Below are 72,089 nucleotides of genomic sequence, written 5' to 3' on the forward strand. Positions count from 1 at the left end.
CTCCATCTGTGCCGGCACTACTCCATCTGTGCCATGGTTGGGAGGCCACCAAAGGTAAGGGGCGCCTCAGCTGGGTGTACTCCTCGTGGTGGGCGTGGTCAGGGACGTGGCCGGGGTGACCAGGGAGTAGGGGGACTCCAGGGTGTCCAGGGTGGCCGCAGAGGGGGAAGAGGCAAGGGTGCGCTACTTCGGCACGATGTTGTGCCATGTGTTGGTGCAGTCATGCCACCACCACCTGTGGTTCCGGGAGATGCAACTTCTGCATCTGGCACTCTCACCCATGTGCCCCGGAAGTCTGTTTCATCGACTGCCACGGGCCCAAGGGTAGTGGTAGCTGCAGGTGCAGCTGTGGACACCACCACCCAGGCTCAGGGTCTGCCAGCGCAGGCTGCGTTGGCACTTGAAGAGTCCATGGAAGATTTCCAACAGGGCAGGAGGAACACCATAGGTGCACGCAGGGCTGCCCTGACCGAGACACGTGTCCCTGGGGCAGTAATATCATCTGCTGCCCCGACCAGCCAGGTGTTGGCAAGTGCAGGGGCAGATGCAACCAACAACACCCCGGTTGTGAGTCTACCAACCAGGACAGTCACGGTCAATGACCCTGCTACAGCGGATGTTGCCGCGCAGGGTCCATTCTAGGGCACCCAGCAGCCACTAATGCAAGTCAGGCCTTTGGTTGTCCTTCCAGCTGCCACTCCCTTGGCTCAATCCTGGCCATACTGATCAGGGCGGCATTTGCCAGCCAGGGTCTGTGCCACTATCCAAGCGTAGGAAGGTTGCACCTGCAGCACAGGCTGGGACCCCACACACAGCCACGACCTCCAGCATGTCGAGGAAGAAGCCTTTCTGGACTTCCTTGTGGACAACATGCGGGACCACAACCGTGATATGCTAGTGGGGCCTAATTGTCAAACTACGGCTGCCCACCGTGATACCCACTGGAAGCAAGTTGCGAAACATGTGAGTGTATTCGGCCATGAGGTGCGCACGGCGCAATAGTGCAAAAAGCGTTGGAATGACCTCAAATGCAGCACTAAGGCTAAGCGTGCCTCAAATTACAATATGACTCTGGTGAGTAGCAGTGGGCCGGCACCTGAGGAGGAAGACCTCACTCCGCACGAGTCACTCGTTGCAGAGTTCATACTACCTGAACCAGTCGAAGGAGTGGAGAGATGCCGGACTTTGATGCCCAGTCCAGTGAGTGTTGCTGCACGTTTGTCGAGGACATGTGTGTTTTACTTGTGTGATGTGTTGTGCATGACTGCCACTATATGTCATGTGTACATGGTTCAGATGTGCAAGTTATGCAATGCTTCACTGATGCATGGCTACTTTGCAGGATGGTGGACATGTGGAGCAGACGGGGACTGTCCGCATCAACACACTTGCACCCTACTCACATGCTGGTCACCTGGATGTCCCTCCGGCCCATGTTCCAGCTCACTGGCCCTTCTGCATGTAGCCTGGGTTTTCCTTCCTCTCAGCACTGGGACTATGTCATTGCATGACTGACGTGCATGTGTCCTCTGCCTGCATGTGGGTACTCCATGTAGGCATGCTCCCTTGACCCTCCACCCCCCTGCACCTCAATATCACCTTTGCACTGGTCTGCATCATTTTGCCGTAATGCAATGGCCTGTTCATGCGTCCTGTGTACATGCTAACTTCCACCAGGCAACCTGCCAGACACATGCAGTGGGGTACATCCTTTGTACTTGATGCAAGGTGTCTCACTTGGACTGTGCAGATGTCAGATGCTCCGCAGGGACATGAGTGCCCATTCATGCTCCATGTGCATTCCATGCATGCCCCTATGTGTCCTTGACTGGATGTTCATTGTCGTACGTGTCCAGGGTGACCTACATTTCACGGCATTTCATCAGTCTTCCCATGGCCACTGTGGCTCAGTTCTGCATCCCACACATTTAGGGTGTGACAGTCTGTGTGGGTCACAGGCCTCAGCCTGTTTCAGGCCCACTGACTCTTTCCAACTGGTGTAGTGTCTTCTGCACACGTGGGTGTATTACTGAGGGCTCATCATTTGGCCTGCTTACTGTCCCATCATCATCTGCTATGTTGTCAGTTGACTCAGATGATGCAATTGATGCTAGTCAACACTGTCTGCCGTTACACAGGTCTCTGGTCATCCTTTTGATACCGTGCAAGGCATCCCTGCATTTCCACTTAGTGGGAGGGGTGCTTTGCTTGTAGCCATGCAACCAATTGCATGCACATTGCACGTGATGCCTGAACTTGACCTTGCACTGCCTTCACGTTTTCTGATACACATCATGAAGTACTTGTACATGTAGATAGTGAGTAACGTACAATTGTTCTGCACTGCATCGAGCCACTTCTGAGTGGCATAACACCTTTCTACATGCCTAAGCACAGTAGCAATGTGAAGTTGACCCGGCATGCATGGCAGGTTCTCTTTTGTGTGTTACATGTCTGCTTCATGTGTTGTCTGTCTGTGTGATGTCTATGTGTGTGTGTGCTGTGTTCTTCTAACATGTGTATTGATCTTTTTTTTTTCTCTACTTTTCAGATGATGACGCAATGGAGTCGGAGGATGGTGTTGTCATGCCAGGCACAGGGTTGTTATCACTACAGCAACCAGGCACAAGTAGGGGTCGTGGGATGGTAGACCACAAAAACTCACATGTGCAACATTCCATCTTGTCTTTGGCTGGCAATGAGTCCAGCCCAGATGACCACTCCGACATCCATGTCGAGTTGGATGTGTATCAGGTCCATACGTCAGGGGTGAGTAATTCTGATGTGGACACTCCTCTGTCCGCGACACCTGCACTGAGGGGTCAGACAGTGCTGGGACCTCTGCCTGAGGTGGATCGGGATGCAGGGTCACCCTCCACACCAGTCGCTGATGGGCCTGGGCCATCACGTCGACGGGGGCATGTAGTCCTGCAGCCGCGGGCGGTGCCAACCCAACGAGGATGGCCGGTCCTTGGGTCCCGCAGGTGTCAAGCCCAGCAGCGCGGTGGCTGTGCGCCACCGAGGTGTACTGAGTGGGAGCAAGACATGATTGCCAATTCAGAACGCCAGGGGGCAGCAATGGAAAATATTGCTGTGAGCATGGAGCGTGTGGCCCAATCCGTGCTCCCCCCTGCCAGGCAGGTGCTTCTCCAGCAGCGGGTGGCACAGGCCACAGCCCGCTCTCTCAGGCTAGGCCTGGCGGGCTCAGACAGAGCACGCCGGGCTGAAATGTTGTCTTTGCATCAAGCAATTGCTGCTCACGCGGAGGCACACATGGAGGCCCTGAGGGCTGAGTATGAGTCCCTCAGATCCACTCTGGGTGTCCTCTTGATATCCCAGAGGGCGCGGTCAGAGGAGAGGTTTGCACAGCTTGAGCGTTCCATCTCGGCTGAGCTACATGCTTGCTGGGAGGTGTATCAGTTTTCCAGCCAGGCCTTGCAGGAAGAACTCTGTGTTACACGTGTTACCTTGCAAGAGGAAGCACACATATCACGGGAGGTTCTGCATGCAGACCTATGTGTCATCGCTGCACAGAACCAGGCTCACCCGTCCGGCAGACTTGCTGCTGACGAGGGGCAAGCTGCGGCTAGGTGTGGTCAGGCTCCTGTGCCACATCCTCCTTTTAAGGAAGAGCCAGACTCGGACAACGAGGTATCTCCCACACAGGTCGGGCTGTGCAGGCGTTGAGCCCACAGAGGGTTTTTTTTTTACTGAACATCATCGCATGTGGGTGTTGAGCTGCACCCCTGTACCTCCCCCATCCTGGGTGCCTCCCCCCCGGGTCGTATGGGGCCATTTTTGATTTTTCATTTTAGTTTAGTTAGTTAAAATTCAATTTGATAGTTAGTTTAATTAGGTAATGTAGGTTTTTTTATAGTTAGTGTAATTAGTTAATATTGTTTAAAATTGCTTGTCTATTGTGATTTCATGTGACGGTGTGGTGCTTTGTGGCTTTTGAAAGCATCCACTGTCTGTTCCAGCTGGGCCCTTCAAGCTTGTCTCGTGTATGTGTTTGCAGTTTGGGGTCCTGACTCACATATGCCACTCCTGCTTCCCTTATCCTTGGGCTCGCAAGGATGGTTCGGTGTTACAGTCTATTTCACAAGGGCGTTGGACTGTCATATCTGTGGCCTGTCTGCTGCTGTACTACTTGTGTTAACACCCCTAGTGGGGATTCGAAGGGTCTTATCGATGGCATTTCAGCATTAGGAATGGGTGGTTTCAGGAATCAGGTTTCCATTAATTGCTATGTATTGTGTTGTATGTTTATTTTCTTCAATGTACATGTGCTTGATGCACTTCATGCTGTAGGGAGTGTCTGCCACCCTTTGTCTGTCAAAGTCACACTGATGGTGGGATGGAATCTGATGTACGTCTTTGACATGGTCCAGTCACAACCAGCATGAAGAGACACACACGGGTGACTTTCCTGCATTAATTTTGTGTTTTATGCCCTTTCTGCAGGAGAATGTGCCTCCAGACCACCTTTGACGGCAGGCATGGGCCAGTGTACTCACGGCAGCTGGCCACATACGGTGGTACAGTCATGCGCACGTGTGCGCTAGCAGTGCCACAGAGCTTGTGTTCATACATCCAACAGAAGCAGACGTGTTTTCAGGAACTCCATACAAGGTGAGCAGCACAAGGGGCACACACCACAGCCAACCTTCCACTAAGCCTGTTGCACATGCATGCTAAGTAGCACCACTGACGGTGAGCTTGGACAGTTATTGGTGCTGAAGCACACAGCACAGCTAAAATGAGTTGGTGGACACATGGCAGGTTGCTTTCCAAGTTCTCAGGGGCACATGCAGGGGCTGTCAGACACATCCTCCAGTTCAGCATGCTCAATTGAAGCAGATGTATAAGCCCATTAGCGTTCAAAGCATGGAAAAATTATGCTGCGCACAGGGACACCCAGCGAGGGACAGACTGGTGTGCAGTGCATATCATTTGCATGTTCAAATTGACACATGCACTGCCTCTTTTATTTGGGGGATGCCAGAACACTACTTGTACTGAAGTCGTACCTCGCTATATGTGTGTAGCTGCTTACCCAGGGACCATTTCATGATGTGTGAATCTTGACACATTGCTCTTCCATTTTCCACGTGCCCATGTGCGCCTGACTTACTGCATTGACAGTGTATGAACCATCACAGCGGGAGTCTTATGTATGGGTATGAAGCAGCAGACAAGTGTGTTTGTTTGTGGAGGAGATACTTGCTTTGGGGCATGTATGGTGGTGTGTGTGTGTGTTATGGACACGCACAGCTTAGTAACTCTTTCTATCTTTGCAGCATTGCACTGCTCCTGTTACCGGACCTGAGAGTGCGCAGGCAGGAGGCCAGCACTCACCCCAGAGATAAGTTATTCTTTGACTTGTACATGCTTTTTCTGATTGAGTATGTGTTATCGTGAATAGTAGATTTTTGTCTTTTCCCTACTTTCCCTTGACAATCCAACTCCCCTCTCCTGCCCCTCTTTCCTGTTATCCAGAATACCAATGCCTGTCCAGTCAACATATCCCTGACCCTCCTTCCCCACCGTGGTCTCAGAGGGCTGTGTAAGTTTGACCTTGCAGGCGCCCAGACCACGGGTGGGGGTGGTTGGTTCATGCCACTCCTGCACGTGGACACCGGAGCAGTGACACTACCCATCAGTTGGTGCGGCATCATTGTATATTATGTAGCATTGTTTAAGTGTGCTAACTTGGTTGTTCCATCATTGTGCTTGTACATGTGCTTTGAAATGTACTGCTACTTCAAGTCATCTACTGGAGACTCTTCAAGTGTTTTTTGCTGCCTACAGGCTTTTTGGCTGGCTTGTGTGTTTGGCTCCTTTGAGTTCTCTTCAATTTGGTATTTTTGCCAGTCAGGGTGGCCTCTGAGGGTGCTGGAGACTATTTACACGCAAGGTGGTAGATGGAGACAAAGGAGTAGGGTGATCCTGTGGCCAGGTAGACTTCAAGGAAGAAGGCTACATACCCCAGACACGGTTGTTCAGTAGGTCATGGTGATATGTAAATGAGGGAGGGTGTTTGGTTGTTGGACAGTTGTTGTGGCCTGCAGTGTGATGGGCACCCTGACATTGTTATTGTGGTGTCCTATGCACATGATGTGTTCTGCTGGTGAATGCCTGTTCCTGTGTTGTTTTTACCTTTCAGGTGTGAGGGGATTGGTGTGTTTTGCCATGCTGGGGTGTGCACATGGGCAATGTTCACATGTGATGTGTAGAGGACACTGAAGGTCACTTGATTGGACATGCATGTATTAAGTGCATGTCCCTACTGACACACACAGTCGCACTATGTTCCACCACATGTACATCCACCCTTCTGTGTCCAAATGCGCATACAGTTTGCCTTCTGGGGACCATTGTGTCCCTGTAGCACATGATCTATGACCATTTGTGTATCCTGTACATGTGTACATTGTTTATTTATTTGGTTATTTTGTCCTTTTCATGTGATGCTCAAGGTGTGTCTCTGTCACAATGGCTGGGCACTATGCTGTGTGAAGAGCAGTGCGTTGGAGGAGATTCACACAGCACACATATTCAGGAGTAGGGATTGTGCCTTATTTGTATTATTGGTAATGTGTTGGTCTTTTCCTATTGCTTGCCATGTGATGGTGTGTCAAACGAGGGTGATGTGGTTTAGAAGGGTTTGGATGACATACCAGGGATTGTGATGGCCTGTTTTGCAGGGGTGTGTGATGCACACCCTGCATGTGTTCCTTTTGGGCACACACGATTGTTCGTGTTTTAGTAGCTAGGGATACACACAATGTAGCACTTCCATGGCAACATTCTCAGGGTGGTAAGGTTGTGACAGTTGACTGTCTCTTTGTCATCATCGATTGTCACCTGGTATGTGCCAGGCCTGTGTGCACTCCAAAGGGGTGGGAGTTGAGGTAAAAAATGTAGCCACAAGCTGGGTCTGGGCTGCCTTGCCACGTGCCCTATCCCCTAGCATGGGCAGCGCCTGTGCCTGTGGTTGGGGATGTGGGGGCACCACCATGCCCACCGGTACGCCCTGCTGTGTTGCAACATTGTGGAGGACACATGCTGCCACAATTATCCTGCATACTACTGGGGGTGCATAGAGTAGCTGCCCGCCAGAGCAGTCTAGGGAGCAGAAGCGTGACTTTAGCACTCCAAATATGCGCTCCACTATGCCCCTGGTTGCAATATGGGCAGAGTTGTAACTTACCTGGGGTGGTGTGGTGGGGTTCCGGATTGGCATCATCATGTGGTTGCTCAGAGGGTAGGCACTGTCCCCTGGATCGGTGATGATGGTTGTGACTATTGGGGTTTGTGTATTTGTCTGTGTGTGACATGCATGCATGTGCAGGGGCATTTGTACTCACCTAGGAGCCTTGTGTCACCATGCTGCCCAGCTTCCAGAGCCCGGCTCAGGGCAAACATTCTGTATATGAAACTGTCATGGGTGGAGCCTGGGTAGTTTGCATAGACAGAGGTGATGATTCCCTTCGCATTGCATACCACCTGTACGTTGATGGAATGCCAGTGCTTGCGGTTTCGATAGATGTGCTCAGTGGCCCTAGGTGGACGTAGGGCCACATGGGTGCAATCTATGGCACCAAGCACTTTGGGGAAGTCTGCCACCCTGTAAAAGTCCTGGACTATGGCCTGCCTTTCTGCAGGTGTTCTGGGCATGTATATGTGCCTGCGGACTGAGGGGCACGCAGTCATGATTGCCAACACCTGGTGTAGGCAGCGTGACTGCGTGGCCTGTGACATCCCCCCTACTATGGCAGTAGTCTGCTGAAATGACCCAGTGGCCAGAAAATGCAGGACATTGAGCACCTTCTCCAAGGGGCTCAATGCTTGGGAGCAGAGGGTGGGGGATGTAAGGCCACCTTCCCACTCCCTGAGCAGGTCTAGGATGATACGAGGTGGAAACCTATACCTGCCATAGACCTGGTCGTCAGGCATCCAAAATAGGCTAGTCCAGGGGGAAAAAATACGGCCCTGGCTATTTTCCTCCTCCTGCAGTGTCCCACGATCAGTGCTGCGACAAATGGGGCATTCATCGTAGCTGTATATGCGTGTTTGTTGTTTGCACGCACCTTTATATTGTGCGCAGGAACGCTTACACCTGCCTTCACGTGGCGGACGTGTTGACGCCTCTGTGCTCTTTTAGCATGCACTTGTTTCCCGTATTCGAATACATGAATACGAGTTGTTCGCGTGCGTGTGGGCGTTTTGTGTATTTCCCTGCAGTACTTCCCAAGTTACGCCTTCTTTTTCACGCGTTGTTCCCCATTCCGCATGTTACGCCCCGTGACCCGCCCCCTTTTTGTTGTGTGCGCTGATGTTGTGCACTTTCCCTGTACACGTTGCACACAGCGTTTGGGTTGTTGCAATGACGTGTGCGCCACGCACGGATTTGGCGCACAACCAGTGGAAAACACACGCAGGCCCTTCCTTGACTCGCACGCGTGCGCATGCGCTTGCTTTTTCACGCTTGCGCCACCTTGCGCCAGCTTGCGCTGAGATTTTTGGTGCACGTTTGTTCCATGAATCGGCCCAAAAACAATTTGGCAACAACTCGTCCACTTACATAAAGTTATACAAGCCCTGCAATATCTAAAAAACATCAATGAATACTACAAAGAAATTAATATTGAAGAAAACTTTGAGAGAAACCATTGAAATAATTCAAGAGTCACCAGAAACTAGTCAATTTCAACTTCTAAATCCTGCTACAGAATCCAATATTTTGGACCATTATAAAATTCATCCTTTAAACTGTAAAGACACTATAGATGATGCACTGGAAATGTACCAAATGCGACAAGCCAAAGGATCTCCAATCAGCACTTGGGAAAAAAGTATAGAAGCACAGTCCTTTCCTCTACTCTTTCCTACTGGAAAGGGAGGAAGGTACAATGAAAGACCCACACAGATAACAGCATCAGAATATTGCTCTCTACAAATGTATTCTGACAACCCCAGATTCAGACAATACGTGGAATACATTTTACACCTTCTCTTTCAAAGTGTACTAGCAACTCTATGTTACGGAGTTGCACACACATTAAAATCAGGTACCCATTTTCAAAATATGTCAGCTACGCAATTATTACAAAAAGTGCAAGAAAAAGATCAGGTTTTACAGTCAAGTATTACAAATCTTTCAGCAAACATGCATGGTACAAAAGAATACTGGTTCTGACGTCACGTGGATGTACGCTGTATGATAAGAAACCTTGACCCACCCACTTGGTTTCTTACATTAAGTTGTGCAGAATATGCATGGGAAGATTTACACGATTTCATACGCATAGCAAACAAAAATAAAACAAACATAGATATAAAAACACGAGGAGAACTCTTCTCTCTAGATACTGTAAATGTATCAAGATATTACCATCATCGCTTCATTGCTATGCTACACTTTATTTGTAATAAGACTGTTGCTCCCCTCGGAGAAGTTCAACACTTCTTTTGGAGAAAAGGATACCAAGCCAGAGGAGCATCACACATCCACATGCTATTATGGATTAAAGATGCTCCTAAATTTGGTCAGGACAGTGATGCCACTGTTTTACAGTTCATCCAAAAATATGTTACTTGTGAAATCCCTTCACAAACAACACATAGTGACCTTCATGCACAAATTTTACAATTTCAAAGACACAAATGTGGGAAATATTGTCATCGTAAATATAAAAAACAAGGGAAATACTACACCAAATGCAGCTTTGGTTTCCCTAGACCAGTTTCAGAAACAGGCAAAGTAAACAACTTCATGTCTTCAGTCAGAAATAGTGTCAAAGCTAAATCACCTAAGAACACATATTACATAAAAGGAAAAGAAGAATCAAAATACATCAATGATTACAATGCAATCATTGCCCTCCTATGGAATTCAAACATAGATGTGCAGTACATTGCAGACAATTCCACTGCATTTGCATGATATATCATAGCCTACTTAACCAAAGCAGAGAAAACAGAGCTTCAGGACCTCTGGGATGACATATCATCTAAGAAACCACTATCACAGAAATTGTACAGTTTAGGCATAAAATGCTCTCTCATAGAGAATGTGGCTGCTATGAAGCTGCAGACTGTTTAACCGGTACTGCCTTGTATGGAAAATCTGACAATATAGTATGGCTAAGTTTTGGTCCTGCTAAATCTAGAAAAAGAGTTCTCAAATCATATGAGGACATAGAAACAATAGCCATACATGATCCCAACAGCCAAGACATTTTGAAAAACAATTTACTAGACACATACTACCCAAACATGAGTACCACTTTGGAAACCATGGGCCTCATTACGACCCTGGAGGGAATCATCATCTCTGTCTATACAAACTATCCAGGGTCCACCCATGACAGTTTCATATACAGAATGTCCGCCCTGAGCCAGGCCCTGGAAGCTGGGAAGCATGGCGACACATGGCTCATAGGTGAGTACACATGCCTGTAGGTGCTCAGAGGGTAGCTACTGTCCCCTGGTAAGGTGATAATGGTTGTCATTAGTTGGGCTTGTGTATGTGCATTTGTCTGTGTGTGACATGCATGCATGTGCATGTCACACACAGACAAATGCACATACACAAGCCCAACTAATGACAACCATTATCACCTTACCAGGGGACAGTAGCTACCCTCTGAGCACCTACATGCTGACACCAATACGGAACTCCACCACACCACCCCAGGTAAGATACAACGCTGCCCATATTGCAACCAGGGCCATAGGGGAGTGCACATTCAGAGTGCTAAAGTCATGCTTCCACTCCCTCGATCGCTCATGCGGACAGCTACAATATGCACACCCAGTAGTGTGCAGGATCATTGTGGCAGCATGTGTCCTGCACAACGTTGCAACACGGTTGGGTGTACCAGTGGACATGGTGGTGCCCCCACATCACCAACCGCATGCACTCCCCCTGCGCATGGGAGGGGAAGGGCATGTGACGAGGCAACCCGTACCCAGCTTGTGGACACATTTCTCACCTAAACTCCAACCCCTGCGGAGTGTACACCGGTCTGGCACATACCAGGTGACAATCGATGATGAGACAGCGATAGTTTACTGTCAGAACCTTACCACCCTAAGAATTTGTCCATGGAAGTGCCACATTGTGTGCATCCTTAGCTACTTAAACACAACCAATCCCATGTGACCAAAAGGAACACATGCTAGGTGCATATCCCACCCACTGCCCTCCAAAACAGGGCATGAAAGTACTGGTATGCCACCCAAACCCTCCCAACCCCCATGACGCCTGTCTGCCACACCATACCATGGTATGCAACAGCAAAACATCAAACCATATGCACAACACATCTCACAATAGTCAGGAAGTGCCACGTGAGACATGTAAATAGGCACCAGACAATTACAATGCATGCCACCAGTGGTGCAAGCAACAAAAGTCAGAATACCTGTTGCCATGCACATCGGACAATAGAAAATTGGCATTACAAACACTGTGTGCTGCGTGTGTGTCCCCTGCAACACACCGCTCACCGGACAGCACAGTGAGTGTGCATTGCGTTGGGGAAAACCCTTGAGAAGCATGAAAAATAAGTACAATCAACAACATAGTAGCCAGTGATGCATGTACATGATCAATTAATCGGAAGTGAACATGGATTGTAGGGACACAGCATGCCTGAGAAGGCCAATCTGGGTGCACGTATGTGCATGGTGTCGCCATAGTAGGTGTGGGGTGGCATTGCCTAAGTGTATATGTCAGTAGGGACATGCATTGAATACATGCATGTGAAAGGAAGTGAGCCTCAGTGTCCTGTACACAGCACATGTGAACATGGCATTCAAGGACCCCCCTGTGTGTTAAACCACACCAATCCCCTGACACCTCCAAATCAAATCCAACATAGGATCACCCATTGACCAGCAGAACATATCATTTACAGAGTACCCCACATCGGCAATGGCAGACAGTGAGCAATCACTGATTCATTGAAAATCCTTATAGGGCCTACATGCAAAGTGCATCAAAGCGCCTCAAGGAGGGAGGGAACAAGGGAGAATAACAGAACCTTCCTACAAGTCCTTCAAACAGTCCAGAATGTGAAAATGAACAATCAAAACAAATTACATAGTACAAGTGCTTGTAACAATAAGGGAGAGTCTAGAAGGGAATGTGGGAAAACAAAACTAGCATCAACATTGCTATGCCTGATGGCAATAGTTGCAGTGCAGGAGTCACATAAGGAGGGGGGGGTGAGGGAAGAAGAGGGAAGAGGTGAGGAGAGTTACAAAACAAGTAACAAACTATGGAAGGTCGATTAATAATCAAGATAGTGCGGGAGAGGGGGAGAAGAAACACAGAAGGGAATGGGGGAACAGACGACCTGTAATCAGTGGTGGAGGGACTGATAATATAAGTAAGTGCCAAAATAAAACTAAAAAAGGTGAAGGTGGGGGGTGGATGGACGGCAATTGGGGTAGTGCTGGAAAAAAACAGAGGACAAGGAGGAGGGGAAAGGGTGGTGGAGAGGGAGAGGGAGGAGAGAAGGAGAGAAGGGAGGAGGGGGCCAAGGTGTAAAGGCAGGAAGGGGGAAAGAAAGCACACACAAGGGGCAGAGGGAAATAAGATGGTGCAGAAGGGGAGGGGGTGAGTTGGTGAAGGGGGAGACAGAGGGAGACTGGCAGGGGAGGTGGAGACTGGTGGGGCAAGGAGACAGGGGAGACTGGCAGGGGGCAGGTGGAGACAGGCGGGGGCAGGTGAGACAGGGGAAGATTGGCAGGGAGCAAGTGGATACTGGCGGGGGGCAGGGGAGACAGGGGGACAATCAAGGGACCCAGAAGGATGGTGGACAGGGCTAGACAGGGCCTCCATTGTGGGCCTTTGTTAGTGGTGGTAGGCTCCAGCCTCCTGATTGACCGGATTGTCACAAAGGCCAAGTGCAACCAATGGGAGGAGGGAGCAGGTCCAGGCCACAAACATGACGGTCAAGTCAAAAGCAATGCGGCCATATTTCAAATGGCACAACAAAACACCAGGCAGGGCTGCAAGATGGCCAAAACAGGGCAAGCAAGGAATTGGGGTTAGTTGAAATGCGTGGTGACAAGGATAACTCAGTGTGCAGCGTTTATGTGGCATTTCAAAATCAATGCAACATTGTCAGCACACGGACCCCTCCCACCATCATTGTGTGTTACAGCAGGAAGTGCATGAACGTAGACAGTCAATTCAGTAAAAAAAAATCATAAGCAACATGATGAAACGCACAGTCAACAGAATACTCACCAAAATGAAGTGCAGACATGCATTGGAGAAGCCACCCGGAATACCCACTAGGGGTGTACACACAAGTAGGACTGCAGGCCGGCCACAGATATGATGGAAGTCCAATGCCCCTGTGTGAGATGCTGTCACACCGAGCCATCCATGCGAGCCCATGGAAAGGGGAAGCAGGAGTAGCATATGTGTCAGGACCCCAAACAAAACACATACACGAGACAAGCCTGAATGGGCCCTGCTGGAACACACAGTAGATGCCTGCAAATGCCACAAAGCACCACACTGTCACATGAATGCACAATAGACAAAAAAAGAAAAAAAATCCATTAATAATAATGTATAGGAAAAAAAAATAAAACAAAACATTTGCAAAAAAAAAATATTTGCTGGGAAAAAATGTTTCATAAATTATTATTTGAGCAAAAAAAAATTAAAAATAAAAAAAATTGCAGGAAAAAGAAATTAAACAATAATTATTTGGAGGAAAAAATTAAAATAAAATTATTTGCAGGAAAAAAATATAACTAACTAAATAACAAATGCCCATATATGACCCGGGGGCTAGGGGGAAACCCAGGAGAGGGAGGCACAGGGTGTACCTCAACACCCACATGTGTAGATGTTGAGATAAAAAATAAAAAACCTCACTGGGCTCAGCCCCTGCACGGCCCAAACTATGTGGGAGATAGGTTGTCATTGTCACCCTGTCTATGGAAATCAGAAGGTGGATGCGGCTCAGTTGCCTCACAACGCCTATCCGTGCCTTGCCCCTCAGTGGCATCAAGCATGCAGGTCTGGTAAGCCAGGTCCTGCATGGCAATGACACGTGGGTCAGCATGCATTACCTCAAGTGTCACACCTGCATCCTCCTCACGTGTAAGACAGAGTTTTGCCTGCATGGCCTCACATGACAAATGGTGCGACTCCCGGCTTGCACATAGTTTAGCTGAGATGGTTCTTTCAAGCTGCACCATCCTGTCTTCTGCCCGCCTACTCTCGTTCATCCAGAGAGCACCCAGAGTAGATCAGAGGGATTGGTTTTCAACCCTCAGGGCCTCACAGTGTGCCTCTGCTTAAGCATCAAGTGCTTGACGAGAGCCACCGTTTTAGCCTGGCGCGCCCTGTCAGATTTCGCCATGCCCACCCTGAGTGAGCAGCACGTGGACTGCGTAGCCCACTGTTGGAGCTCCACTTGCCTTTCAGAGGGGAGGATGGAACGGGCCACACTTTCCATACCTTGAGCCATCATCTCAACTGCTCCCCCCTGTTGCTGTGCTATGGCATACATGGCATGCTCACACTCAGTTGACCCCGGTGGGACACGGCCACCGTGTTGCCTGACACCACACCTGCCGGGCCCAAGGAGCCTTGGTCTTGGCTGGGTTGGTGCCACCCACGGTTGCAGGACTGCATCCCTCTGTCAACCTGATGCCCCAGGAACATGGCCAACTGGTGTGGAGTGTAACCCTGCACCTGTAACCACCAGAGGCGGACATTCCAACCCCGCCAGGCCCCCTAGTGCAGGTGTCGTGGACAGAAGATAATCCAAAACAGGATCACTTACCGGGGATAACACGTCATGATGCAGATCCGGCTCAACATAGTTGTCAGAGGATACATCAGACCACCACTGGTGCCTGGTTGTTGATGTGAACTGACAACTGTGTCTGGGATGACATCTTCATCCTCTGCCTCCAGTGCATCATCACCTACAACATAAACAAAAGAAACATGAACACGCATGTCAGTAGCACATACCACACACATACAGATCACAGCATTGACAGCCAACACATGAAGCAGCCATGTCACAGGCATCTCAAACCCCAACATGCATCCAGTGGCATTGCAATGCAAGGGTATCCGAAAAGTAGAAAAGGGCGTGTTAAAAATATGAAGGCAACACATGTATTGCATGTTACACATCACCTGCATCACACACAACCTCTAGCAGGCACATATCCAAAGCAGAAATCAGCGATGGCAACAAAGAAATGGCACGTAGCATAAGCATGGGGAACACACAAATAGCCACAGCTCTGGGGAATAGCAAGGAGGCACTGCATAGCAATGAAAGGTTCACCACAGAACTGTGCTTTGGCAGACAGTGTTGGCATGCGACTATTGCATTTGATCAGTTAAATGTCACTACATCCGATGAGAAGTGGACATCATGCAGGACACACGAGGAACCATCTGAAGTACACCCATGCATGCAGAATACACAACACCAGTTGGACATAGGCAGGGGGCCTGTAACAGGGGGAGTCATGTGCACGACACAGATGGGGACACCCTGAAGTTGTGCGTGATGACACACAGAACCACAGTGAGCATGAAATGGCTGTACAAATAACTTGACACTTGGATCATCCTGGAGACATACTACAATGAGCAGGCGGTCAAGGACACCTAGGGGCATACATGGAATGCACTTGGAGCATGATTTTGCATGGGTAACGACTGCCATCAGCACAGTCAGAGTGAGACACACTGCACCAAGGACAAAGGATGTATATGACATGATATGATATCTCATCAAGATTGCCCTTGTACACAAGTGGCTCAGAGCACAACCAAGCAAAGGGAGGGGAACAAGGGAGAAAAGAAAATGTAAACAATCTTATTTGGCACAGTGACATTGAGAACATGCAAGTGCATGGAGAAGGGAAAAAGGTATAAAGTCCCTGGAAGGGGGAAAAGTGGAAAGTGCCGAACAGAGGAGACTAAACAATGAAAATGAAGTCTTATGATAGAATAGGCATTGAAAAGGTGGTAGTGCAGCCAGCAATTGGCAAGTGCAAGATCATTTGGATAGTGCAAATCTGATAAGGGCAGAAGAAGAGTGGGGGACTGTATGGCTACAGGTACAGGACCCATTGCAATGGGAGGCCTGGAGGCAGTACAGCAGGGAGGCAGGGTGAGCAAGTACCTGGGCCCGAAGGACAGAAGGTGTCCAGGTTGGTTACAGGTCATTTGGTCGAAAATAAATGGTCGACAGGACAAATGGTCGACGCAATTTGGTCGAAAGACAAATGGTCGAATTTAATTTTTTTTGTATTTTCACTTTTTTTTTTTGGGGGGGTCCCCCCCAACCTCCTTTTTTTGCTGAAAACCCCTTTTTTTCCTAAACGAAAACCTGAAAAATATATATATAAATAAAAAAAAAAATGTGACCATTTGTCTTTCAACCAAATTGCGTCGACCATTTGTCTGTCAACCATTTGTTTGTCGACCAAATGACTGGACACCGTCCAGGTTCACAGTGCCAAGAGAAAACAATTCGGCTGGGGAGAAGAGGGGCTAATGCAGGAGCAAATAGGAAGGTGTTGAGGTGCTTCCAGAAGTAGAGATGCTTATCTTCAACGTGACAGGTAGGCTGTTCCAAACGGATGTCCCAGCCGTAGATACAGATCTGCGCCAGTTTTTTTTTTCGATAAACGACTGACCTGGAGGGAGTGTGAGGTAGAGGAGCAAAGGACTCGAGTGGGGAGGTATTGGCAGAGGGATAGTTGATGGTATCTTGGACCCAGGCCCCAGGAATCCTTGTGCACAATGCAGAGGGTCCACATTGTAATCCTTGCTGCATCCACTGGTAGCCAATGAAGGGATTTCAGAGCTGGAGAGAGAGGATCCCAGGTCTTGAGGCCAAGGACAATTCTTGCAGTCCTGTACTGGGTTAGTTGTAGAGGGCGGAGAGTGGAGGCAGGTAGAATTTTGAAAGAGGCTTTCACAGTAGTCCAACCTTGAGACAACCAGAGCTTGAGAGAGAGTGAGCTTGTAGGTGAACGAGAGGAAAGGCACAGTATCCTTGAGGAGTCTAAGCAAGAACTTGATATGTCTCAAGAGACGTCAGAAATGTGTGCAGAGAAGGAATGTGTGGAGTCAAAGGTGACACTGAGGTTGTTGGCCTTGCAGGTGGGGGTAGGAGGAGGTCCAAGGGAGGCCGGCCAGAGAGTGAGGGGAAAGGATGGGGAAGGTGTACCAATAAGGAGAATGCCAGTCGTGTTGGCATTTAGACAGAGATCGTTGGCAGTACACCAATTTCAAATGGCAATGAGGTTATCAGAAATGAGGGAGGGAGAAGAGGTGGCCGAGGGCAGCCTGAAAATGAGTTGAGTGTCATCAGCTTAGCAAAGGAAGTTGGAGGAAGTTGGAGCAGAAAATGAAAATGCAGTAGGCGAGAACTGCCAGGTGCTGTTTGGAAAGCCAGGCCGAGAGGTAAGACCCCAGGTGAACACCACAGGAGGAGAGGGACTTTCATGAAAGGAAGGACCCAAGTTGTAGCTGGGAGGGTCACGCACGTCAAACACACATGTCATTGAGTAAAATGCATCAATACTCACCGGACAATGCATCATAATTCATCCGCTCTCCCACTCCACGGATTTGTTCTTCCTTGTTGAACTCTGCAGCGATCTCCTCGTGCTGAGTGAGTAAATCCTCTTCTGGTGCTGGCCCACCACCAAACACCAGAGACATGGAATAATTGGAGGCACGCTTTTGTTTTGTACAGCGTCGTGGGTCATTCCAACGCTTGTAGCAGTCCTGAGTTGTGCAGACCTGGAATCCCATGGCTGTCACACCATCCGCAATATGCTGCCAGTGGACCCAATGCTGGAGAGGCGTTGTATGACACTGTGGGCCCACAAGCATATCGCGTTTGTGTGCCGACACGTAGCCCACAAGGAAGTTCTGTTCCTGCTTGCCGAAAGGCTTCTTCCTAGACATGTGGGAGGCCGGAGCCGTGTCTGAGGTCTCAGCCTCTTGCGCAGGAGCACGCCTCCTCCTTTTGGGTGGTGGTACTAACCCTAACTGGCCAATGTGGCCCTGATCAGTGGGGGCAGTGGAGCTGGTGGACTGGACCAAGGGAGTGGGTGTTCGAATGAGGATGGAACGTCTGGCTTGGGTCTGACTCACTGCCCGGGTGGTGTTGGCTGCATTTGCACATGCAGTTACCACCACACGGTTGCTTGGGGCAGCAGATGTCATAACTGCCCCAGATACGTGTGCCCCGGTCACAGCTATACTGGACACACGTAGCATGCACCTCCTGACAAGATGGAAATCATCCAGGGAGTCCTCATCGCGCAACGCAACATGTGCTGCCTGACCCTGAGCCCGGGTGGGGGTCCCCACATCTGCACCTGCAGCTACCACAGTGGGCCCGTGACAGCAGATGAAAGTTGCTGTTGGGTCATATGGGCGCCAGGTTGTGTTGCAACAGCTGCATCTCCAGAAGCCACAGTGGGTGGTGGCATGTCTGCACCAGCACGTGGCTGGGCATCCTGCCCCAGTGGGGCACCCTTGCCTCTTTCCCCTCTGTAGCCACCCTGGCCACCCTGGACTCCCTGTCCACCCTGGCCTCCACGCCCACATGCCCGACCACGCACACCCCTGGGAGGATGGCCAGCTTTGCCGTCCTTAGCCTTTGGTGGCCTCCCAACCATGGCACAGATGGTAAATACTCAATGAAAGGTGCACTCAACAATTGTCCTGGGCAATTGGGTTGAAGGGGGCAGGGTACTGGATGGATTAGCTACCCCTGTGCTCCTGCAAGGCTGACTGTGACCCCTAGGGAAAAATGACCAGTCACGCAACGCTCAGGCACCCCAAAATAAAAAAATTCTAATAATTAAAATGAAAAATAAAAAAAATTGAAAGAAATAAAAAATAAAGCAAAAAATCAAAAGAAAATGTGCACGCGACCCCGGTAGCCCACGTGCGTGGATTTACCCTCCAGCAGTACGGTGTGGCACCCAGGGACACAAAAAACACGTATGTATGGAACACGTGGGCTACTATGACCTCAAAAATGGTACGCAATGCACAGGGGGAACCACAGTGGGAAAAATAGCGTGCGCGAGTCATCGCCTGCCTTGCGTGGAAAAGAAAAAGAAAAACACACGCGCTTGTGCGTGTAGGCAACACCCCGCCAAAAGAAGAGGTACGAACTTCAAACGCTGTGAAGTGATGCGTGTGAATCCAGAAGAGTAAACAGACGCGTCGGTCTCCATGAACAGCACGTACAGTGGACTGCTTTGCTGCTGGACCTTTAACCCTTGCTGAAGGCAACGCCCACGTGCGTAACATCACTGGCGCACTTACGAGCTAAGGCCCTTTCCTCAAATTACACGCATTCACACGCTGACGTGCTGTTTTTGCACATGCAGATTTACAATGCGCCCTTATGAGGGAAACGCCCGCGCGCATGGCGGCACTTAGACGCTTACTCGCTAAGTCCCTTTCCTTGAATTACACGCTGACGTGCTGTTTTTTGATGTGCCAAATCACTCTGCATCATGCTGGCCACGCGGCAACACACAGAAGACAATGCTCTGGCCCAGAAGGCCATTTTCCTGCCCCCCAGAGCCTCGGGGTGCCTCCTACAAGCCATCCGCTGCCTGCCTGCCTGCCTGCTGCCAACAGTGCCCTGCACATCAGGCATCTCCAGGGGATCAATGTTGCTGTGACCACCCCTGCTGGAACAGAAGACTCCGATTGGTGTTCCATCGCTGCACAGCCCATCCCCAGGACTCAGTTGCCCACCCACACCTGCCTCGGGGGTTGCCATGTCCAACGCAACACCATCCGGCAGCAGTGACAACCCCCCAGCAGAGAGGCAGAGGGCTGACAACTTCAGTGAAAAGGAAGTTGGCATCCTGTTGGTGGAAGTCCTGGGGCATTATGATGCCCTCGCCAGACCATCACGCGCCAACAAGGAAGGACGGAAGAGGATCTGGAAGGACATAGTGGGGGCCATCAATGCGGAGTGGGTGACACCCTGCGACATCAAACACGTCCAGAAGCTTCACCACCAGATCCTCAGGATGCAGGCCCATTAGGAGTCGAGCGGTAAGTGTCCATGCATTCCCGTTTAAAACAGTGCATGTTACAGTGTGGTGGTATTTGCCTACTTGGCTGTATGTGTGACATGGATCATGTATGGATGTGTGTGTGCAGGGACATGATGGTGCTGCATGTGAGTCCAGTCAGGTGTGACCCACATGGATGGTGTATGTGTTACAATGCATCATGTGGAGCAGCATGCCAAATGCACACATGTATGCATGGCTGTGTCTGTACTTGGACATGTTTGGGGTGTGAGAGATGGGTGCTGCTGTCATGGACATGCATGGTGTACATGTCCGTGTGTCTGAGTAGTGTTTGAGTGACTGGTAAACACCATGGATGCATGACACATGTCTGTGACAATGTGTTGATTCACTGATACAGCCTAGTCATCCTTGTATCCACTGTGTCTGGGGGTATACGGGGCCAGATGCATGACCCTCCATGATATGTGTGTATGTGATCAGCATGTCCCATGTTTGTTTGTTTAGAATTTATTGTGCGCACCGGACCCTGAAGTATAAGGGCGCAAAAAGTAAGAATATGTACAGCTTAGAGCATAGGTTACAGGTTACAGTTACAAGTTACAGACATTACCAGTTACAGAAATTACTAGTTACAGGTGCAGGTTTACAATACAGGTTTACAATCGTATGATGCAGATACTGTGTAGCAAACAGGCGTGAGCATTATCATGGGTTCAATTAGCAGTTGCTGTCGTTAGCCAGTTAATTACAATTTGCCTGAATTTGGAAAAGGAGTGTTCTAGCCTCGCAGTAGTGGGTAATTCGTTCCACAATTGAGCAGCTTTGACTGGGAAGCTAGCTCCGCCTATGGTGGTCAGTTTAAAGCGTGGTACTTGTAGGCGATTGGTGTAGGCAAGTCTGGTTTGTCTTGTGGGGTGTGTTCTGGTGAATCTGTCCTTAAGGTATTGGGGGGCTTTGTTGTGTAGAGATTTGTATGTGAGAGATGCCGTTTTGAGTCTAATTTTCTCGTGGGTGGAGAGCCATTTGTGTTTCCTTCTTATTACTGTAATGTGTTCTCTCCTGGGGATGTTCAATGCCGCTCGGAGGGCCTTGTTTTGCTGTATCTGGATTTTGTTTATGATAGATTTATTGGCTCCTATGTACAGTGCGTTACAATAATCTAGTTTGGAGATGATAAGGGCTCTGGCTAAAGTTAGACAGCTGTGCTGGGAAAGGAATTGTTTTCCTGCTCTAATGAGCTTACATGTGTAGGCTGTCGAGGAAGCTAGGGAGTTTACCTGTTTGGAAAATGATAGGGTAGAATCAAGGTAGATCCCTAATGTTTTAACTTCTTTGGCAACTTGTATGCAGTTCCCATCTATGATAAAGGAAGAGTAGTTTGTGCTTAGTTTTTTGATGAGGGGTGCGGTGCCTAGGATAAGAAGCTCAGTTTTATCATCGTTCAGGCATAGGCCATGGGTTGCCATCCATGCCTGAACGATGCTGTATATTTTGTTCACCATTGCTAGATCTTTTTCGTAAACCCCTGTGAGTGGGAGGAGGATCTGGGTATCGTCAGCGTAGTTGGTATACGTGATACCCAGAAGGTCCAAATCATCAAACAGAGGCTTAGTGAATATGTTATATAGCGTTGGTGAAACGCATGATCCCTGTGGCACGCCGCAGGTAATAGGGATGGGGTCTGCAGCTGCTATAGGTGAGAAGACCCTCATGGTGCGGTCACTGAGGAAGGATTGTATCCATGCTACAGCCTCAGTGGAGAAGTGTGCTGCTGAATCTAGGTGGTTACATAGGACTTTATGGTCCACTAAATCAAAAGCGGCCGATAGGTCTAGTAGCAGGAGAAGTGCTGGTTTTCCAGAGTCTCTTACTTTGTCTATTTGGGCTTTCAGGTCAATCAATGCAGTTTCTGTGCCGTGGAGAGGGCGGAAGCCAGATTGTCGGGAGCCTAGTAGTTGGTTTTGTTCCAGGAAACTCTGGATTTGTATATATGCCACTTTATCCAGTATCTTCAGAAGGAATGGTACCGTAGTAATAGGTCTATAGTTAGTGGGTATGGTGGGGTCTAGAGTAGCCTTTTTTAAGAGTGGGAGCACCCAGGACTCTTTTAAGTTACTGGGGATAATGCCTGTGGTAAAGGAGGCATTAATTAACTTGGTGATAAATGGTGCTAGATCTCGTGCGGCATCTTTGATGAGTTGTGCTGGACATAAGTCTCCTTTGCAGTTGGACGGTTTTAGACATGATGCATGTGATTTTCAGCCCACCATTGGATGTTTCTACGGTGCCTTGGACATGGATGCAAATGTTTCTTGCATGTGCCATGCATGTTTCTGCATGTGTGTTGCCTGCACTGACCCATGTGTTGTGGAGGGACATGATGGAAGAGATGTTTGAAAGTGCTATTGCTTTGTGACTAGAGGACTATTGTACAGTACCCTGATGCTTGTGTTCAATGTCTCCTTTACGCAGTGGCGAGTGAAGAAGAGGGCGGAGATGGCACTGTGGAAGAAAGCGACAGGGATGCCTCCACCGGCCGGTGACGCAAGGCCCAGACACCCTCTCATGTAAATCTATCATCCGAGAGCGAGGGGACTGGTGCCACTATGGCTGCAGTGGAAGGGGTGGGTGATCCCCCACAGGGGCTGCTAACGGCCGCAGAGCGCGTGGAGCCATCCAGTTTGGTGGTGTGTGCGGAGGAGGAGGAGGCTGCTTCAGAGCCAGACATTGGGCCTGATGGGGGTGGTGCCACTGCTGTAAGTGGTGCAGTCTAGGGGTAGGGGCAGGAGGCAGCACAGGTCGCCGCGGAGGGGCCTGTGCATGTCACTGTCCCTGACACTGTGACTGCATCACCATGCACCAGCAGGGATGCCCCGTCCCAGCCCATCCGCAGGTAGGGGGGAGGTCCACGTCATCTGGCACTCCTCTACCTGCGGATGTGGGGACCTGTGACAGTATTTAGTCTGTCCTGATTGGTGTCGCTGTTGTGCACACGTGACATTCATGATGACGTGAGTGCTTCCTGGGGAGACAACGCACGTCATCAAAAAGAGATGTGTGCCAATGTGGGTAGAAACAAAAGACGAGGATCCAAAATTAGGAACCCTCCCATCCCGTGCACTCTATCATAAGTCCATCAATTGATGGTTCAGCAATTTTAAATGCATTTGTTGTAGTTAATTAATAATATTCTGATCAAGTTAGTAGTAAGACTGAACACTCAGTGATTTTGTAAAAAACCCAAAAACAGGGGGAGGTTTTTAATTAATGTCACAGTACATTCACCATACAGATTTGAAGTGAAAAAGCCAAAATGACTGTCTACAAAAAAACATGAAAACAGTAAACAATGATAGTCCATTTATACAATTCGTGGCTGACGCGTTTCGGGATATTCATCCCTTCTTCTTGAGCCTATTGGGTTTGGACTGCAAAACCTAAACAGACATGAAAAACAACATTTAAACAAACTTAATATTCGCATGTAAAGTGCTAAACATAGTGGTCCTTATTGAACCCACATCGAATTCACATATATAGGTATATCCTAACTGGAGTAGTTCAAATGTAACTATCTGAGGTATTCATAAACGTTACTCCCCAATAAGGGGTACCCACTGTGGCCAGTGCACCAGGAACAAATCCATGTTCTATATCAGAAAATAATCAAAGGAATAGAGGTGATTACCCATCTGTGAGAAACATCTCCAAGGAGTGTGTGCCAAAAAAGTAGAGTTGCGGCATACCTTAAGTATAGTGGAGGTGAGGCGTAAGAAAACCCTCAAAGTTTGGTGAACTCGTGTTTCTCAGTTCTACCCGCCAGGTGGTGGAGAAAACTCTTGTCTCATGCGTGCAAGATGCCTATACATGGGACATAAATAAAGCGGTTCTAAGAGTTTGGATATTCATTACACATGTAATTGGTCAAAAACAATTATTATATTTAAAGTTTGTTCACAGAAAACGCTAACAACAAAGAAATAAAGGGACAACAGTCCCTTATGAATAGAGATGAGTAGAAATTAATTAGGTCAATAAGTGCATAACGGGCGTGAAAAAACAATGGAAGCATATGTAGAGCTCTCGCTTACCTTACAATCTGCAAGTTAAAACGGGAGTTACACGTGCGGATGCACTGCTTGCCCGGAAATATTCATATGTCCCAAAATATCCTCGGGAACCAGAATCTAAAGTGCTCAGCTGTAAACATGAAAGAAGCAAACAATTCAGAATGCTCCCCAGTGGAAAGAGGGGATCTAATGGATCGTAGTTTGAAATAGGTAAGGCTCCATTGATATCCTGTTGTATTTACCTCTGCCAAGTAGTTTCAATGAAGCTATACGATCGCGTGTGAAAGCAGAAGCCGCTTCTGTTGCTCAATGTAACTAAAATACGAGCGCCTCCCGATCGGGGGGATGAGATGCTCGTGTGGACTGTGGAGGGTCTCAGCGTCTCCCTGGCAATGATCTACACAGACACCAGCCCATCCAGAACCGAGTGTGTGTGTGGGGAAGATAAAAAAAGGACTAAGTAAAATCTTCATGTGCACCATAGCTGAAATGCTGGTGTTAAAATGAGCGCCATTGTGGAAAGTGTATTGCACAACGGAAAAGAGCATGCTGTTGGATTACAACAAGCAATAATCCACATTGTAAGATTGGACAGTATGTTCGGGATGAGTCTCATAGAGAATTCTAATTATGTTAGTTGTCAAAGGACCCCAGATAAATTATTTTATGGATAATCTAGGTTAAATGAATATACATGCTGAGTACTATGGCCACAGTGGGATACCTCCCAAGTGGGAGCTCTAGTGTATGTTAAATAAACCTAAATACAGGACATGTTATATGTTATAAAAACTAAAAGGTGCACTGGTGTAACCGTGGAAACGCCCCCAATGGAGCAGCATGAATACCAACTCCCTATCAATGCGTTAAAAGGCAGAAGCAACGCATTCTAGGACATAAGTAATTAAACAGTGGGCCGGTCGACATGTCCCGGACTCATATGGTTTTAACAGTTGTTCCACTGTGGAAGACAGAAATCACACTCAATAAGTACATTAGAGTGGATTCCATTATAGTTAAATTCAGTCAAAACCATTAAAGAAACAGAAAGGAATTTCGAAAGAGTGTGAACAAGGTAAACGGTCTTTACTCACACACAGTATAGACCAGAGAGGACAGTGAAAGAAGATATCTTAAAACGCTGCAGTGTGTTGGCACCATTGTTCTATAGGAGAACATAGAGGAAGGTCAAGTTCAGATAAAACACCTCAGGGAAAATTCCTCATTGAGCCCTTGTGGGTTAAGTGTGTCTAGCTGGTGTATCCAAAACTTCTCCCTGCGGGAGAGGATGGATTGGTAGTCCCCACCCCTATGTGGCTTCTTGACGACCTCCAGAACTTGAAACTTGATCTGGGCAACCGTGTGATGATGTTCCAAAAAATGTCTTGCCAATGGGGATTTTGTGTTTTTGCACCTAATGTTGGATTTATGTTCGGTTATCCTCTCCTTAACCGCTCTTGTGGTCTGGCACACATACAGTTTGCCACAAGGGCATTTGATTGTATAGATAACTCCTGTCGACATACAGGTCGCGAAGTCTCTGAATTTGAATTTCTTGCCCGTAAGTGGATGTGATATGCTTTCACCCTTAATAACGTTGTTACAATGGGAACACCCCAAGCATGGGAATGTGCCTTTTTTCCTTGTTTGTAGAAGCATTTGTCTATCTTTGGGAGGTTTTTCCGCTCTCACAAGTTTATCCCTCAGGTTCTGGCCTCTTTTAAAGGCCATCATTGGGTATTTGGGAAATAGCTTTTCCAGTAGTGGATCATTATGTAGAATGCTCCAATGTTTCTTAATGGCTCTACTGACTTGAAAGCTTTGACGGGGGTATTTGGAGATGTAAAGTAGTGGAGTATCCTTGTTTTTAATTTTAGGCGTGAGAAGTTGTTCCTTACTTATGTTAGAGGATCTCTCTTTTGCTTCTTCCAAAATGGGTTGTGGGTATCCCCTCTTTTCAAATTTGTCCAATAGCTTAGTGCATTCCACATCCAGCCCCGCTGGGTCAGAGACAATTCTCTTCAGTCTAAGAATTTGGCTGTATGGAAAACTGCTCAGCATTGACTTCGGATGAAAACTCTAAAAGTGCAATAAGTTATTGACGTCCGTCGGTTTATGGTAGACGTTCGTGGCAATTACATTATTCTTGATCTCCAGGCTGACATCTAGGAAATGTAGGGATGGAGTACCTACCTCCATCGTGAATTTGACGCTCCGATGTACTGAGTTTAAGAAGTTGAAGAAAGTAGTCAGTTCATCATGGGTGCCACACCAAATTCTAAAAATATCGTCAATGTAGCGCTTCCATACTAATATCCTGCTTGACCAATCGTCATTTTCCAAGACATACTGTGCTCAAATCTATATATGAAAGTATTCGCATACACCGGGGCCATTGCTGACCCCATTGATGTTCCCGTGACTTGAAGATAGAAGTTCCCTCGGAATCTGAAATAATTGTTGTTCAGTATTAAGTTTAGAAGTTTTACAATCAACTGTGGGTCACCCCTTGGCGCCTGTGAGTTTAATAGCAGCCATTCTACTGCTTGAATGCCCTCCTCCTGTGGGATGGAGGTGTACAGACTACACACATCCATGCTGAATAGTATGCAATCCAAACTAAGTGCTCTGACTTCTTGAATACAGTTTAGGAAATCCGTCGTATCCTTCAGATATGTAGGGATGTTCTTTATGAGTGGTTGAAGTAATCGATCTATATAGATGGATAGTGGGTCAAAGATACTGTCTGTACCAGCCACAATAGGTCTTAATGGGTGGTCGTCTTGATTTTTATGGATTTTAGGCAAGCCATAAAATACCGGTGTAATGGGATGATGGTTAATTAAAAATTCACTTGTTTTACAACTAATCCATTCATTCTCCAAGGCTTCCTCAATAATGTCTTCAATCAACGCTTTTATTCTCATGATTGGGTCACCACTGAGTTTGGTGTAGGTACCAGCTTCATTGAGTAATAACAGACACTTTTTTGTGTAGTCCTCAGTGTCCATGACAACAATAGCTCCGCCTTTATCAGCTGGTTTTATTGTTAAGGATTCATCCTTTGCCAATGATTCCACATGATCTAATTGGCACTTCTTCACATTGATGGGGGTGGATATTTGATAGTTAATCCGTTTCAAATCTGTGATAACTTTTTTCTCAAAGAGGTTGAGGATAGAATTCTGAATCTGAGGATCGAAGTTACTTTTCGGACGCATTTCCAATGTTTCCCCCTCTGGTTGGCGGTTATTCAAATTTTCATCGGACTCAAAAAAAATTTTTAGTCTGAGCTTTCTTAGTAGCCTATGAAGGCATATTTTCTCCTCAAATAGGGTGGTATTGTTAGTAGGTATGAATGATAGTCCGCGGTTTAGCATCTCAAGTTGATCACTAGTGAAAACTTTCTTGGAGATGTTAACTACTAAATTCTCACTCATCTGTTTTGCTTTTTTTGTTTTGCTTTGCCCTCTCCTCGTTTTTCTCTTGATTTGTCGCGGAGGCCTAAAAAAACCCCAGTGTCCTCTGATCTTGGTGAGTCAATGCCCGGCGTTACAATGGCTGATTCAGTGGGTAGAGACCCTTCGATAGATGGTGGTGTTGGTCTACTCGCTTTCTCAACTGTTGAGCTCTTGAGCGTGGATGTGTTGGTTCACCTATGCTACCAGAGCTGCTATCATTCCCAGAGTTTGATGAATCTGGATTCCTAGGTCTTGTTTTGTTGAGGTTCCTATGGTGATAGTACTCCTGCCAGTTGTATACAATATCGTTCATATAGTCAAAGGTATCCCTTTTGAATTTCCTTAGTTTTCTTTGTTCGATGTCTGATTTATAGGAAGCTAGTTTGTCATTAATATCTACCAGCAATTGTGCTAGTTCTTCAGAGGATTTAAATTCACTGAGTTGGGTTTTTAGATTGACAATGTCCGTGTCAATAGTAGTTAGTGACTTGGATAGTTCCTCTATTGTTAACAAAATGAGGTCCAGAGAGCATTTATTCAGGATACGGTCCCACTTTTCAATGAATGCTTTGTTTTCACTACACAGTGTAGGTCGGAGGTAGACCCTCAATCCCCTAGGGATCCTTTTGGATTTGAAATATTCTACTAACGTGCTCGCGTGTAGTTTCTGTGAGATCTCCTTCCTAATGAGTTTTTCCAGCTGGAATTTAAGACGGTCTGGACTAACCTTGCTCTGTAGCGATTTTTCAGTGTCCTTAATGAGTGACAGAATACGTTTGGCTTCTTCAGCATCAAAGGCTAAAGTAGAGGCATGTTTATCAGTAAGTTCATTACTTCGTGAAAAGGACATGTTATACGTGAAACGTTTCACAAAGTCGGGTGCTGCCTACAAAATGTGCCACACTGGTAGAGACCAGAGAAATAGCGAACTGTGCAAAGGGGTAGATCAGTAGAAGCACCCCTGGTATTCTAAAATTAGAGATTGATTTATTCAATAATGTGTAGAAGTATACATATTTTTTTGAGGTGCGGGGGAGGAAACGTGAACCTGGCACAGGATCACAATAACAATATAAGTAGAAACAAAAGACGAGGATCCAAAATTAGGAACCCTCCCGTCCCCTGCACTCTATCATAAATCCATCAATTGATGGTTCATCAATTTTAAATGCAAAAAGCCAAAATGACTGTCTACAAAAAAACATGAAAACAGTAAACAATGATAGTCCATTTATACAATTCGTGGCTGACGCGTTTCGGGATATTCATCCCTTCTTCTTGAGCCTATTGGGTTTGGACTGCAAAACCTAAACAGACATGAAAAACAACATTTAAACAAACATAATATACGCATGTAAAGTGCTAAACATAGTGGTCCTTATTGAACCCACATCGAATTCACATATATAGGTATATCCTAACTGGAGTAGTTCAAATGTAACTATCTGAGGTATTCATAAACGTTACTCCCCAATAAGGGGTACCCACTGTGGCCAGTGCACCAGGAACAAATCCATGTTCTATATCAGAAAATAATCAAAGGAATAAAGGCGGAGCTATTGTTGTCATGGACACTGAGGACTACACAAAAAAGTGTCTGTTATTACTCAATGAAGCTGGTACCTACACCAAACTCAGTGGTGACCCAATCATGAGAATAAAAGCGTTGATTGAAGACATTATTGAGGAAGCCTTGGAGAATGAATGGATTAGTTGTAAAACAAGTGCATTTTTAATTAACCATCATCCCATTACACCGGTATTTTATGGCTTGCCTAAAATCCATAAAAATCAAGACGACCCCCCATTAAGACCTATTGTGGCTGGTACAGACAGTGGGCCTCATTCCGAGTACGGCGCTAACCAATGGCGCTATTAACACCTTGGTTGACGCCGTACCCGGACCGGCAGCGCCTTGGTGGATGGCGGAATTACCACAACACAATTGGGCTGGCGTGAGTGGGGTGCGCGTATTCCAGGGGTGCGCTGGGAGTTTTACACGCGATTTCACTGGTGCGAGCGGGGTACATGTATTCCGAGGGGTGCGCGGGGAGTTTTACACGCGTATTCTCTGGCTCGAGTGGAGTACACGTAATACGAGGGGTGCGCAGGGAGTTTTACACGTGATTTTTCTGGCACGAGAGGGGTAAGCGTATTCCGAGTGGTGCGCGGGGAGTTTTACATGCAATTTTGCTTATGCGGGCGGGCTACGCGTATTCCGAGGGGTGCGATGGGAGTTTTACACACAATTTCGCTGGCATGAGCAGGGTACACGTATTCTGAGGGGTGCGTGGGGAGTTTTACACGCAATTTTGCTGGCGCGAGCGGGGTACGCGTATTCCGAGGGGTGTACATCGAGTTTTACATGTGATTTCGCTGGCGCGAACGGGGTACGCATATTCCGAAGAGTGTGCAGGGAGTTTTACATGCGATTTTGCTGGTGCATGAGGGCTTAGTGGCGTTTTTAGTGCATTTTTGTGGTTGGGGCTTTATGCTGGTCCACTGGCCTTTGCTCCATGTAGGGGATTTGTGCGATGTTTTTAGCGCACGGGATGGGGTTGGGGATGTAACTTGCACTGCTGCAGGTTCGCTACGCCACTCTGCGCTACGGCTGGTTATGGATGTAAGTATCCATGAATACGCTGTGCGTGAAAATGGGTTTTGCCGTATGCGGCTGGAGCACGCTGGCGTGCACCCCCACTCTCCAGCAGCCGCATGCGCTACTTCTGCGCTAAATTCTATGAATTACCCTGTAAATGCAATATGTGCTAAAAAGTCATTTATTTGATTACACGGCACAATACACAATAAACAATATGCAAATTGTGCTCTGTGCTTTTTTCTATTTTTGTAGTGACTGAATAAGAGTTTGATCATTAAATTGGCTTGAAAAAGGAACATGAAAAATGCATTTTAATATTCATAGCCCCCGTTTTTCATGTTATTACTGCATTATGAATGCACTATATTCCTTTCTTTCTCCTTTAACTCACATGAAATTATTGTGTTCTTTGGAAGTCGTTATTTTGAGGCATCATGCAACGGAATTATTTATTGTTTATGTGTCCACTAAAAACTATTGCAAATTTGACATTTAGCAGCTCATTTATAGTGTGGCTTGCAGACAGCCAATGTGTCTACCAATGTTAACTTCTGCTATCCACTGACGAAGAATGAGGAATAAACATCGAATTGCAAAGAAATTGCTAATACAGCGCTGTACAGCGGGGGCGCATTTACCAGCTGCAGGAATGATGGGGAGATGAGGGGGCACCCCTGACAGGGGACAGGGCTTCATTGACAGCTGCACACTAGGTTCCTCAAACATGTACACAGCATGAGGCACTAAAGGACTGACGATGAGTGGAGGTGCACGAGATGGAACTGTTCTGAAGAATTCTTCAGAAAATTGCTGCACATGTGACAGGGACAGGGACTTGAACAAGCCAAGGAGAAACATGGAACCTCCCCTCACCTTGGGCAAGGGGGCTGCAACATTTTTTACAAGAGCCAGTCCTACCCCACAGGGAGAATAAAGGAGCTGGGAGGGCTGCAGTCCCTGAACCACTTAATGCATTGTGCTTGCTACACCTAGTTCCATTTTTAATCTCTCAATGCCATAACAATTTGATGCTGTTCCGAGTTCTCTTTTGTTTTATTACAAGAATATAACGTTCCAGCATACCTAGCAACAATTGGAAACCCCATAGATGAATGCATATAATGTGACATGCTCTTTACCAGCCCTGCAATACTCATCTTGGTGAATGGAGTCGGCAGCCTGGCACAAAAAGCGAACTGCACATGGGCAACAGTCACATTCAAATCCCATGCAGTAAAAGGGTGAGGCCAAGAGGGGTTCAGGAAGACTTGCCTTATACAGACCCATCCCTCGAGGAAAGAGCAGCCCCAGTTTGGCACTTCATGTCAGGTAACATGGCCGACATAGAAGTAATGGGCTGAAACCAGAAGAGAAGAATAAAAACGAGCAGTGAACAGAAAACAGGGTGAAAGATTTTTGGGTGAGGACAGGTGGAGTGTGGGTGGACCAAGAGACCAGCGGAGGAGGGATGGTCGAGCAAAGTGCCTGGGAGCTTGCAATGGTGCAGGAGATTGTAACAGGTGAGATGATGGTGTGAGTGGTATCAGACAGTGAAAGTTAGGCTCTGAATGAGTGAACACATGCAAGAGTAAGTGAAGTAGGATTGTAAGCCAGTGAATGGCTGTTGTGGATAGAGGGCTGAGTCAGAGGAGAGAGAGCGAGAGAAGGAGAGAGGATGGAGGAGGAGTGGAGAAGAAAGTGGAGTAGATTGATGCCACCAAAGGGAGCGAAAGAATGAGGGGAGAAAGAGAGGGAGCATTCAATAATCAGAGGGGATAGATAGAGAGAGAAGAGAGCAGTAGAGAGAAAGTGTCAGACCATCATAGCGGAGGGATAGAAAGAGTGGATACATGAAGAGAGTTTGTGTGACCACTGGACAGAGAAAAGAGGAAAGGTGGATAGAGGAGGATAGCAGATATGAAAACAAGGGAGGAATATGGTAGAGTGGGACCAGGATAGAAAATGGGGTGAGGAGCGATTAACAGATAAGATAAGGGACATGAGAAAAAAGGAATACATTAGGCGAAAAGCGAAATTGAGCAGACTGTTTATTGACAGTATAATCACAAAAACATGCCATTTCCATTGAATTCTGGTAAGGGAATTTTAGAGATAGGGACCCTTAGGATGTTCCATAGGGAGCTAGGTAGATATGTCTATGGCATTGACCCCGCCCTTCTGCTAGATTGATTAGATGGTAGGTGTTACAACTTGGGATTCAAGGGATATCTGGGCTAGGGATGTGGGAGCCCATGAGAGGTAAACAAAGGAAAGCCCATTACAGCACCCCCAGATAAACAAACTTAAAAAATACCAAAGCATTTTTGAGTTGTATTCATTAAAATCTCTTGAATCATACTTCAGAGTCACTGAGTTTTTAAAGCCATATGGGAGCTTAGGTTCAGAAAAATAGATAGCATGTATGTTCCACTTATTGTATAGAAGTGAATGTTCTAAAAGAGAAGGGTGAACTGCCTGTAGTCTTGAATCATACTTCAGAGTCACTGAGTTTTTAAAGCCATATGGGAGCTTAGGTTCAGAAAAATAGATAGCATGTATGTTCCACTTATTGTATAGAAGTGAATGTTCTAAAAGAGAAGGGTGAACTTTTTAAAAGATAACAAACATCTTAGTCGGTATGCCTGGAATTAAAAAGAACTGGTACAGATGGCATTCAGAAGTCAGTGGCATGATACAATAAATTGGTCCTTACTCTAGTCTTTTGCTTTTGAGTCATGCAGAGTATGGCAGTGGTGGTTTTATGTATAAACTTACCCAAAACAAACAATGCATATTGAGCTCTTCTTATTGACCCTTTTCTTGTCTCACATGTATTTTACCCTACATTCTTAAGGATACTGTATTTTATTTGCAGGAAAGAACATGTTCTATTAAGTGTATTACTTGTCTGATGGAAAGAATATCGAGGTGAACCATCACCCCACATGCTAACGCCTTTTTCCACCCCCACACTCAGTGCCTAAACTTAGACCGGGTGATATGCTCCCCATGTTACTTGTAGATCCCTTGCTGCCAAATTGCTCTCACTCTCCCCCCTCAATTATTAGCTTCCCACTTTCTTGCACTGGTTACCTCGAGATCTGTTTCCCTTGCTATATACATCCCCCTGTAACTTGTACAGTGCTTAATTGTTTCCGGCAGCTAGGTCTGTGTCAGTAGAGAGCCTAATATTAATAAACCACAATGCCACTGAGGCTGAAAGGTTTTACAACATTTGGAAAAGATACTGGGCCTCATTATAACTATTGTGGTAAGGCAACAACAGCGCCGGCAGTGCTACCGGCGCCGTTGTTACCTTGCCGCCACATTATGAGTTCTGCTCGCGTGTGCCGCTCTGCACGCGTGGTCAGACCAGACGTGCAGAGCAAGACCCGTGAGCTGAACAGGGTGGTAGCAACGGTACCCTTATGAACGGTACCGCTGCTACCATCCTCCCCATTCCCATTGAGCCCTATGGGGGAACAAATGGGAATGGGGACGTACCGCACCGGGTCCCCGGTTAACCCCCTTTATTATTTCCCTGTTATTCCCCTTTCATGGGACCCGGTGCCCGACCCGAGTTTGGGGTGGGCATGGCTACCTCCAAACTCATAATGAGGCTCACTGACCTCTATAGAAAAGCATTTGGCATGCTGTTCCTACTGAAGCTAATAATGCAGAGCTATGGGCCAAAGTACTATTATTACAGACCAACAATGGTGGCAAAGGGGGCGTGGCTAACTGCTGAGGCATGGACATGTAGCTCGCCATAGCTCCCGTTCCACTCATCGATATCTTCTTTAAATCCTATCTCTTTTGACTGAGTCACAGGATCTGAGGTGTGTCCCCTGCCTGGTGACTTTGGGGGGCACCTCCTGACGGCATTGCGGGGTGTCATCTGCCTGTAGTCGTAGGGGAAGTGGATGACATAGCCATGGTTATAGGAATAAATGGAGTAACAACTAGAGGAGGGGAAGAAAGAAAGTGAATGAAAGGGAAAGACTTGCAACCAGCTCACAGTACGGGCGAAAGACAGAAGCTTGGCGCCAGCATACAAATGGCATTCATTTCTTAGCCAGCTTGCAACCTGCGTGAAAGGCAAAACAACCCAGCCTCACAGGTACAGCACCTTCAGAACAACAGAGGACGTACAAAGTAACTACTTTGGCAGAGGCAGGGGTAGAAAGAGACCTGCCGAGGAACGCAAATCCTTTGCCGAAAGAAAGTGGGCCCATCACGAAATGCAAACAGTGTATTGCAGATTGAAGAGCTTTTCAAACCCTGACCCCACGGGCCAATGCCGCCATAAAGCAAGCCGCAGCACAGAATCCTCAGCAGACCAGAAAACGTGCAGGGAAACTCTCACCAAGGAGACTTTTGTTGTCGGGTGTCATTGCTGCAGTAAAATTGCATAACAGCAGGTCTGGGGAATCCCAGCAGACCAGGAGGAGCCTCTAAGAAGGTATTTGCCTGGTAAAGGGGGCTCCAGGAATCAAAGGAGTGGTGGCCAACAAAGTGAGAGTTAAACAAACCGCAAAGAGGGTTTGAGAGCGCATATAGTCGCGATAAGGGGAAGATAGTACTTGAGCTGAAGAGAAAACCCACTCACAGATATCGCAGCAACAATAAATAATCTCTTTTTAGATCAAAATACTGATCATCCGCACCTACTCCCCTTCTCCCAGAGATACTGGGAAACAAAACTGTCACTTCATTAGCATTAAAGTAACCAGCTCTGCCATAGACAAGAGAACATCATATAAACAATTGCTCACCACAATTGGAAAGACCAGGGAAAGAGTATTGTCCCCCTTGGAATTACTGGACTCCACTCAGGGGAGGAAAGCCACGTACTATAGCAAATAAACACAAACATCCAGCAAAAAGGCATGTTCTTTGAAATACGTGCGCCACAGGAAGAAAATTGATACGTTGGTAAAAAGTGAGGACAACGAAAGCAACGAAAAACCCCATAAGAGAACTAGCCAATGTACATTGGTACATTGTTCAAAGAGCTCCGGCATAAAGGTCAATGGTCACTATGGTGAAAAGTCAACAAAAGATACAAAATATGCGGACCCCAAGAGTAGGAACCAGCAAAGTGAAGGAGGGGCGACTGAGGAGATGGCCCCAAGTTGCACTGGAGGAGTTACATTTGAAGCATTGATGGAGACCATACATGCTACGAGAAGTTCCCTGGAAGACAATATCAAGGAAGTGGGGTAGATGTGGCATTGGTCCCAGAGAAAGAGGAAATCCTGAGTTTGGAGTTCTTTGTGGAGAACCTTATACTGAAAACACTGGGAATGAAAGGGCTCTCCAGAATTTTTACGGTGGAACATGCACATAGGTTGCCAGGCAGAGCTCCCCCACTGGGAGGACCTTCAAGGGTTATTGTAGCTAAAATACTGAACTTCTGAGACAGGGACACGATTCTACAGGAATCACAAAAGGCTGGCCAATACGAGCTGGGGAATGTGAAGTTGCGCATTTTCTCATACTTTACATTAGATTTGCACAGGCAGAGACAGACCTATGATGCGGTGAGATGACACCTGCGAGATCTAAACATTAGGTACATGATGTTCTTCCCAGCCAAACTTAAGGTAATAACACTGGTGGAAAATATTGCCTTTGAAAATATACGTGCAAAAGAAATAGTAACAGGTAGGTTTGGGTTTCCACGTCCCACATATGCAGCTGGACAGCCCACTATTGTCCTCTCTTTTGTCCTCCACAAGTTCACTGGCAAATTTCTCCAACATACATATAAGTTCAAACAAAACACACATTCTTAGTTTATTAATGACTACAATCCTGTCATTGCTCTGCTTTGGAAGGGAAATATTGATGTCCAGTATGAAACTAATAATACAACAGTGATTGCTTACTTGAACAAAGCAGAAAAGAAAAATCAGCTGATCAAAGTTTGAGTCCGAAAATTGTTGGTATCAAAATGCTCTAACATAGAGAATGGGGTGTGAAAGAAGCCACATATCGACTCTCTAGCTTACCTCAGTATGGACAAAACACCAACATTGTTTGGGTAAGCCTTGGTCCTGTCATAAATAGGAAACACATGTTGAAGTCTATCACTGCTATTTCTAATTGAAAGAAAGGATACCTGGCATGAGAGACATTCTCTAAACAAATTTGATTGACAAAGAAAGAGGGCTAGTGTCTTGGGTAGAATCTTTGCTTGTATGCCTGCACTGCCTCCACTTGCCCATATTTGACCAAGGGCTGTGTCCACGGGGCCTGAGGGGTGAATCGGTTTAACTTTTACCTGGCCCTCGTGGACCATCAAAGAGGAGCATTGTGCTGGGAGGCCCGCAGCCTGCCTCCCTCTGTGTCATCTGCATTTCTCCTTTCCCATTGGGAGCCTGCTGCTTTAATTGGCCAATCGCAGACCGGCAGGCTTTAGCCGGCCCCCTCACCAAAGTTATCAGCGCTCCCTGCTCTGCTCTGACTTCCTCCCATTTCCTCTTGCTGATGCCTGCCCAGCTGATTCTTCTAAAGGACGCCCGCATCCGCATCTGATCACACAACAATCCCTCATCTGACGAGGTATTGTTGCTTATTGCTGTGGGCAGTGTGATTTAGCTTTGTGAAGCGGAATGGAAAAAAAAGATACAGGGCCTTATTACGAGTCCGGCGGTAACCGAGGCGGTAAAACCGCCTGGTTACCGCCGGACTCGTATTACCATTCCGCCTCCGTGATTCCCGGAAATACCGGGGCATTACAACCCCGGTTTTCCGGGAATCACGGAGGCGGAATGGTATTAATCCCCATTCCCATTGAGTCCTATTGGACTCAATGGGAATGGGGATCATGGAAACACCGGCAGCATCTCGTAATGCTGCCGGTGTTTCCTCGTCCGCCTGCAGGCGGGCGGTGTTAAACCCGCCAGGTCAGACCTGGCGGGAACATCACCTCCCGCATGCAGGAGTCGGGATCAGGCGGTCCGGAAACAACGGTGGTGGCGGGTTTACCACCACCGTTATTTCCGGACCGCCTGAGTTATAATGATGCCCAAAGCATTTATTATTCTCTGCTTCTGTGCTCCCGTACTGCTGTGACCCTGCACTGCCTCCACTTTCCCATATTTGACCAAGGGCTGTGTCCACAGGACCTGAGGGGTGAATCTCTTTAACTTTTGCCTGGCCCTCGTGGACCATCAAAGATGGGCGACGCACACAGAGCATTGTGCTGGGATGCTCGGAGCCTACCTCCTTCTATGCCATCTGCATTTCTCCTTTCCCACTGGGAGCCTGTTGTTTTAATTGGCCTATCACGGACCGGCAGGCTTTAGCTGGCCCCTTTACCAAAGGCCCACTCCTAGGGCCCTGTCGGCCTTGTCTGCTCCCTGTCCGCTTCAGGTACACTCTCCACCCCTGTTTGTCCCCCGTGATGTGTCCCTTGTGCCGCCCACCCCCGCTGGTCCCCCATGATGTGTCCCTTGTGCCCCCCACTTCGCTGGTCCCCTGTGATGTGTCACTTGTGCCCCCACCTCCGCTGGTCCACCGTGATGTGTCCCTTGTGCCCCCCACCACTTCTGGTCCCCTGTGATGTGTCCTTTGTGCCTCCAACCACAACTGGTCCCCCTTGTGCCCTCCACCCCCACTGCCTTTTCCCTGATCTCTTCTCCCTCCTCCCCTCCCCTTATCCCTTCTTCCAATTTCCCCCACCCATTCATTGCATGAGTTGTTTTTATTCACAAAGGGTTTACCGTTAATGACTTTTGCCAAAGCTTAGATTTGACTTTTGGACACATTGGCCCTCATTACGACCCTTGCGGAAATCGAAAAACGATGGCGGAAATGCAATACCGCCATCGAATAGCGCTCGGTGCGACTATGACCCGTCACCGCAAAGTACGAAGCCATTAGCGACACCGTAGTGAACGCCAACGCTAACTGCACCAAGCACGCGCGCGCGCGCCATGCCAAACCGCAAACACCACCATGGTGCAACGGTACGCCAATTCCGACCCTAGCGGACATGTACCTAACGCCATCAGGCATGGCGTAATGTACCATTCCGCCATGGCGAGAAGTACGGCATCGCGAATCAACCGTAAACGGCCCCACTGAGTGCCTGTACACCGCTCCCTGCCCACAAAGTACAACCCCCCGTAGGTGCAATGAAGTCACAATGCAACCATTGAAATGTACAAGTCACCCATGCATGCCAACGAACAAAAGAAACACAAGAGGGGCCAATGGGAGCTGCAGGGCACAGATGGCACGAATACAGAAGCAATCCCAATGGACATGACCACAGTCCCCCACCAAGAAACGCACGCAAACACAGGCACCTGTGACCAGCAATATTCCGATAATCACATCATTCCACCAGTCCACCTGGCTGACCGGCATCTGTTACACAAAACCCAATCCCCCGCCCCTGAGCATGACAACATTCAAACTGTCATATAGGCAGCCCCCATCCCTGACCTCACGGGCTCAGTAGGCAAACGCGCCCAGTACAGTACCACGCAACTAAACCCCGAAGCTGGAACCCAATGCAGATCTCCTCACAATACATCGCCCCCCAAATAGGCATATGCCACATCACTTGCAAAGAAAAACGCTACACGGGCCAAATCAGAATAGAAATTTATGCACATCAAAGTCACCAAGCCCATACAGCCATCAGGCCATGAACTCCAAAACACCAATCACCATTGTGGGCTGCATCCGCAAGAAATGACCAGCCACTACTTGTGTGTCGCCCTGTTCCCCCATGGTACACAGAGCCACATTCACGTACGAAAAGGCAACATGGAAGCGCACAGAACCGCAGGGCCGTCCCAATGGGGAGGCACTAGTCCAGCTGAAAGGCCGAAATGTTGCTCCGAGCCACCAGTACTGCGTAAGGGCATGTGGGCCATTGGCGATCGTCCCATAAGATCGTAATGCTGTTCCACTGATTAACACGAAGCAGCAGGTGTCGGGAGTAAAATCCATCTGCAGGAGTGGCATACAGATGGCAGTGGCAAAAGGGGAGGAGATACCTGTCAACCAAAAGAAAAGAAAAAGAACAGAATGGCCATCAGAACCACATTCGAACAACTCACTTCAATGATCACACGAAATCCACAGCCATATGCATGCTAGCCCACTCAAAAGGATCATCACCACCCCAAAACCACTTGCGACTCATAAACATCTATATCGAGGTGCAAACACCATCACAAATGAGTGTACCTGTGCATGCGTCTGTCAAAACAGAATCCATCAGATGGGAATGTTAACGTGCATGGACACAAGTGTCTGAGTGCGCTTCGAGACAGGGAGGGCTCAACAAGGCCAGATAGACGATGGTCCCACTATGGCAGCCCTGCATCACATAGCGTAGGGGAGGCGGATAGATCCCAAGAAGCCCTGTACATGGCAAACTCTGTATCAAATCACCTGCCCATGCATCCATTCATCATTCCCTCATCCCGGGATCAAAACGCCTGAATAATTACTCACATAACATTAGAAACATCCATTGAGTCTGTGCGTTATGCAGCCTGCAAAATCCACAGTGCCCCAGCCCGTAATTCCAGTGTTGTGAAGTAACATGTATTTGGGAACGGCCGGCCTCATCGCCCACGTAGCTATTGCGCATCCCAAACTATTCATATCAATCATTGCTCCCTCGCCATGGGCCCTGTCTCAAGGACATTGAACAATAGAACGTTATATTTGCAGTCAGACCTGTGGGCATCTCCTCGCCGCTAGCTGGAAACCGAAAGCGCCGCCCTTCGAATTCCTCATTTGCAACACCACGTCGGAAAGGCATCTGTGGCCGTTTGAAATCACTAATTATTCCATCGAGTGCGGCTGTGTGTGAAAATGGCAACTGCCTTCACCCACGAATGGGACGCCCCGCCCGTCGTTGCAACTCGGTACAGTGATGCATGAGGGCCCACCGTTACTCGAGTACTACGTTCCACTGACCCTTCACAAGTCTGTTCGCGACTGCACAGATAGTATGGGAAACAATGGGACCACAGCAGAATGAACATATCAATCCAATCTTACACGGCCATCGGGTACAAATACATGATAGCAATAGCAAGATACCATTCCCCGAATTGCAGCGTTGTGCGCGTGACGTGCTCGGCCAAAGGGGAGAGCAGTTTGCACAGGTGGAATGAATCACCACAGGTGGAGGCCATACAGCCTGAAAACACATAAATTGCACAGCCAGTCTCCTCCCACAACCACACCGAAATGCTACCGGCAGGACTCGCGATGTTGGCCCTGGGGGACCTGATAGCACTGCAAGTGCTCCAACTCCAAGAAGAAGACGAACACCAACTACAACCAGCCGCACGGAGGAGACGCAGGAGGAGGAGGAGGCCAAGGCAGGGCCAGCAAGGCCCACCAGCACAGCCACTACCACCACGCAGGCAGCCCGCAATACCACGCCTCCGAGCCCATCCGTTCAACCTCACTGATGAGCAGATCCACACCCTCTACCGTCTGGACCGGGACACCATAGCCGCCATTGTGGACATGACACAGGCTGACCTTGTCAGCATGATAGATAGCCCAACCACCATCCCACCCCTACTGAAGGTGGTGTCTGTACTCCACTTCCTGGCCACAGGCACCTACCAGCACACAGTCGGACATTTGCATGGCATTTCTCAGCCACTGTTCTCACGGACACTATTGCAAGTGCTCGATGCCCTCCTGCAGCACGCAGACGACTACATCTCCCTACCACGCTCGGAGCAGGAAATTACAAACACGAAAGTGGGATTCCATGCACTTGCCGGCATACCGGGTTGCATTGGTGCCATCGACTGCACCCATGTTGAATTGGTCGTCCCACATGCCATGGAGGCCCAGTACCGCAACCGAAAACAATTTCATTCCCTGAATGTACAAATGGTGTGTGACTCCAACAGGATCATTACACATTGTTGTGCCCGATTCCCTGGATCAACCCATGATTCTATGGTCTTGAGGAACTCTACAATACCACGCTACATGGAGCGACACGCAGGGAACAGATCCTGGCTACTTGGTGAGTCTCATTACATGCATGATGATGTGGGGTATGTGAATTGCCAATGACCTGGCAGGAAGGGGGGGGGGGTGTGCGTACGTATCAATGGCATTCCACATCATACGTTTCTCGTCCACATACAGGTGATGCTGGATATCCACTGAAGAGATGGCTGCTCACACCAGTCCGGAACCCACGGGACCAGCATGAGGAGGACTACAACCATGCCCACTCACGTACCCGTGTAGTCATAGAACAGGCATTCGGCCTACTGAAGGGCCGTTTCCGCTGCCTCAGCAGGTCTGGCGGGGCACTCCTGTACCGCCATGAGAAGGTTGCAAAGATGGTGATGGCATGTGTCATGCTCCACAACATGTGCGTACGTAGAAATGTGCCCATGCCCCCTGACGCAGAACTGCAAGCACCTGAAGATGGTCATGATGAGGGTGGGGATGTACCAGCACCTCATGGAGTCTGCGAGGCACCGGAGGCCCGTGACATTCGTCAGCATCTCATTGATGTATGCTTCTAGCACTCACGCCTGGTGGCTGATACATGGACACGGGACTCGTGGCACTGCGTGTGTCTGGGACATGCACAACATGGACTGTACGCCTATGATGGCCTAGTACACAAAGATCAATGTCCACACATCTCATTGGTTGATCGTGCACTTTTAATGGCATATGTGATGTCATGTTGAACACCCTATCGACCCGCCACCCAAGTGAGCCCAACACACCCCCTCCACCCTCCTACCTCCCCCCCGAACACCAGTGTCCAAAGATGCTCATTGTCAGTGGGCTGTCGCTATTGCATGCCCCCTCTGCGGGTATCAGGGGCACCCCTGCCTGTGGAGCGCAGGTTCCTCCCAGATCTACGTTGGGGGCTGCCCTGGACGGAACTTGCAACGGATGATGTGTCTGCCTGCTCACGTCCATGCATGTCCCTAAGGGTTTGCGAGAGCTCAGTGAGCACACGGCGCACTGCGGCAAGTTCGGCACATACGTCCTTGGCCGTCGCATGCAGTTCCCCCCTGAGGCTCTCGGTGCTACTCTCCATTTGGACTCTCAGGCTCTCGGTGCTACTCTCCATTTGGACTCTCAGGCTCTCGGTGCTACTCTCGATTTGTGCCCTAAGTGTCTCAGTTGATGTTTCTATGTCTGCCTTAGTGCCCCCACATTCATCGGCATGGTCCTTGAGGAGCGTGGCCAGTTGCTGCTGTTGTTCGATCAACTGGTCGAGGGACTGTTGCCTCTGCTGGGCCATGGCCATTTGCGGGGGTGTCACAGAGGGGCTGTTGTCCTCATGTTGCCTTGCCACAGGGCTTGTGGGGGATGGCCAGTCGTCGTCTTGTGGGTGCCCCTGCGTGGTATCCTCATGTTGTACAGGATGGGACAGACAGGGGGATTGGGACAGGTCATGGATGGATCTGACTTCGGCATCCCCGTTTTCTGTGTCCGAGCATGCTGCCATCAATGGGGTGTCACCTATGGTGCTGCTGCCACCAGAGGCAGTGCCTTCTGTGGCATCCATTGGGGGGACCTGTGGTGGTGGTGTTGTGGGCATGCTGGCTGCTGGGGTGCCTGTTGATGTTCCCTCCTCTGTGCTGCCACCTGATTTGTGCTGCTGCCGTGTCTTGATGCGTGCAGCTGAGGTGGAGGGTCTCTGGCCGTTGGTCTTGGCCCTCTTTGCAGGTGTGCTGGTAGGGGTGTCCTGTAGCTCGTCGTTTGGATCGGACCCTGTGGTGGAGTAAAGGAGGGCGAGGGTTATTGATGGGTCTGTGGGAATTGGAATGGCATTGTATCACATGCATTGGGGTGGTACCTGAGGGTGATTTGGGTCGGGCCCTTGGAGGTGCTTTGATTTGTGTGTGGAGTGAGGGTGCAGTTGTTTGGCAGCCTGCAGTTAGGGTGTGCCTGCTGCACGTGTAGTGCGTGTATTTGGGGTTTTTAATTATTTATGTATTTATTGTGGGTTTTAACGTGCGCTATCAGGCCGATGTGTGTGGGCGTTCTCCTGGACATGTGTTTCTGTTGCACTATGTGGACGCATGGTACTTCACATGGATGGACTGTGTGGATTTGGCATTGTTTTATCTGGCCCACCTACCTGAATCTTCGGATGTCGGCACTCCTTTCTCCATCCCTCCGACTCCCTCTATGCTCTCCATTCCGATGGTGGAGGCACAGATTTCTTCCCAGGGGGTCAACTTGATGGGTGATTCAGGACCTCCCCCGGTGGCTGTGGCAATGTTGCGGTTGGCAGAGAGTATGCTGCGGACGCGTATCCGCAGGTCGTCCCATCGCTTGCGGCATTGCTGTGGGGTGCGGGGTGCGGTCCCCACCGCACTTACCCGCTGAGCCACCAGAGCCCATATGGCCTTCTTGTTTGCAAGTGCCGTCCTGGTCATTTGCGTGCAGAAGACGACGGCAGCATTCTCCTGGAGGGTCTCTGTTAGCACGGTGAGTTCCTCACGGGAGAAGTGGACCTGCCGCTTGCGGTCGCACGCTTTCTTCGCTACTTTTCCCATTTTTCTTGGTTTCGCTAGGGTGGTTGACGGGTTGGGGTGTGTTTCAGGGTAGTGATTTTAGTGGTTGTGTGGTTTTAGTGTATTTATAGGTGTACGCCGGGATGTTTCCCGTTCCGGCCCCATGTTTTAACTTCCGTTTCCGTATATTTCCGGCCACCGTACTTTCCGGTAGGCGCACACTGCGGTGACCGCTAAGTGGGGTGGCGGTATTGCACCTAGGGCGCCGTACGGCGGCGGTGTGGGCCGTTTTGGGTGTCATTTCCGCCATCGCGGACTTTGCACTTCCGCCATGCCGTGGTGCTCGTGCCCGATGGGTCGGAATGGGCCGCACTTTGCTCCTTCGTGCAATGGCGGAAACGCTATTTACGCTGTGGCGCTCCGGTCAGTCGCTTTCCGCCAGGGTCGTAATGAGGGCCATTGACTTTTGGGGCTTCTCACCCTCAACTCTCATGCTGGACCTTCTGTGGATCTTGAACTCAGGTTGGCCCTGAGTCATGTTGTGCCCATCTTCACCGTGAATCCTTGTCTTCATTTTCTGTTTCCCTTGCAACTTTATGTCTCTGCTCTTTTCACCACTTTATTCCCTATTCTCTTCTCCTCTCCCGCCTCCTCTCTTACTTTCTTCTATGCACTTACTCTATCTGAATTGTCCCTGGAACTAGTATAATAGTAACAGTGTTGGTCTCCTAACCCCCTCCTTACTTTTTTCTCCCCTCGCCCTCTAGCCCTATCTGAAATGTCATCAGACCTAGTACGATAGTCGCTTGTTTTGTTCCACTCCCTCCTTTGTTCTCCCCTCTCCGTCACCTTGTGTAATTCTCTGACTGTACCAGAAATGTCGTCAGTTATAGTACAGTACTCACCTGTCTCTTTAAAATTTCCTTCCTACCTGTGTCTTAGCACTTGCACTATCTGAAACGTCGCTAGGCTGAGTACAAAAGTTAATTTCACATTCTTGTTGTTCATGGCCTGTAAGAATGTTTTGTATTTTCCCTTGTTCCCTCCCTTCTTTTGAAGCACTTTGAAACACTCTTTATAAAAATAAACTATCATATCATAGCAAACGATGTAGCAAAGCAATACTCATTCCACAATGTGAAGGATGACAAGGAGTATGGCTATTTAAACTTAATTGGCAGTCCTGGTTGCATGTTGAGACATGAACAATCATCTCTAATCAACAATGTGATACTGTCATGCCAAAACTGCTGAGCAAAAGGAACTGTTTTACTTTTGCCTTTTGAGGTTGTTGCAGTTTCAATAACCCTATCTCCCCCCAACTTGGGCGGAATGTAAGGGTTTGCTCCTGGCCTACTGCCTCTGTCATTCCCTGTACACAAAGCGGAGCAGCAGTTCCCCTGATCTTTCCTCCGTCCTCTCTCAGGATTCTTCGCACCTTGCCACTTTTCAGGATTCTTACCACCTTCTTGCAGCCTTAACCCTAACTCCACCCAACTTGGAAACACCTCCTCCATGACCACCCCTAGATGTGACCCATGCCATGGGTTCTCAGTTAAATATGTATGAGGTAAAGGACACTACCGTTTTATGCCTATTCTGGCCTGATGGGGCCAAGGGCAAGACTCGCTATCCACATTTCATCGACAAGGAAGTCACTGCACAACTTCTTACCAAAGACATTTAGATGTATTGCCTACCTTCACAGCGCATCCCCACCAAATTCCCTCACATCAGCAAAAGCAGCAACCTCATTTTGTACAACATTGATGAACTCTTCATCCCCAAAACATGCTTTCTCAATGTTTCCAAATGTTTTGTGACGTACTCCTAGCCCCTGGCTGCTGCATCCAAATCGCGACCAGCAATTAAGGGAAGTAGACAGATTGGCAATCATTCACAAGAGCAATTGGCCATGCTCCAACATCTCCTCTCGCAGAACATGATTTTTCAAATAACCCACCTGCTTGTTATGTTTATCACACAAGGAAAACATCAACTTCCACCTCATCTACTTACAGACCATCTCAAAGGATTGACACTTCCATTGAACACATATCCAACCTACTCTATTCTGCCAAATTAGCACACACTAATAATGTCTTTGTCAGAGATTTTAACATCTGTTGTCTCACGCAACAACCCCATTATCTGTACCCACTGGATCTATGGACTTGAAGCAAATTGTGATCTCCCCACACACAACAAGGCACACCCTAGACCTAGTCTTTACATTAACCCCCCCCCCGATCACCTGTGCAGAACCCTTCCCACTCGACAGGCCTGATTATGTCACTATCTAACTGTCAATTGCCCACTCTGCCCTGGTCCACAAGCATGTTGTGTCTATATTTTGTATTTAAATTTGTATATGTAATTGTAGTGCGAACAACTGGTCAGGATTAACTGCATCTGAAAGCAGGTGTTAATAAAACGTTGTAAACTGAGTAGGAACAGTGGAAAGAAAAGGAGTAAATAATAGCAGTTGAAGAGGTAGGTCTTTAAAGATTTAGAAAGAGGCAGAAGAGCATCAATTCAGAAGTAATTTCCATAGAAGAGGATGCAGAACAGAAAAAAAAACACGTCTTCCCATGACACACAACAATATCTTGGAACAACCAATAGATATTGGCTAGCAGAGTGAAGAGTATGACGTCATTGATACTTCTGAATTTGTTTTGAGTGGTAAGTAGGTGTTAGCCCATGCAAGCATTTGAATACTAGGCAAAGGATTTTAAAATCTATCCCTTGTTTCATCAGCAGTCAATAAAGAGATAAGTACATTTCAGTAATTGAAGCATATTGGGTAGATGAAAGACTCGTCTGGCTGTGCTGTTTTGTGCAGTCAACAGGCAAGACAACTGCTGCTGTGGGATTCCAGCAAGGATTGCATTAGCACATTCCAGATTGCATTTATTCAATGTTCTGACAACAGTTGAAAGGTTCAGTAGAGAGATTCCCAGACCCTCCCCTTGTTTTGCATAAATTAACTTTGGGTCTCACCCGAAGTTAAAAGGGCAATCCAGACGTGGACCCCTTGCTCACTGTTCTTAGAGAGGCGCAGCTTCACCTCACTGATGATGCCCAACAAGGTTGAAACACGTGTATGGGGTTGCTGTTGGTACTCTTGTTCAGAGGAGAATTGCCTAGTATTTCGGTGCTGGACTGCCCCTGGGCAGGACAAAGACTGATATGCAGGGAAATATCTTCTCTGTGAAAGGGACAGTGAGCTAAAGACTTGGTAGAGTCTCTCCCAGGGGCTACTTACCCAAGAACAGGTCATTGGGCTGTGTTCGTGCTGGTAGAGAGATTCCCAGACCCCCCCTTGTTTTGCATAAATTAACTTTGGGTCTCACCCTAAGTTAAAAGGGCAATCCAGACGTGGACCCCTTGCTCACTGTTCTTAGAGAGGTGCAGCTTCACCTCACTGATGATGGCTAAGAAGGCTGAAACACGTGTATGGGGTTGCTGTTGGTACTCTTGTTCAGAGGAGAATTGCCTAGTATTTCGGTGCTGGACTGCCCCTGGGCAGGACAAAAACTGATATGCAGGGAAATTTCTTCTCTGTGAAAGGGACAGTGAGCTAAAGACTTGGCAGAGTCTCTCCCAGGGGTTACTCACCCAAGAACAGGTAATTGGGCTGTGTTCGTGCTGGTAGAGAGATTCCCAGACCCCCACCTTGTTTTGCACCTTCTCATTGATGTTTGCAGGTCAGGTTAATCCTGCTATTGGTAAATAGGATTGCATGATCCCTGAGTCAAATGAAAATTTCTTAAGCAATAGGGTCAGAGTAGAAGTCCTTTGAAGCCTGCCACTGTCTTTGTGATGAACCCGGAAGGAGATGTGGACGTCATTTACAGACTTTTATTTAAATAAGAAAATCTTGGGAAAATGCCTCGCTGTCCCTGCTCTAAAAGTTATTTCCCTACCTCAGTCAAAACTAAGGGTATGTCCTGTGTCAAAATTTCAAAATGAAAAGGTCCTGTGTCCAAAATCCTATCTTGGCCATCACTTTCTAAAATTAACTCTAAGGTGCTAAGAGTAATGTATCTGGCTTGATGACTCCCTCGTGGTGTTTGTACTTTACATTACTGACTTGACATTGCCTGGTTACTTCCCTGCTAGGACTTTCTTATCCAGTTCACTCAATTTGTAACACACTTAAAGGTGTTCAGAGTTCATGGGGATGCCTTCCTCACCCATGTTTCTATTCAGAAAAACAAAATTCAATGTAAATAACTGATTGTTGTACAAATCAAGAAGATCACACCCTCCTCTAGATGTCTGAAATCACATTTGTCTTTGTCTGGTATACTCTACTGTCATGACTTGATACAGTCTACACAACTTCACAATCCCAAGGGCATGGATCTTCCTTCGGATACTTTCATACAATTGACATCACCTGCTATACTTCCGTGCCAGGACTTTATGGTATGGTTCACTTGTTTCACAATCTCAAGGGCACACGTCTTCCCTAAGATTCGTTCACCCATTTGACTTTGCCTGGTATACTCCTCTGCCAGGACTTTATGGTATAGTTCACTTGTTTCACAAATTTAATGTCATGGGTCTTCCTTAGGATTCTTCAGCCCACCTGGCTTTGCCTGGTATACTCCCCTGCCAGGATATTATCATATAGTTCACTTAATTCACAATCCTTGAGGGTAGTGGTCTTCTTTAAGATGCTACACTACAAAGGTTCACCAGTCTCTTTCTCAAGGATCTTAATTTCAGGTGCAGGTCTCAAACTCACTAAACTGAAGGATTCCGCTGTGCCCTGCTTTTCTGCCTTTTATGGATCAGTGATTGACTCATATTCACTTGCACTGGGCATGCCACCATCTTCTACGTTATGTGGCACTTGCCATGAAGCGCCCCGGTGCTTCCACTTTCTCCAATGGTGCTCACTGGTCATATGCGGCTGCTTTGGGATCACTTGTATTCTTCCGAGGTTACAGTATACATTTGGGAGGTTGTTAAAGCATCCCATATTTCCTTTGCTCTCCACCTGCCTTCTGCGGTCTAGAGGCAACGTTCCCTCGATACTGCTTGTCTGATGTGAGGGATTCAGTACAACCGCTTCACCTCTATGACGTGCTGCTCTCTCATCTGCAGATTTCACTGGTAACTGGGCTCTTGCTGAGCCGTTTCCTTATGCCACATTAGACACTTGCTCCTGTCATCTTCTCTCCCCAATTCCCCATCTGTTGGGGTTTTAAAGCTCCTGCCATTGCGTCACTCCTTCCAAAAACTAGAGCGTTGTGTGGGCAACCGTGCTCTAGTGATCTTCATAACTCTGTTCCTGCTCCCTGTCCCAGTATCTTCAAAGGTTTAACACACATGTGATTGAAAAACAGTTCTTGACATTCTATTTAAAGGATATTGCATAATTGCATGCCTCAATAGGTATTGTGGCATGCAGAAGGGGTTTACCACAGTGGGCCATTAAGGCATGAGGAATAGAAGGAACCTCCTTATAAGGGAAAGGGGAATACCATGTCTCGTCTGTTGATGTTAACTCCCTCCCATGAGGGTTGCCTCCCTCATGTGATCTTCGCTCAAAGGCCACCCCCAGGATGGGGATCATGTAGTTGCTGCCATCCCCTGGCCACACGAGGGGAGGCTTCCCCTGGGAAAGTATTGATTACATTATCAGATTCATCACACCTTTGAGAAAGGGAGAAGTCCACAAAGACTTTGACAAGCTCTGCTAAGTGTGGGGTGTGTCTATGATCTAAGCAAACTATAATAAGGTCTAAACGACTGTTGCATTTCAGAGCCATTAGAAGTGAAACTATAAAATCTAAGGAAACAGGAGAAAAACTGAAAGTGGGAGCATTGGGTTTTAGGATAGGGGAAGGCTGGAAACGCAAGTGAGCAGGCTCAAACTGTTCAGTTCAATCTGAGTTTTATTTTATCAACAAAATAGATTAAATCTGTTAGCCAGTTCAGTTAAAGATATCATAGTTCTTGTCATCGATGGAGGATTGCAAAATCTATCGGTAATGCTGAACAACTCTCATAGTTTATCAGACACAAAATCAATCTGGTTTTCCAAAAGATATATTTTGTGAAAAATAATTTTTAAAAAAATGCATTGCTAGTTTGATGACAGAGAGAGATGCCACATTACAAGTTGGCCGGTATTGTAATAATGTGCTGGTAAACATGTTTACCAACATGTTACCACAACATCCAACTACAAGTTTGCTGGTGCTGCACCTGAGTTACATCCAGCTAAGAGTGCCGGTTGTTCAGGCAAATCCCCCCATAGAGTCCAATGAGACTCCATGAAATGGAAATATACAACCGTTGTGGCACTCATAATTCACCGGTAATATCACCATACTGCGTGCCAGTAATGGTAATACAGTCTGGTGGTATCTGGTGGGATTTACCACTCTGATACCACCAGACTTGTGGCCTCATTACAAATTGGCTGAGGTGGTAATAACGTTTACCAGCATGTTATCACACGGGCCAACTACAAGTTTGCTGGTGTGGCACCTGATTTACCTCCATCTAAGAGCTTGAGGTAAATCATGCTGCTTACCAGCAACAATGGTTGGTATTACCAGCACCAGTGTTACCAGTGATGGTAATACCAGCAAATTCCCCCAAAGCGACTCCATGGAATGGGAATTTACAACCGTTGTCACCACTTGTAATCTGGCGGTAATACTGCCGGACCAAGTGGCGGTAACGGTAATACAGTTTGGTGGTATCTGGGTGGATTTACCACCCAGATACCACCAAACTCGTAATGAAGCCCAAAGTGTCCCTATGTGTTCTCTGTTTTTTTTCAAGTATTCAATACACTTTTTGCAAATTGTTTAGTGCTCCAAGCACTTTTTATATTTCTTATATTGTACTGGACAACAATACCCAAATTAAAGGAGAGAAATGGTTCACATTTTAATTGCTGAGTAAGGGGCAATGCAGAACATAGATCATGTCTGGTAATCACAGAGAGAGCTTTACCGCTACGAGACAACAATCAATTTGATTTGCAAACAACATGAAGCTCTGAATGCTGGTTACAATCAAATGTAAAAATCCTAACAATGTGATCAGACCATGTGACCTGCATTGTATTGAGATATTCTACAACAGTCTCTCCACAGATTAGGATTAGACATCCTTACCGGTGAGACAGGTAAGTCACTAGAGACAGAATATTATGGTTCTTGAGACCCTCAGCCTAAGGTGTTATGAAAAATATTAAAGGCTTACCAAGAAGTCATGCTCAAAGCCAGGTGGCTGATAGCAAAAAATAATATTGAAGGAGCAGACTGCTGTAAAGACAAGACCTCAACATTAGTAAGATTTCACCAAGATTTAGACATAATAACAAAAATGCCACATATCCCAGTGGTCTGATAAACCCACTTGATGGACAAATTAACGGGGAACCAAAGTGTGAAATATGGCGAGACTACCCTCCAGGTGTTGGTTGAAAAGAGGAAATCCAGTGCACTGTGATTAATAAAGTAAGTCAAGGCAACTCAATTGCTAATGGCAGACCTTTCTTTAGTGTGAGCAGCACATACCTTTCTGAAGATTAATTGGGAGGCAACAGTCCATACAGGCTAAACACTAACTCACTTAGTTGTGTTCATTAAAAACCTCCCGGTCAATGAACTTTCAGCAAACCTCACAAACTTCCCCGCCACATGGAGTGCCTCAGTCCTCCTTGAATTTTTAAACAACTCTCCAATGAAACTCGTGGTCACTCATGCCCCCCTACAAACCACCGAGGCTAAATCCACACCATCTGCCCCTTGTTACACATCTGAGCTGGCCTCCAACAAATGCTCAATCAAAGCCCTGGTGAAATCGTTGAATAGAAAACATAACCACAGAAATTGCACCAATTACAAATCTCTCCTGCCAACTGTACAAATCTGATCATTGAGTTCAATGTGGCTTACTACTCTACCACATGTGTGGCATTCTCTAATGGGAGCCAAGTCCTCTTTGAAGTAGTAAAGCAGTGTGATGCACAGTAAATGTGACAAAGTTTCCTATAACTTGCAGGTCACTCTCTTAGGCTTACACACATATGTACACATCGACTGGTCCGACAAACACTCCAAAAAAGGTAAATGAAAAACAACAAAAGGAAAATAATAACCAAAGTACTAAGAAATATGAAGAGGACAAGCCAGTCAAATAATCCTAAAAGAAGAAAATCATCATTCACATCTGACAGATTTCTAACACAGTTATGAAACACTAGCCCGACATCTAATAAATCTGCAGACACATGAACAATGTTAAACAACAATAACAGAATAAAACAGTAAATGCACTTCCAAGTAAAATATATATAAAAACTTGTCCACAACATAACACCAAAATGAAGTGATTATCATTCACATATAACAACACCCCACCACAACCAGTAGACCAAAGCCCACTAAAAACATACTAATTAAACAAAGCAAAAACAACGAAATAAAACAAAAATAGAAATAGGTCTAACTAGTAAAGATCAATGGAATAATCGTAAATGACGAATATTTAAATGCACACCTAAAACGTAAATTAAACACATGGCGTGCACTACGCACACAGCAAAAGCGCACATAGCACGGCGCACACAACCAAAGTGGGCGGAACAGTGGGCGTAACACGCGGAATGGGGAATAATGCGTGAAAAAGAAGGCGTAACTGTGGAAGTACTGCAGGGAACTACACGGAACGCCCACACGCACGCCAACAACCCGTATTCGCGGATTCGCATACGGGAAACCCGCGCACGGCAAAAGACCCACACAGGCGTCAAAGCGTCCGCCACACGAAGGCAGGCGGAAGCGTACCCGCGCACAGTATAAAAATGCACGCAAACAACAAACACGTATATAAAGCTACGATGAATGCCCCATTTGTCGCAGCACTGATCGTGGGACACCGCAGGAGGAGGAGAATAGCCAGGGCACGCATTTTCGCACCACGGACAAGCCTTTTTGGGATACCTGACGACCAGGTCTATGGCAGGTATAGGTTTCCACCCCACATCATCCTAGACCTGGTCAGGGAGTGGGAAGATGACCTTACATCCCCCACCCTCTGCTCCCAAGCATTGAGCCCCTTGGAGAAGCTGCTCAATGTCCTGCATTTTTTGGCCACTGGGTCATTTCAGCGGACTACTGCCATAGTGGGGGGGGTCTCACCCCAAATAGATGGGGGCATCTCATGTACCCCTTCCTAGGGGCAGACATCTGCCGCCAGGGAGGGCTACATATGGTGCCCCCATCCACTTAGGGTGGGGGGAGAGGGCCACACCCCCTTTCAAACACAAAAAATCCTGGTGGTCTAGTGGGCCCCTCACCGCCACCCAAAACAAGTTATGATATATATATATATATATATATATATATATATATATATATATATATATATATATATATATATTTGTTTTGCCCTTCCCTATGGGCAGATGGCACATGTGTGTGACCATCTGCCCCCAGGGGGGTGGAAAAACGTACTGCCCCAGGCTTGTGGTGGGCGAGGTGGCTCTACCAATATTTGCAGTGGCCTCTCCCCTCACCGCAAATGGATGGGGGCATCTCGTGTACCCCTTCCTAATGGCAGAAATCTGCCGCCAGGGAGGGCTACATAAGGTGCCCCCTCATCCACTTAGGGTGGGGGGAGGGCCGTCCCCCTTTCAAACACAAAAAATCCTGATGGTCTAATGGCCCCCTGCCCTGCCCCCACCCAAAACAAGTTAGAATATATATATTTTTGTTTTGCCCTTCCCTAGGGGCAGATGGCCACATGTGTGTGGCCATCTGCCCCCGGGGGGGTGTGTCAAAACGTACTGGCCCACGCTTGGCAGGGGTAGCTCTGCCAATATTTGCAGTGGCCTCTCCCCCCCACCCCAAATGGATGGAGGGCATCTCATGTACCCCTTCGTAGGGGCAAAAATCTGCCCCCAGGGAGGGCTACATAAGGTGCCCCATTCACTTAGGGTGGGGGGGAGAGGGCTACCCCCGCAAAATCCCTGGCGGCTAGTGGTCCCACCCACACCCACCCCACCCAAAATTACGTTTTTTAAAAAAAATCATCTTTTTTTGTTTGCCCCCTTTCCCTGAGGGCAGATGATCACCCATCTGACCCCAGGGTATTGCCCCCATGCTTTGGGGGCCAGGAGGGAGAGGGCAGCTTACACAGTAAGCAGCCCCTCCCCCCACTTCAAAAACACATCCCTGCACAACACACCAAACACATATTCTGGGGGGGATAAATGGCATTACATCCCCCCCACTTAAAATTGTGGGGGGGATTTGTCCCCCCTGCCCCCCCATGTCCTACGCCCATGCCTGAGCCCCGCTCATATCTCTGGCCACTGCCTCTTTGCCTTGGTCCAACGAGGTATACATGGAGCAGCTGCCTGCTCTTGCTGTCTATGTGCTAGTTTTCTCTCTTAGCCTGGGTCCTTTCCTTGTAAAATTATGTTCTTGCCTCAGCTTCTAGCTGTCATGGTATTACCCCATCGTCTGCTATATCCAATGTAGTTACTTCTAAGCAAACTCATACTCTGGATGTGACCTTCAACAGGGTATTCCCTTCCCTTGATGCCACACTTCCAATATATTTTGTACCACCTTCTCGACCACCTCCTCCATATGATGATCTTTGCTCCACCTCATACATATCACTGAAGTCACTATCAACTTTGATTTTATCAACTCCTCTATATCCTGGCGTCTTATCACCTGGTAATGCATCCTGCTTCCAAAAACCTCCTTTTGAGTTCCACTCCTTGTTTCCTACCACTCTCACAACAATCCTTCCTAATTGTATTCCTTCCTCATTCTCTCACTTACCTTGTGCCACGTTCTCCTGCCCTATCGGCTCTCTGTTGTTATCACCTTAACCTCCTCTTCTTACCTTCCCTCACCTTCTTTTACCCATTTGAAGCCTCTGATCTTACCACTTCCTCTTTGATATTGTTAACCACACCATCAAGCATCCTGCTTCTGCATTGTACACTTGAGATGGATATTGTCATAGTGTGTCCCCTCCTTCCCCCTGGATGGGTCTTCTTTTAAAGCTCTGCACCTGTGTCTTGTAATTTGGTGAAGGCTGTGATTAGCTTTTTCCTTGAGTGCACCTCGGGATGGCTTGTTCTCAAGGTTCTCAAGCAAGCATATAATTGGCCAAACTGCAATCTTGGTGTTTAATCTTTCTTTACTGACATTCCCATGAACTAGCAGTGCTGTGCTTAAATCTTCAATGTGTCCAGCATGTAATTGAGATGCTGGAAACAACATAAGTTTTCAAAATGCTTACATTCCATGAACATGTGGGAAACTAGGAGAATTGCACCCACAGCCAGGTGGTCTATTGACAGGGAATAATGCTTCTGTAACTTGCCCTCCAGCGCTGAACTTCCAGAATCTGGTAGGTGGCATATTGGCAACATTGTATCCACTGAACAGCAGAGTTCACTGTGGGTCCTGCAACACTCAGTTAATTAGACCTTTGAAATCCCAGGTGAAAGTGTAAAACAGTATCAAAAAGCTTGCTACCATCATTGAATGTAGCAGATACATGTCTCTTAAAGGGAAAGATTTATTTTCCTTTGTGGGAGTTTTGGGTCTGCTTAGGGATAGACCCAAAGCCCCTCAAGGTAGGGGATCTGAGTAAAAATATTGCTCTGGATCTCATAAGTCTGTTGGGTATGTTCTAAGTATCCAAGGCCTAATAGTAGGATGTCAAACCCTCAAGAATGGCCTTTGTTGTGCCACTCTGATTGTCATATGCATGTGATAGACACCAAGGTGGAGTGACCAAGGTATCCTCACCATACCACCACTGTGCCCAACATACACTGGCTTGTAGTGGTGCCCAGCTCCCTAAGTCACAAACTTACTGGTCTCCACAACTAGGCAGCAAACTTTGTCACAATGGATATTTGCATCCTCTGAGTGATAATTTGCCAAAGGAATCTACAAAATTGATAATAGCTTAGTATATGCCTTCACTACAGATTGCAAAGGATTTTGAAAGAAAGATGGAAAAATGTACCGACTTATTGAAAAGCAACCCCTATACAAAATAAAAGTCGAGAGGAAAATAATACAGTAATCCATGCTACACATTTTAATTCACAAATGATGTAGAATGGGTTTGAGTAAGCATATTGTATCAAATAACATGCATTTAAAAAAAAAATAATTTGATTTTTTTTACAAACCTTTTAGTACTAGAAACAAGGGTACAGAAAATGATTTTGGGGGATGCTGCTGCACTACTTTCAAGTTGGCCATGGTATCGTAGAGCTCTGTGCCACATACCCACCAAATTCCACTTGTGGCTGATACTTGGCTCATTCAGGGCTTAAGTGATCTGGAGTGTGTATAATGAAATTGGTGGGGAATTGATACTTAGATCAGCAGGGATCAAAGGTTGTATGCATCATCACATGGCCTGTGATGTTGGGACTCCACACAGACTAGCTGACCCTTCAGCAGTGCCTTACCTTTGAGACCATTCAGTGTTTCTGAGTTAGGGCTGCCGCTGAAGCTGTCTCCTTTTGCAGGGATGTGTCGAGGAAGTCAGTGCAGCCTGTAGAGGCATCAATCGGAGGCTCTGCTTTGATGGGTGGCCATCTCCTGTTCACGGGAAGGGAATCACCAACAACTTTAATTCCAGTGGTCTGAGCGGTTCCTGGTTGCCTACATTAGTAGAAACCAGGCCACATTGACTGTGTGTCCTGGCACGTACAGTGCAAGAATCTCTGTTGTGTTTGCCCAGCCCGGTATCCCGGTGGAAACTGGCTCCTGCCTATACACAAGTGGAAACTATGCTATTCCAATAGCATTGCAGGTCCATTAATGAATGAGGCATGGGAAGATCACTTCCTGATTGAAAAGCCAGCTAAGGAAGTGCCTACATTAATATCTGAATGCTGAAGAGATTTAAGCAAGGGGACACTTCTATGTATCAAAATTCTACTAAAACATGCAGAAAGGGACGATAATGCACTAGAATAGTTGGGAGTGGTGGCAATGTGTAACACAGAGCTGTATACACTACATTTTGTGGCGATATCTGTAATTCTTGCTGTACATTTCAGTGAACCTTGGGGATATCAGTGGTGTGGTGCCTCCTGCTATCTAGAGATGTGACAATTGCTGCAGTGAGATGATTGAACATATTGTGCCCAATAGTAGGTAAATATCACCAGCGAGGATGACAAAGGGCTCCTAGATGAAGTAATGCAAAATGGACCCTTTCACCAAGGTGACGCTGAGGTCCCCAGGTCTGTCTCCCAACAATGATGACGCAAATGCCCCACCTGCCCCTATGGAGCTCCAAGTAATTATGGCCAGTATGAAAGAGGGGTTTACATCAATACATTCTAAACTAGATGAAACACGAAATACAATAACTGAAGTGGAATCCATGGTGGGCTTGGTGGAAGATGATACAAATGGCATGAAGGTGGAACTGGTGAAACTCACAAAAGCAATGTCCGTAGTGGAGAGAAAATGTGATGACCTTGAATAGCGATCACGTCCTAACAACATACGCCCACTTGGATTCATGAGAGCCTGATTGCTGAAGACATGGAATCTTTTGTTGAGCAAACAGTACTGACATTGCTTAATCAACCAAAGTTGTCATCAATGTTTCAAATCAAAACAGCACATAGAGCACTGGTAGCACCCCTCCCCCCAAGCCTCGTGGATTCCAGCAACCCATCACATCCAGAGTTAGTGCTTATCTACAGGGACAAAGACGCTATTCTGCGGGCATCCAGTGCCATGGGAGAATTGTGGCTGGGCTCCAGTAGGGTCCACATATACCCAGACGTCTCACTGGTGATACCACAAGAATAGAAATCATTCCAGGGATTGAAAACATTGATGTGTGAAATATCTGTCACATACTCGATTATGTTTCCTGACAGCCTTAGGTTTGAGTTCCACAACACAGCCTATTTATTTATCATACCAGAAGAAGCATCATTTATTGAAAACAATATGCCTTTACCTCCGACTTGCAGCTAATTTATTGAAATACTACATGTATCCGTCAAAATACATTTCTATGTAGTATTGATCACTAGGTGCATTAGTTATAATATATGTTATGATGTGAACTGCGTCATTAAGGGAAGTTAAGGCGGGGATGGAATTGTTGCTTACAGTAGTCCACAAGCTAAATTGCTACGTTATGTTTTGGCCAGTGAGATGTGAACACACTTCATTTTGGGTTCTAAAAGTTGGGGTGGGAATGGGAGGTGGGGATTGTTGGGGGTAGTAAAGGTTTGATTTAGGCTAGCAAATGCCACACTTAGATGAAATTCGAACGTTAGCATATGTGATATTTAGAATTGTGAACATTAGCCTGCTCGCACCTAGACTGGATTGTGAATGTAAGCATGTGCCACACTTAGATTGAATCGTGAATGTTAGCATGTGCCACACTTAGATCGAATTATGAAGTCTAGCAAATGCCACACTTAGATGAAATTATGGATGTTAGCATGTGCCACACTTAGATGGAATTGTGAATGTTTGAATGTGCCACAGTTAGATGGAATCCAAATGTTAATTTATTTAATTTATTTGCATTTTCTTTTTAAAGCACTCACACAGCCCAGGGGCTCGAGTCACTGTTACAGAATTTTTTGTTGTTGTCTTCGTTGCATATTTATAACACGCTTAAATGCCCAAAGGTGGTTTCTGGGCGCGGACCCGGGGATCGAGCCTGTGTTGCTTTGTGTCATCTTGCTTTCAAGGCGAGCGCGTCGCCACTGAGCTATCCTCCCGGGACAATGTTGGCATATGTGACACTTAGAATTGTGAACATTAGCCTGCGGTGCATCTAGATAGGACTGTGTATGTTGCATGTGCCACACTTAGATGGAATTTGAATGTTAGCATGTCCCGCCCGTAGATGGAATTATGAAGGCCAGCAAATGCCACACTTAGACAGAACTGTGAACTTCAGGCGGCGTCACATCCAGACAGGATTGTGAATGTTAGCTTGTGCCACACTTAGATGGAATTCGAATGTTAGCATGTCCCGCACGTAGATGGAATTATGAAGGCCAGCAAATGCCACACTTAGACAGAACTGTGAACTTCAGGCGGTGTCACATCCAGACAGGATTGTGAATGTTAGCTTGTGCCATACTTAGATGGAATTCGAATGTTCGCATATCCCACACCTAGAATTGTGAACACCAGTGTACCACCCTTAGATGGAATTATGAAGGCCAGCAAATGAAATGCCACACCTAGATGGAATTGGAAATGTTAGCTTGTCCCATACTTAGATAGAATTGTGAACATCAGCCTGCGCCACACTTAGATCGAATTATGAAGGCTAGCAAGTGCCACACTTAGACATAATTGTGAATTGTAGTATGTTAAAATGTCATATAACCCACTAACCAAAAAGCTCAAACTTTCTGCATACTTATCTCACTCAAAAACGCACACAACCATCTCTCGCACAACAAGCCGCATGCACTTCACCACACCTCAACAACACATAAGCCGGACCAACAGCACATGAGGACTGACATTGCTCCGATACTCGCACCAAAGCTCAGCACCCGGTGTATACCGAGTTGAAGTTGCCAACAGAACACCACTCCTCTCACTATCCTACTCCCTCTTCACCTTACTAACCCATCCCACCTTCTCGTTTACAGATCTGCCAGAGCACCTGGGGACCAACTCCGTTGGTGACGGTGCGCGGTACAAATACCTTTAACATTTAACATTTAATATTTGTCACAAATCTATCAAAATCAGATTCGACAGTTCACAATTGATGATGTCTGATCCATTCAAGTGTGTTGTTCATGGGACCTCTCTTGGTTACAACTTTAATTTCGTAACATTGCTCAAGAGGAAGTATATGTGAGTTTGAATATTAGAGGCATGGGTCATCCATTTAAGAGGCAAAAACCTATGGCGTATATAGAAAGACACAGAGTGGGTATTCTATTTCTTCCAGAAATGCATGCAAATGGGAATATAAATGAATTCTTTGGAAAGACATGGGGTGCAAATAGATTTTATACTTCTTATTCTTCCCAGGATCATGGTGTTCACATATTAGTCTATAAGTGGCTATTATTTAGCCCTCTTATGACACTGACTGATCCATTGGGAAGATATGTGATGACACTTGGGAGATTGAGTGGAAAGGATATTCCCTCTTTGTCAACACATATCGTCCGAAATGTCGACAACCACCATTTTTATGTTGATATTCTAGACTTAATACACATGTTCCCAATGATACCAATACTGTGGGTAGGAGACTTTGGGGGTCATTACGAGTTTGGAAGTAGCCATGGAGCTAACAGCTCCATGGCTGCCTCCAAACCCATGTCTGGGTACGGGTTCCCAGAATGGGGACTTACCGGGTCATTCCAACCTTGGAGGACCCGGTAGGTCCCCATTCTGAAAACCATTCCCCATTCCTATTTGAGCCCCCATAGGGCTCAATGGGACTGGGGAAGGAGCTAATAACGGGCCCTCAAATTGCGGGCCTGTTATGAGCTCCATGGTCCCTTAACGGGTCCCGCTAAGGACGGCTGGTATAACCAGCCTGTCCTGCTGGGACCCGCTAAGGGGCCTCGTAATAGGGCGGTAGGGGGTTAACAGCATCGGCATCCTGACCCCCTTTGACACTGTTTTACATCTGGGAATGGACTACACCCATGATGACCATAGACAATTATCTAAAACAGCACAAGACCTATGACAGGGTATGTCAGACTTGAATCTGACAGAAGTCTTGTGGGATCTACATCCTGATGTCAGAGAATGTCCATATTATTCATCAGTGCATGGCTCTACATCTAGATTAGACTTGTGTCTTCTCTCCCCCTTTATCATGAATGAAGTGATGTCCACGGAAGTACTTCCAAATACAGATCCAGTCCACTCTCCATTCTGGTACAAACAATACTAAAAATCAACAGAACTTCTATACTAACAGGAAATTCAACCTTTAGCATTAATGGACCTGGTCTTTACCTCTAACATACATGTCAATGTCCATATGTTATGTCAGATAAAGGAAGGTACAGTGAATAGTAAAGGTACTCTGTGGCAGACATCCAAATCCTACATTTGTGGTATTGCGATGGCCATGGAATTTGGGGTTTTGAAAACTATATGTAGGGATATCAGTAACAGTGAAAAAAAAATAAAGAGCAATGAGAAGATATATTCTGCCACGCCTACCCCTTAGATACCCAAGGGAATTAATGTAGCCACAGAGGTGTTCAGTGAAAATATTGGATAGCGAGACATCAAATACCATGGGGTAACAAGAGCAGCTCGGAAATATGAGCAGGGGAGAAACCAGGGAAATGTTTAGCTAGATTTTAATGCAATATAAAGGCACTAATAGTATCTCATCCGGAAGGATAATGGTCAAATAGTTTACTCCACAGCTGACATCAATGCAATTTTTGTGGTGTTCTGCAGAGAGCTGTACTCTCGGAATAGTGAATGGTCATAGACAGTTAATCTAGCATATCGAGCGAAGGTACCCATGATTCAGCTCTCTAATGAAATAATGTGATTACTCAAAAACCCACTGACCACTGAAGAGCTCATGAAGGCTATCAAACGCCTTCCTGGAGATAAAGCACCAGACTCTGATGGTCTTGGGGCTGAACGATGTAAGCAGAATAAAGCCATTCTCAGTAATCACCTATTGTGATTTTTTGAGGAAGCACTAGAGACACAGATTTGACCCTCTTCTATGCATGAGGCTATCTGTATTGTACTTCTGAAACCCAATAAAAGAGTTCATAAATGCGGCTTGTGTAGACCAGTGTTGCTTGTAAGCAAAGACGTCAAAATGTATGGCAAGGTCCTGGCCAATAGACTAAAGACATACATGACACACATAATATATGCTTATCAAGCGGGATTTATTCCAGGACGATCCACTAGTTACAACATTCATAGAACGTTCAACCTGCTGGCACAAATTGACCCCAAAATAATGCGGTTGTGGACACATTCGATACCCAAAAGGCATTTGACTCTGTATCCTGATGATTTCTTTATGCAGCACTGGAACCATGTAAATCTGGTCCCAAATGTATCTCTTATGTATGACTTATATACAACTCCAGTGACAAATATTTTAACAAATGGGGAACTCTCTGGGACAATTGAGATAGGAAGGGATACACAACAGGGCTGTCAACTTGTTGTGCAATCATGATTGAACCACTAGCAGATCTAGTAAGACATAAACATGCTAGAAAATGGATCAAAATAAATGGACATACAAATATAACATCTTTGTTTGCAGATGATATTCTGCTATTTGTTAGGCAAGCAGGTGAAAACCTAGAACCCATTATGCACGACATGATAGAAATTGTACACATATTCTGGATTGCAAATGAACCCAACAAAATCGGAACTATTTCTGCTTACTGACGCCAAACACTGTTCAAACAATACATTCGATGTTGTATGGGCCCCTAATGGGAGCATGTACTTAGGGATACAATTATATACTTTCTTTTTATTATACTGCAGCCAATTTGATAACAATATTGATCGTTCATAGTTCCCCATATAGTGATAACTATAGATAACACCTTGATCAATTGTTACTTAAAATCAACCGCTGGTCCAAACTTTCATTGACAATCGCAGGTAGGATCTCCTTGCTTAAAATGGTGGTCTCGCTGAAAGCGATGTATATATTCCAGAATATCCCAATTTTGCCAGGTCAATCTTTCTTCAAGGAACTGGACTCTATCATTTTAAAATTCATGTGGCACTCTGGTGCAGTGCAAATGAAATGGTCTAATCTCATTAAACCATGTACTAGAGGAGACGTTGAAGTGCCCAATTTTAAACTTTGCTAATAGTTGCACAAGCACAACATGCAGCTGCTAGGTTTGTTCACAAAGATGCCCCTTCATATGTAAATATTTAACGATTAATAGAGAATCTTGGTGAGGTGTGATCATGACTACTAGCACCTCCACACGTTCATATTCTGTTGGTGGACCCTGTGTGGATCACCAATCTGGCCTGGAGTATGGTGTATCTTATAACGAAAGTGCGAACATTTTACAAACCTCCACTATTTTAAGGGCAACATTTTCATCATGTGGTTATTAATCAACAGCTAAAAGCTCCAACAACAAGCCCACTTAATCTGTTTATGATACGAATTTGCAATCTCTGATTCTTATCTTGAGTGAATATGGCATAATGTCCTTATCATTTTTATTTTGGAATACATCTTCCCTAGAAATATGCATTTCAATGAAAACAAAACTTGATGAACAATAACAAATAGTTTTGAACAACAATACAAAATAATTAAAGCATACTCATGAATGGAAGAATCAAAGCAAAGCAACCAGCCTTGTCCACACAGAAAACTTCATGATCCTGTTTCTGCAAGAGAACTACCTGTGTCAGGTAAGCTCCTAATACATATAGATGTGACTGTTTATTTAAATTGTAAAGAAAAGCAAACATTCTCTAATATTACAACGAAGTCCATCCTGTAAATTGTGATTTAGCCATCTCTTGAGTGCACCAGTATACCATATAGAAGAAAAGGACATGGATTGTATCCTCTGCCAACCCAGATGCTCAGGAACAGTTAACCTTCTGGCATTCAAATTGACAAATGTCCCTTTTATGATTTAACTTGTTTAAATGCAGTTGGGTAATCAAGACCCTGCATGTTGTATTTGGTATCAAACTCAAGTAAGGGGGATTCTTCCCAACTCCATGAGATCCTTGTTCCTAACTATTGTAATTGGGTGAACACAGTAAGACTACACATAGTGGTGGACACTATCTGAATGCCGACTTCTCTGCAGAGAACTAATTAGACCTTTTAAAGACCCCGCCTTAACTGCTCTAATAATCAGCTCCCGTTACCAAAGACGTTAACTAACTCGAACTAAAACCAGTGTAAACAATGGACACATGTAAAAAAGTTGTTCAACTAGGAATGTGCTTTATATTGAAGTGCCATGACAGAAAACATGCAAAACAAAGGACCTTAAAAAGGGAACCCACGCTAGTGACAGTCCTGAATTCTGTCAATGATTTCAATTAAATCTCCATATTTATTATGAGGAGTGTGTTTTCAAAGAAAATCACAGAAATGACAAAACCAAAGGAAAATCCTAGGAGTACATGAAATGGGATTTATTATACAAACAAACATATCATTAAAGAGTTTCAAAAAAGCTTTCAACACAGGTTTAAAAACATAACAATGAATGGAAGAAAAAACATAAAGCATAACATGTGTACTTTGTAATTTCCTCAAGGGATGGAATATAATATTATGCAAAAGAACAGTTAATGAAAAAAGGTGGAGGCCCAACAGGGAAACAGTTGTACCTGTGGGTTAAGTTTTAACCAGGGTGTAAAAATAATTACCCTGGTTAGTACAGAGTGAAATCATTCACAATCAACTTATGTCATATGGTTGTTTTTCCATATATTAAACTGCCAACGTGTATGAGATATCGTAAAATTGTTCCAAGAGTGCTTCCAGAAGGGAGGGGACACAGCATGGGGAGAGACACGTTTCGCCGAGCCTATACAGGCAAATGTAATTAGAGCCTTCCTCAGGGCAGGGTTGATGTAGTATAAAGATAAATCCCTAAAGGGGACAGAAAAATTAAAACAAGTTTGGTCAAACATGTACTCTTATGGGAAAAATTACAAAGGAGTGTCAAGGTTTAGTGATACTGCTGACAAGGAGACGCGGAACACTCACCCTATGAACGTATGGAGGGCAGGGGAATGCTGCGTAGCTGCTGTCCCAGTGTGTCGGGACTCTTGTACTGCTAATGAAAAAATGTCCAGCTGGACAAGGCCAGTGCCATGACTTCAATTTGCTGTGCTGGGAAACCAACAACTATAGAAGTAAGCACATGAAAGGAGTAGATCTCAGAATAAGATTTAAAAGTTTGTGGTAGTGCATTAATGCACCTGGGCATCAAGACATCAAAAGAGGGGTGCATTGGATGATGCTGCTAAACATGCACCATGGGTCAAATGGCTGTCTGGAGAGGGAATAAAGGTCCAGAGGTGATAGTGTGCTGAAGAAATGAATAGTAAAAACGTGGACGAATTAGATGTAAAAGAGATGTAAAAGAGAGGCTGAGAGATGGCAAAACATGCTGATGGATTAAAACATGAGCTCCCATTTCTCTGGCAGAAACACCCAGAGGTGTTTGTTGGTGCATGCTGATAAACTATATTTGTATGCATAAAAAAAAAAAAAAAAAAACTTCTATCAGCCCCGTAATGGCAGCATCCTCAACAAGTCCAGCAGCATATCTAAAATCTGCCATGAAAGTACCAGTGCCAGGGAAACAACCATTTAACTGTCTCCTTCTCATAAATTGGAGGGCACAGCGCCCTTCGTCTTCCGGGAGAAAGTCATAACTATACAAAATCACCACAACAAGCAAAATGGATGATTTCTGCAGAATTAAATATATTCATTATTTTTATAATCATAACATGTATTCATAATATTGGTTGAAAATTCATGAAACACATGGTCAATGCCAGTTGTGCTCAGCCATTGGACATTTGGTTCTGTTTACTTTTTATTAATAATTGTATTTGTTCTGCATTTATAGAACTTGTATTCTTTCTGCCAGAAACTGATAGAACTCGTAAACACAAAAAGGGGCAGTTTTTAAAAAAGAGTAAACTGGAAAAACGATGACACCACACTGTCACTTGCATAACCAATATTGTACTCCTGTCTGTTAAACCATATACTCTCGTATGAACAGGAATATAAAATGTAATAACTATCACAGTTTTGTAGAATTAAAATGTCAAATGGAGTAAAAATGCTGTTCCTCCTTCCTTCGGGATTGACTTTTAACAAGCAATTCATATGTTAAATTACACATTATTTCCTTGACACTTCTCCCACTAACAGATTATTGCTTTGAGATACGGTAAGAAAAGCAAAACTCATGAACTCCACAGGCTGTAGATTCATTGATTGATAGTAATATTTGCAAATTGCATTTAAATGCAGGCTTGCATTATACGACTAAATTGAATTGAACACAGCAACTCCAGATTTCAATCGAAAATGCTATGAGCAAGGCACTTACTGCTTCACAACAGAGTGCAAATCAATGCTTTTCTTACTTGGGATGAACGTGAATTATCCCTTCTTTCTTGGGGCTAAAGGTGATATCGTGCTGTTAGTCAATCAAACAGTTCACTGGACCAGGCAAATTACTTTGTTGGCAATGCTTCTAGTCTACCAGTGTTAATACATCTGTGATTATCCCTTTTGCTCAACTATGTTATGGCAAAATAACGTAAGGATATATCATTACCTCTAAGAAACGTACACCACGTGCAGGACAATTCATGTGTTTGTTCACTTGCATGTTGCAAGTGTCCATGCAACTGTGACTTGACACCGAAAAGGGGAATCCGCCTGCGGTAATGCACTGGCTCTGTTAGATTCTTGCCATTCGCTTGCATTGTACACTTTGGGATACTTTGCAGAAGTGGTTGAAAATCCCAAAATACCTACCGGTTTCATGAAAGGATTTTCTGTGGTATGCACCACTCCGTGCTGTTGTTCCTAGTGGCCTGTTCTTCCCTATTGGAAGCCAGACACAAGTGACATTGCAATGCTTCCATTTCTCAATACTTAATGGATGAGCAGTGACCCTTTCAATTGCAAAGAGTGCCAAACTGGAGATCCCATTTGACCCCACCCTGTCCTTCCCCTGCGCCAGTCCACTCGGTAAATCTCAAGGCTCTGATGCTGTGGGTTACAGGCACATCATTTGAGCAGCATTTAGTTGTTGGCATGCTTTACATTCATCACATATATAACATAGTCTTATGTTATATACACTATGGGCGTCATTCCGAGTATGGCGGTAAGGGATACCGGTCACCGTTTACGAGACCGGTGCCGGTAATCCCTAACCGCCACATTCCGAGGTCCCTTTGCGCCCTCGTCCTTAACGCCTGCTTTTAGCAGCCGTTAGGGACGAGGGCGCAAAGGGGCTTTTTAGCCAATAACGGTGACCGTAAAGTACGGTCACCGTTATTTGCAATTTCCCTATTCCCATTGAGTCGTATGGGGGCTCATTTGGGAATGGGGAAGGGACCTGGGAAATGGGAAATTACTGCCCTGGTCAACTCAGAATAGGGCGGTAATTTCCCATTCCACCAGGGCGGTGCCGGTACGGGTCCGGTGCCGACCAAGGCGCTACTGCCACCATTGGTTAGCGCCGGACTCGGAATGAGGCCCAATGAGTTGTTATGGGCTACATGGAAACATGTCAATTCTGGGTGCAAGCTGAGGAAGGAGGAGAGTAGGTGGTGTGTAATGGATGTCTTATGCAGGTTATCTTAGGTGTCACTGTTAGGTCAAAAGACTCCGGAGCTCATGTTCCATAGTGGCGTAACGTGATTGAAAGGTGTAAAATCCTTGAGTACGTTGTTAACGCCTTTCAATTACGCTACGCCACATTTTCAATCATGTCTATGGAGGAGAGCAAGGGTTGATGCAACTTGCGTTTCCACTGCCTTCCCTTCTCTCCATCATGGATTGTCATGCCCCAGCAAATGCTAAAGATTGGTAACAGTTCGCCTGCTTTATGCACCAGCATAAAGCAGACTGACTCAATAGGGATCCATTGCATGTTCAATCATAAAAGTTGTCTGATATGCGAGCATGTCAGGCAGTGTTCATTTGTAATTGTGAGTACTGCTTACAATGTGTGTGGGCCGCCTTTTGCCCTGCACTGTTGCACTCTGCCATGATAATGACTAACCTTTGGTGCAACGAAGCAGCCTATGTGTATGTCAACACGTAATGGCTCTCCACCAAATTATCTCCTTTTCAATAAAATGAACTCATTCATGGTCCATTTTACAGCTGAAATGTAGGTTGTTTTCCAGATGCTATGATAAGTATTACATTCGAACATTGAATACAATCATTTGTAGAAGATATGCTGAGTGAGTTTAAATGCAATATGGTGCAACCTTGGGAGTATCTATTACGCAATTGTGAAATGCCTGTTTGACGAGCATATATGTTAAACCTTCCATGTACTTAATGTAGCTTTATTGCAGTCTCAGGGGAGGAGTAGTCTTTCTACAACCGATTGCCCAGGAGAGACAGGCTACTGTCATCTCTGTGCGATGTGGCAACCTTTCTATGCAGGTTCAGATTTGAATGTCCTTAAAGGGTTGTACTGATTTAGTCAGTTGACAGTTTGGATGAAATGATTTGCTTCACATAGGCTAAATGACATGCTTTGATTGCTGTGGTGATGTGATCGTTCAATCTCAGTACAAGAATTGCATCAGATGTACTACTTTCTTATGAAGAAATTGATTCACTTCATTGCAATGGCAGAAGTTCGATAGGATGACTGCTCTCAACACTTTAGCTTTATAGTGGTGTTCCAATTCCAAAAGGATGCTTTTTTAGGGAACACATGATTATTGCAGTCCAAAATGTCTGGGGTGTCTTGCGGTCTCGTACAGAAGAGATGTGACCATGCACTTGAGACATCAGACTAGGCTGCCCCATTTGGGGTGGGACCAATCCTGATTTGCACGTGGTCTTTATGATTCTATAATGACATGCCAGGAGGTGTGATTAATTTGAACCTTCCAGAGATAACCTTACTGTTTTGGTAGAGCATTGGACAGTCAGCACATGGTCAGCACATTGAACATAGGTAGGTAGAGATAGATGGATAGAGAGATAGAAAGATAGAAAGATAGAAAGATAGATAGAAAGATAGATAGATGGAGTGCCACATTCCTATACCTACTGGTACATGACAGCCACCGATAGCCTCCCTGTACACGTAAGCCTCCCCATGGTCAGCAAGAGACCCCAACCCTAGGGGAACCCTATAGAGTGAAGAGTGCTTCCATATCTCTGTATTGAGACCCAAACTCCCAGTATAGGATGAAGCCTCTATCCCATAAAGAGAACAAAGTTGCAACAAATTGAATAATTTGACAAAGGATTAGACACAGCTATCTATCCCTCTGACAATGCCATGGAGGAATCATTTAAACAAATGTATCAGACAGTGTAGTTTGCAAAGATGCCCATGGGAATAATGTGGCACTTTTCACACACGAGTCAATAAATGAAATGTAAATGCATCTCCTGTATGAGGGTGAACATCAAAATCCAGCTTCCTCCTACTGTAGCAAGCGTCACACAGATTACCCATATTGTCACATTCCTGTGACGAATGCAGAGACCAAAAAACAAACAGCTGCACCTGCTTACAAATGATTTGCATAAATTGCACCCACTGGAGATGCAGGGTGACATGGTTTTGTGCGGCCTACCTCAACAGAGCTCCCAGGGGTGGGTAGATAATAATCTGCATGGCCGGAATCTTTCAAAAATCCAAAATGTTGGAAGGACCTAATATACTTCAGGTGCTATGACCTAAGGCCCACATTACACTATGCACATGGCCCCATAAGAGCAGCCCAACCTGCACAACACAGTTGCAACTAATGTTCCTAGGCCTCAACCAAAAGAGGAGAAACCAGGCTTTAAATGACAGCCTGCTCAGTCAGTCAACGTATTTCCTTGAGACAGCTGGAGGCAGGGAGAGAGCAGGAGACCCTGGGAGACAAAGACCCCATGTGAGATGAGTGCTATGGCACATACCAGTAATAAAAAGACACTTGTGCATGGCAAGGTGAGGAAAGTGTGGGATAGAGAGGAAGAAGTGATAATAAATAAAACCTGCAGCTAGATTTTTGAGATCTGCGCTGGGACCTGTCTGTTCGGAGGAGGATAAGGAATAGCAGGGTTGGCCAGAAAGGAGGCCCTGACATATTGTTGGAAGACATGTACAGGGATTGCTTTTGAACAGATAAATAGAAATACCAATTTGGGTGAAAGGAACTACGTGAAAAGAGGAGAAGGATGGACATGGAGAGAATGAACATCTGTAGCGCTTTTGGGGTGGGCCGGAGGTCGACCATGAGAGAAAGGGAGGAAAATTAGAGAGGGTTTTAGCAGGATGTATACTATGTATGGAGAGAGAGCATGGGGAGGTTGGAAGACACATTCATTGATTTAGGAATGGGGATGATGCTCTTTCAGAGACCAGAGGGAGATACAAACTCAAAGATGGACAAGAGAGGTATTGACAGGGAGGGAAAGAAGGGAGATATTCATTTACGATGGTAAGAGGAGATGGAGAATGTATTGGTACTTTCCCTTTGGCAGAAGTCCAGACCTAGGGGAGATGGGCATTGCTGTGTAAAGTAGTAAGGAGCTGACTTAAAGGCAAGAGAGGATTATAGAAGGAATGACCAATACCAATGGAGCAGAGAGTCATTGTTTTCAGGAGACTGAAAAAAGGAGTACCAGCAAATGAGAAAGAAAGAAATTAAAGGGGTAATTCATGGAATCAAGCGCAGAAGTGGCGCACGCGGCTGGCGCACACAGGGAGCGTGCACCAGCTTGCGCCAGCCGCATGCGCCAAAACCCATTTTCACGCACCGTGTATTCATGGATTTCAACATCCATAAACAGCCGTGGTGCAGCGATCCTGCAGCAGCGACAGTTACGCCCCCAACCACGCCTCTTGCGGCAAAAATAGCCGCACAAATCCCCTACATGGCGCAAAGGCCAGTGAACCAGCATACAGCCCCCAACAACGAAATTTGCTAAAAATGCCACTCACCCCTCACGCGACAACCCAATCGTGTGTAAAACTCCTCGCGCACCGCTCAGAATACGCATACCCCGCTTGCGCCAGCCCAATCGCGTGTAAAACTCCTTGCACACCCCTCAGAACATGCGTACCCCGCTCGCGCCAGCCCAATCGCATGTTAATCTTCTTGGGCACCGCTCAGAATATGCGTACCCTGCTTGCGCCAGCCCAATCGCGTGTAAAAATCCTCGTGCACCCCTCGGAATATGCATACCCCGCTCGCGACAGCCCAAACGCGTGTAAAACTTGTCATGCACCCCTTGGAATACACGTACCCCGCTCCTGCTAGCCCAAACGCGTGCAAAACCCCGCTCGCGCCAACCCAATCACATGTAAAACTTTTTGCGGACCGCCCAGAATACGCGTACCCCGCTCGCGCCAGCCCAATCGCATGTTAAACTTCTCACACACCCCTCAGAATATGCGTAACCCGCTCACGCCAGCCCAATCGCATGTTAATCTTCTTGGGCACCGCTCAGAATATGCGTACCCTGCTTGCGCCAGCCCAATCGCGTGTAAAACTCCTCACACACCCCTTGGAATACGTGTACCCCACTTGCGCCAGCCCAATCACGTGTACACTTCTCACACACCCGTCGTAATACACGTACCCCACTCGCGCCAGCCCAATTTTGTGTAAAACTCTTCGTGCACCCCCTGGAATACGCGTGCCCCACTCGCGCTAGCCCAATCACGTGTAAAACTACTCGTGCACCCCTCAGAATACACGTACCCTGATGGCACCTGCCCAATTGCGTGTAAAACTCCTCGCGCCCACCTCGAAACACGCAAACCCTGCTTGCGCCAGCCCAATCGCATGTAAAACTTGTCGTGCACCCCTTGGAATACGCATTCCCCGCTCGTGCTAGCCCAATCGCATGTAAAACTTCTTGCGCACCCCTCGGAACATGCGTACCCCACTTGCGCCAACCCAATCACGTGTAAAACCTCTTGCGGACCCCTCGGAATACGCGTACCCCGCTCGCGCCAGCCCAATCGCGTGTTAAACTTCTCGCACACCCCTCGGAATATGCGTAACCCGCTCACGCCAGCCCAATCGCATGTTAATCTTCTTGCGCACCGCTCAGAACACGCGTACCCCGCTCGCGCCAGCCCAATCGCATGTAAAACTCCTTGCGCTCGCCTCAAAACGCACATAACCCGCTCGCTCCAGCCCAATCGCATGTAAAACTTGTCCTGCACCCCTTGGAATACGCGTTCGCCGCTCGTGCTAGCCCAATCGCATGTAAAACTTCTTGTGCACCCCTTGGAACACGCGTACCCTGCTTGCGCATACCCAATCACGTGTAAAACATCTTGCGGACCCCTCGGAATATGCGTACCCCGCTTGCGCCAGCCCAATCGCGTGTTAAACTTCTCGCACACCCCTCGGGAATACGTGTAACCCGCTCACGCCAGCCCAATCGCATGTTAATCTTCTTGCGCACCGCTCAGAATACGCGTACCCCGCTCGCGCCAGCCCAATCGCGTGTAAAACTCCTTGCGCATCCCTCGGAATACGTGTACCCCACTTGCGCCAGCCCAATCGCATGTAAAACTTCTTGCGGACCCCTCGGTATAGGC

Source organism: Ambystoma mexicanum, chromosome 6q (genome assembly GCF_040938575.1).
Source record: "Ambystoma mexicanum isolate Mex_15411 chromosome 6q, UKY_AmexF1_1, whole genome shotgun sequence".
Classification (NCBI taxonomy): Eukaryota; Metazoa; Chordata; class Amphibia; order Caudata; family Ambystomatidae; genus Ambystoma; species Ambystoma mexicanum.